Source organism: Borostomias antarcticus (genome assembly GCF_949987555.1).
Source record: "Borostomias antarcticus genome assembly, chromosome: 16".
NCBI classification, from domain to species: Eukaryota; Metazoa; Chordata; class Actinopteri; order Stomiiformes; family Stomiidae; genus Borostomias; species Borostomias antarcticus.
This window is the reverse complement of record NC_140249.1, coordinates 6833778-6905175: the sequence shown is the minus strand read 5'-3', so window position 1 is coordinate 6905175 and position 71398 is coordinate 6833778. Positions and strand designations below refer to the sequence as shown.

Genomic DNA, 71398 nt, shown 5'->3' with positions numbered 1-71398 from the left:
AAACAACACACAAACAGGAAGAAAAAATATCAAATTTATCAAAACTGACAGGACTTTGTGTATCAATGGCATAAGCTGGAGACTAGAGACGCATCCCAGTGCTGTTATACTGGCCTGGGCACATTGCATTGTTCTGCTCTGTTAGACTCCGGCTGTTCAACTAGGATAAAAATGGAAACGTAAGCATTTTTATACCAGACCACATTCTCTAGAGCAGCAGCATCAGCACAATGGTGAACTAAAAAAAAACACACATTCCCTTCATGCACTCTACACTATGGTAGTATATTATTATACTCTACTAAAGTACACAGAGGTGCAATATCCTGTAGGTCTACACTATAGTCTATTCTTATTCTCTCCATAGAGGTAGGCAACAATATCAATTAAAAATGTGGTGTCTACCCATGCACAATTTGTCCATTCAATCTGCATTTAGAAAGACTATAAGATCATGGCCAGAAATCACAATCCTGTTCAAAAGCACTCCAGCACACTGCCCATTCTTAGCAGCTGCCTGGAGACAATACATGGAAGTGTTCCGAATCCACTGCACTATCTAATTGGTCGAACAGACGCGAGGCCTTGTTGTTCAAACAACAATCGGCCGAATGTTATCTATTCCACGGGGAGGTCAGCATGACAAAACAACGGTCCTCAGACGGCAGCTTCCCTCTCAACCAGCTCGTAAACGAGTGACAGTTTTATTATCCTAGCAGCAAGTCCAGAAGAAAACATAACCCCGGAAAAATGAAATCATTACGTTGTTTGATTGTTGTTTATATCAGTAGCCTATGGTAGGTTTTTACTGTCACAACAGGACCATCTCGGGACCATGGTTCCACCTGTAGACCTATTGTGTCTGAAGACAAGTTGAGCACCTGCCAGGTAGCCTATAGGCTATAACAGATCTCTAGACAGAAAGGCAGAATAAAGGAAGGCTTCGCTCTCACCAGCTGTAGAGAATATTAGCCTGGTGTCTGAAGCTGGCAACTCTGCCATCACTAGCCTGCAGGTCCCCCTACCGCTAACATGAGATGACAGCTATGAAAATTGCAATTATGGTTGATATGTTTTTCTTTTTGTGCCAGGAATGATTCTTAACTGAGAGGGGTGAGGCTCCACTACGGAGCTGCCGATAGGCAGGGAAACGTGTTTTCACATAACAGAGCGGAAGTGTATTTCCTTATAATCATGACCTGCACGTTTCTACCCCAGATTATAACCTGGCGATGCAGCGGGGAACACAAAGAGTTGTTCTCTTTCATTGAGACAGGTGCCCCTATCTAGGCTATACACGACCATTCTACTTACTGGCCATGTAAAAACTGTGGAGACTTTAAATTGCCATAATAGTCACATGTAGTAGGCTAGGCTGGCCTGATTACAGTCAACGCTACAGCAATTAAACTGATCAATCGTGAGTGTAAAATCTGACGAGCTGAGTGGCCAAGAGAAGTTTCCTTTCAGCGCCACACAGAACATGCCACGGTGTCCCTTCAGAGAAAACGCCCAACCATTCACAAATGATTGCAATTAAAGCGCCTTAGTCAATTTAAAAAGCTCTCCTGGAGATCTGATAGAGACAGTAGTATCCTGCTGGACATCCAGATGTAGGATGATCCAGTATCCAGTAGCTCACCTCCTCCAGAGCTGCCACCGTGTTCCTACAGTGGGACATTCTGGTGGTGAAGTTCGAGGCAGTCGGTGCTTTGTAATCTTCGTTCGTCTCCGCTACGAACTCTGAAACGGTTATTTGGTCCGGCATAATTAGGCTAATCCTTTTCTGGAAAAAATGCAGAACTATTAGGCTATATCCCCGCGGTCTCCCCGTGACGGTAACGTTAGCCTATTGTAGTTGGCACAAAAAAAAACTTCACAAGACAAAAGTCAAATGAAACGCTCCCAGTTGTAACATTGCTGAGCGACAGTTATTCCCTTGAGCGTTTTCGTATGAACTATCAAATCCAGCATTTGTTTTCAGTTCGGCTACCACCGATAGACCGGACACGGTAGAGCGATTCCCAGCAACTCGCGCTCTTCCACCGGAGACTAGAACGATTCCCAGCGCCTTACGCTCGTGTCAGGATCCGCCCTCTCCCTCTGAGCAGGTAGCCTAATACCGAAGAAGCAGTGTCTTCTATGCTTTCCTCATCTGCCTCCTTTCTTGCACAGACTCCGGTAGAGCCAGGTAACTTATTTCCGAGTATAGGAAACAACAAGGCTCTTCATTGAGAGCGCAGAAATTGACAAAAGGTAAAAGGAGGGATTCAATGGATGTGCACTATCCAATGGAGAACACCAGCTGGTAATGGCGACCCAATCACAGTCTACGGAAGGCGTGGTGTCAGTCCCGGAGCCCGGACAGAGTTCCATGAGCACCACCCAGAGCCCTTCTGGAAGCTTGTATGCAGTGGTGTAGTGGGTGATATATGGACCAAAACTGTAACATTTCTGTTATACACACGTCTTACGTCAGAGTGCACTTCTTTAGTCACTACCACACCTCTGCTTGTATGCATACACAGTCAATTAGAAAATGTTTTAGCAATCTAGGCCTACTCTACACAGTCAAACAGTATTGCATGTATGACTCTATATAGCTATTGGCCTACTATCATATAAATCAATACCTATATTTTACATTGAGCTGTTAATCACAGATCTAAAGACTGTATTGATAGATCAATAGGGCTGTCTTTACTGATCCCCAAGGGTAGCCATTCCACCACACCATATTTATCATGCTTGATATTGACATATGGCAAGTAAGTAGGCTTAGTTAAATTGTATGTTTGTTTTGGGAAAATTGCTTTTTTAAGTCTGTATTATGGGGAAATGCTTGTTTTTCGGTGGATCTGAGACTCAATAACGATACTGTAAATCAAGCTGTTCCTTTGGCATCGCCATATGAGCTCCCTCTGGGGGGGGTGGGTGTAGTGATTAGCTTAATCACCCTTCAGTCACAGAGGGGAGGCAGGTGTGTAATGACAAGGTGTCCACCCTATACATTCAGGACAAACCAATGGAGCATAACAGGGAGTTGCATCTTAATCAGCTCACCCATTAAAGACTAATTAGAAAGATAACTAAAATAGCACTATCATCTCCATCTGTGGGTTCTGTGATGAGAAGATTTACAGCATCTTTAAACCTTAAACACTGTGGTGTCTTTTAAGAGGCACAGCCAGAAATAGAATTAAAACGTGTATATATATATATATATATATAGAGAGAGAGAGAGAGAGAGAGAGAGAGAGAGAGAGAGCGATGACTATTCTCAGTCGTTGAAACTTTGAGGTTTTTCAAGAGCTCTCCCACGGTTGCGTTGTTTTAAGGGAGAGCCTGAAGGAGAGCCAAACCCGGCTCCCACAGAGCTTCTGTTTTCCCTGGGATTTGTGATGAAGAATCTGCTGACGTCTCCTGGTTCATTCAGCCTCTACAGGATGGCTGCTGGTATAAATAGCTTGGCAGGGCGGTGGGCTGGAACCCCAGGCAGGCGGGCTCTTAATCCCAGCTCTCCAGCCTGCGTTCAGCACAGTCCCTCTCTGCCCGACACATTCCTTCTGCCAGACAACAACGTCTCCTAGCTAGCAGCTAAATGACCAGGCCAAGGTTCCAGCTGACCCTGACTGACCTGCTACAAGGCATCCCCTTTCAGATGACTGGCCTGCTGAACAGCCTTTAGTAGAACACCCCCCCAAACACAGACCCACACCCCCCCGAACACAGACCCACACCCCCCCCGAACACAGACCCACACCCCCCCGAACACAGACCCACACCCCCCCCGAACACAGACCCACACCCCCCCCGAACACAGACCCACACCCCCCCGAACACAGACCCACACCCCCCCCGAACACAGACCCACACACTCCCCGAACACAGACCCACATCCCCTTTCTGTTGTTTCTTCTACAGCTAAATTGTTGCCACAGCTCATAAAGAGAAGCCCCACGCTAACAAACAGCTGGTTTGCGAGTCAGTGGGCATCTTTGATATGAACCCTGGCCGGAAGCATGAAAACCAAAACTGAATACCAAATCAGACTCCCAACTTAGTTATTGCAGACAGCCATGCTTGGCATCAATTGGTGTGCATTGCTGGATGGGAATGCTATTGAATTTAAATTTGTTTCAAATGCTACAACACTGCAGAATAATTGACAGTTTGAGTGTATGCCAACCTCTGCTTTTTGTTGATTTGTGTCTTTGCAAATGAAGGGTATACACAGTTATTGGCGGCTCCTCTGCAATGTTAATGGAGGGGCGGCTGTAGCTCAGTTGGTAGAGCGGGTCGTTCAGTGATTGAAGGGTCAGTGGTTCGAATCCCAGCTCCGACTGTCCACATGTCAAAGTGTCCTTGAGCAAGACACCTAGCCCCCAAATGCTCCCAATGAGCAGGTTAGCACCTTGCATGGCAGCTACCGCCATTGGTGTGTGAATGTGTGTGTGAATGGGTGAATGAGAGGCCATTGTAAAGCGCTTTGAGTGCCGCTAAGGTGGAAAAGCGCTATATACTGTAAGTGCAGTCCATCTACCATTTACCATTTAATGTTCTTCAATATAGATGTAGCTCTATATGGCCTGATGCTCTTTCCCATTCAGAGAGCGTGAGACGGCCAGACAGCAGCAGGAAGGACGACAGCCCTGAGGAGATGTCGCGTTGCTGCAAGGGCTTCATGGAAAACCTGCTGTGAACTCCAGACACTGGAAAAACAGGCCCAGGGTGGCGTCCCTCCAGTACACTCCCTCTTCAGACTCTGATCAGAGAAGCACTTCTATCCAATAATACAGTCCTCTGTATTGACTTGGCACTTTCCTGTTATCTGAAGCAGACAGCACTGTGCCAGAGCAATAAGCAAGACGTGATTACACACTCTGTCACTTTTTCCTAATTCCTGTGCCATGACACGCCTGGGGTTGTGTAACCAAGCGGTAGAAGGACCATAGAAACTGTTCTGGCATCACAAAGGTAGATGACTTCCGTAAGTTGGTTCGTAGTCCGTAATGTAACGCTGTTTCCATGCTCCCTTCAGCCTCAACTGGAAGAGGGCATGTTAGACCAGGGCCTAGTATGGGAATATATGGAGTGTTGTTTCTGACAAGGCCAAGCAAAAAGCTATACTTCATATAGAAATGAGCTGGATGCACAGAATGGTTTTGGCCAAACTCTAAACATAGGGCAACAGAACTACCACCCAGGGAATCGGAGAGAGGGGTGGAAGGGGCAAACATTTGTAATAAGCGTATCACTCTCTCACAAAAGCTTTCTCATAAGGACCACAATACTCCAGAGGAATATTATTTATAACCAAAAGCCACTTCCTCTGCCTTCTCTCCACCTCTCTACTGAATGCTCCATGAATAGTCTCAAAACCCAAACCATTGGAGAGAACAGACTGGTCTGGGAGATCTGATGAGCTGCATGTGTAGCTGTCTTACATGTGACTATGGCAAGCCGTTTTAATATTTATTAAGTAGACTGGATATTCGTTGCTGATATCTGCAACATAATTTTGCCTCTAATTCAGGATATCTTTAATTATGTTTTGACTAGGCAAAACTCTAATTTTAGATATCTGCAACGTCATTTCGCCTAGTAGATTCAAACTACTTTTGCCATTCATGTGTATGGGGTACGTCATTACAGATATCTACAATTCAGTTGCGGATATCTACAATATGAATTGCGGATATCTATAACTAAATTATGACTAGGTGTAATTCCAGTTCCAGATATCTACACTTTAATTCTGACTAGTCATAATTCCAGTCAAGATATCTTTAATTTCCTTTAATTCAAAATATCTACAATATCATTTTAAGATATCTTAAATTAAGTTGTAGATATCTTGAATTGGAATTATTTCATTTCCAGGGGAAGAAATAGTTTTGTTTTCCTGTAACAGCCTGGTTTGTCTCAATGAAACCATCTTATACACTGGAGGAACAAAGGGTTTGGACTGACTCATTCAACCTTGAACAACCCAAGAACAACATGGAGAGATATTTTGCACAGTAATGGCATTGCCTCTTTGAACCTTTTATTGAATAATACTTTATTTACAGGCTTGAACTCTAAATGACCTCCCAAAGACCACTTCCATTAGGATGACATGAAAATGTGAGGGTAATTGTGACATTCTTATGGATTTGCCCTGGCAAGCCCAAGTGAATAGTGTCTCTGTGCTTTATTATTTTGTGACAACTTAACATGTCAGCCCACCTTGTCATCTCCTGGTCTCCTATTATGTACCCAACACCATCCCCCATACCTGGTCCCATTACCTCCCTTTTAATCCACCTAGGGAATCCCCTCCCTCTAAAACCTGGAAATGCAATCAGCTAAGTGGCACCTGTTCTGTAGGAAACACAGTACTTTACACTAAAGTGATGCAGTTAGTATATTACTCAGGCATGAGGCCTGAATTTAATCTTGTGTAGTTACTGTAACACACCGTGTTAAGAATTCACTTTCCTCCCTCTCCCGTTCTAGAGGGCACCCTCACTGTCATTGATATATAATGGTTAGTGTCCGTCTGACAGACTAATGACTTCCTGTTGGAGGTGAATTCTGTATCAGCTGCTCTTCAGAGCTACAGCTTCAGATGACAGACCTGTTTAAAGTCACCATGATCTGAAGAGTCCTTGCATAAATTGATTATTGATCAACCTTCCTGTGGGGATTAGGTCTCTGTCACTATTGTGGCTTTAAGAACATTTTAAATACAGAAAACATGATTTATACTGATCAGGAAACAGTATGTATATGAGTGAAAAATTTGACACGCACACAAGGAAATGAAACCAATTTATATCATTTATATAAAACAATTTGTGGAGTCGCAATTGAAGTTTAATCACAATTTTCCATTTGAGAAACTGAAATCCCACAGCAAGGCTGGATCGGCACTCACACTCTACATCGGAGTCAATCTCTCATATTTATTATAGCTTTCTGACACTAATATGGAAGAAAGGATTCCTGTGTGTTCATTCATACTAATAAGCAATTAGATTATATGTGGATGAATTGAGTGTTTAGCCACTCTGAGTGTCAATGATGATCCACTCCATCAGAGATGACAGACAGGAGTGATGTTTTTCTGGGTCTAGTCAAGCCCTGCAGCATTCATTCAGTCCATCACTCCCCCTCAGTCAGCTGTATCAGACCAGGGCTGAGATCATGTTCAGCCGATGCAGCAGAACAGCTTCATCGTTCCCCAGTGGCAGATCCTTTCTATATTCTTAGTTGGCTGACATGAAACCAATTTCATAAATGGATTAGATTAAAGGGAGGGCCCTGATGCTTGGCGACGGATTGAAATAAAGCTTGGCAGGGTACTGACTCCATTGACTTTACATATGTTGTAACCTAGGTTACCTTTCTGGGTTGGACTGGATCAGTCTCAGTAGTCTGACTCAATGGATGTAGGTTTTGGGGATAAGCCTTGTCATTAGTTTACTACTGGCCAATCAGTGATGACAGATCTGAATCCCAGACCAATCAGATTCAATCCAGACTAGGAGAAACAACAACCTAGCAACCGCAAAGACAATTGTGATTGGTTTAAAGAAACAGCATTTTTCCCCCCTCTCCCCGAATGGTAATGAGTCCAGACAGACCTTTCTCCAGCGCTGGCACAGCGTAAACGAAGTGTGGAGATAGGTCTGGCCAGGGGTGAAAATTAACTTTTTGGCTCACGGTGAGTCACCTGCCAAGGGGACTGTAGATTAAAAAATCTACCGGCCAAGTATTTTTTTTTTTCAGATAGCCTTCCGAAATCTAGTCGCCAATTGGAAATTTTACCTGCATTTGGCCGGTGGCAGGTGTTAATTTTCAGCCCTGGGTCTGGCTATTCGAGACTAGTGTCTCAGAGGCAGCATGTACACCTGACATCAGCTCGTTGACAGACAGTTCTGAGAAAGTGCTATCGTGTTATGGGTACATTTCCACAAAGCACCGCTTCCTCTACAGAAGGAGTAGAAAGCTAACATGCATTTGAACCGGGAGGATAAGAGAGAGGGATCTATAGGTCTATAGACCTATCTAAGATCTATAGACCTATCTAGAGGTGGTTGTTGGAAATGAAAAAAATATGTATGGGGCATTTCCATTAATATGAGTCAATTGTCAATATCCTTTATTTAACCCAAAAAAACTAATAGAGATTAAAATCTCTTTTCTAAGAGCGATCTGGACAAGAGGGCAGCATAAAAACATGGTTACAACAAAACACACATACAGTACACACAGAATACAACAATACACACAAACAGTACACACATAATACAACAATACACACAAACTACACACAGAATACAACAATACACACAAACAGTACACAGAGAATACAACAATACATACAAAGAGTACACACAGAATACAACAATACACACAAACAGTACACACAGAATACAACAAAACACAAACAGTACACACAGAATACAACAGTCACACAAATAGGACATTAGATGCAATTTTCAATGCACTATTTTCTCTGTCTTTTAAAGTGGACTAAAATTCTCCCAAAGTCAGATAGTTTTAGGTCCTTCTGCACATCATTCCAGGAAGAGGGGGCAGCGAACTTGAAAGGCAGAACACCCTGCTGGGATAGCTTCAATTAGCCGTTAGCTGCTACATTCCTCAGTTCACCCACGTTGTCTGAGGATGCTATTTCAGCATGAATAATGTCAGTTAGTAACCTCCTTGGAATGCGAGTGCTGCTGTATCCTTAAAGGAAATTATCAGAGAACTTTCAGTCATGCCTTCAGAGAGTGTGTGTTGTTGGTTCAATAACTACAATGGCAACTGTACATATTTAAGACTTTACTCAAACTCCTGCCCGACAGCAATAACATCAGTAGAATCCATTTTCAACCCCCCCCCCCCCCCCCCCCCCACACACACACTCACACACCCTCCACCCCAGCGTTCAAATCCCCCAACCATAATGAGAAAGTAGGATTATCATTATGGAAATGTCAATCATGTAAAAGCAAGTACATGACTGATAACGTGTCACATGACAGGAACCTCCCTCTTGGAGAAGAGAGGACAGGCCTGCTTGGTGGACATGTCAATCACAGGATAATATAGAAAATGTTTTTTTTTAAGAGACGGTAAAATAACTCAATATATCACTGCCAGGTAATTGAAAAAAAACCTCTACAACTCAATCAATGTCCCTTGTTATCAGGTAAAACCTAGATAAATTAGTGGCACACAGTACAGATCAGATTAGCTAGAAGGCAGATCCTGTATGATAAGCCACAGTGATATTGGTTTATTGATCTCTTTGTTAGAAGTCACCTTGGACGCAAGAACTGTCATTACTTCCGCCCTAGCGACAGCACTGGATGAGAGGTCATTCGGACATTCACCGCCATTCATTTTTTGGACCAGGATTATGCAAAACCTACCAGACTCATTTTCATGAAACTTGATGGAGAGGTGTAGCATAACAACACATTAGATTCTGGAGCGGATCCAAATCACGGGGCGGGTCCATGAGCCGACCAAACATGGCTGGGCCGGCTATTCACCTCTATTCATTTTTTGGACTAGGATTACACAAAAACTACCAGATCGCTTTTCATGAAACTTGGTGGTGTAGCATGGTCTAATTTAGAACCCATTAAATTTGGGAGTGAATCCGAATCAAAGGGGCCGGTCCACGAGCCGCCCAAACATGGCCGGCCATTCACCTCATTTTTTAGACCAGGTTTACACTAAAACTACACCTCCATCATCGAGTCCATCCTTGCCTCCTCCATCACCATTCTCTGCTGCAACAGATAAAGAGAAGGCCAGACTGCAGCGCATCATCCGCTCTGCTGAGAGGGTGATCGGCTGTAAACTGTCATCCCTCCAGGACCTGCACACCTCCAGGGCCCTCAAACAGATCAGAAAGATGGCCAGCCCCGTCCATCATGGTCACAGTCTCTTTGAACCACTCCTCTCTGGCAGGAGACTGATTTTCCAGAAACTTGGAGGAGGGGTGTAGCATAGGTCATCTAGCAACCCATTAGATTCTGGGAGTGGATCCGAATCGCTGGGTGGGTCCACAAGCCACCCAAACATGGCCATCCATTCACCTCCATTCATTTTTTGGACTTGTGGAGTGAAAAATTCCTCCCATGCATTGTTTTTTTTTAAAGATATTTTTTTTAGGGCTTTTCAGCTTTAATGGGACAGACAGTTTGAGAGAGACAGGAAACGTGGGAGAGAGAAAGGGGAGGACATGCGGCACAGGACCCGAGCCGGGAATCCTGGTCCGCCGCGCGAAGGTCTAGCCTTCATATGGAACGTGCCTTACCCGGTGAGCTACCAGGGCGCCCCCCTCCCATGCTTTGTTTATCCTAATCTGTACATCAATCTCCAGCCAAACAATGAATGGGCAGAGAACACCTAGCTCGATGTTCAGAAGGCTCCCCCTTGTTGCGGTCCAGGGAAATACAATTCATACTGCACTTCTACTAGCACTGGGTTAAATGTCGGTTGGAACATGCGACTACTGTTTACATTCTAGAATGACGCATGATACAGGCAATTTGGTGTTGAGATTAACCAGGAACCTGTTGACTCTAGCACCTAGGCTAAAGTCAGGGTAAGCCTACTATGGAATCAGCCAGGATTGTGCCAGTGTGAAAGCTTTCTTAGCCTGGGGCTAACAGCTCCCCTAGCCTGGGGCAAAGAAGGCTCTCAGAATGCTTTTAGCCCTGGGTTAGGCATAGTGTGAAAAGCCTATCAAAACCAGCAGGTGTGTGTGTGTGTGTGGGGGGGGGGGGGGGGGGGGGGGTAATAAGAGCATGTGTTAGTGGGGCAACTACTGGAGACATTGGTGGAGAGGAGGATGAGAACTTAAGTCGAGAACTAAAGTCCTTCCTATCACCAATCCCTTCCATCACCTCTACGAAGAGCAGATGGGGAGCACCTTCAGCCACAGGCTCATCCCACCTAGGTGCAAATCAGAATGGTTCAGGTGTTCAGGTCATCACCCTCTATAACAGCGCCTGAGTGTTCCTGAGTGTTGTGTATGTATGTATGTATGTATGTATGTATGTATGTATGTATGTATGTATGTATGTATGTATGTATGTATGTATGTATGTATGTATGTATGTACTGTATATATCTATCTATCGATGATTGGCGGGGTTAGAGTTAGGGCAGGCAGGACTCTTGTCATAGTTTCACATATGCTCCTCCGTTCCTGAGGGCCGTACATTCACACAGAAACCGAAGCAGCAGTAGCAGTCGCCCCCATGAGCTGAAACACGCTCCGCTGCAGCAGCAGTGGATGAAGAAAGCGGCGTCCGGGAAAGGCTAAAGGTCTTTATTGTGCCATTATTGAATTAGCAAGACTGGGGACAGCGGGTGGGATTAGAGAGAGATAAATGAACAGAGGCTTGAGGATGGGAGAGGGGAAAAGGGGAGGAGTAAGAGAGAGATGGGCAGAGGGGATGGAGAGAGATGGGCAGAGAGGATGGAGAGAGAGAGAGAGAGAGAGAGAGAATCAGGACATATGAGGTCAGTGTGAAGGAAAGTGAAAGCCCCTCCCCTCTTTTGCACACGGCGGGCAGAAACAAAGAAACAGATCTAAAAGGGCTAATGTTTCCTTCACAGAAATAGATGCTGGTATAAACTATGGAAAGACGGTTCTGTTTTCAGATGCAGTAGCCAGTCTGGGAGACGAAGGGTTGTATGTCAGCTCTCTAGCACTGGTTTCTGAGGTGTAGTAATCTTATCCTCCCCTCCACCACATGACATGAAACAGTACAGTCTGTCTTACAATATCCACATTGCAGATGGTTGATAGTGAGTTGGCTGCTGAACTATCAACACCTTTACAGTATTATCTGTCGCAGCATTATCTGTCGCACAGGGTCTGTCAGAGAACAAAGAGCTTATTGATTGGATGACACGGCCCTGATGCAATCTCTTATTGGATCCTGCAGGTCAGAATAATAAGCAATGATGATTGGGTTAAATCCTCACAGAAATGAAAAAGCCATTACAGAGACCAGACAGACACTACTAGCCAATTTGTGGAAACCACCGTCTGTGTGTGTGTGTGTGTTGGGGGGGGGGGGGGGGTTGGGTAAATTGGGTAAAACAAGTTATAACATGTTATTACATTACCAGACACAAGGAAACAGACTGTAAACAGACAGTATCTCCAGGTCCTCTGGTCTAGTCTATGATGGGTGAACTCTGACCTGGACTTCCTACACAGAGACACTTCCTGTCTCATTTTAAAAAATAACTTTCCCAGGAAAGGTTGGGCCTGCCTGAACACCACTCTCTACCAAGTAGGGGATTGAACCTGGGGCCTCATTTATCAAAGAGCGTGTAAATTCAGGTGTAAAAGAGGGCGTACGACGAAAACGCGGAAAATGCGAAATGTAGCGTACGACGAGAATATTTACACGCTTTTCGGATCTATCAAAAATGTCGTATGCCCTTTTCTGCACGGGAAATCCGAGACCGGCGGGGAAGAGAGCGTACGCGCACGCGCCCCGTGTTCCGCCCCCTCCACGCCCTAATCCAACCATATATGGTCAAAACCATGAGTGGCCAAACGTGGTTTCCCGGAAGGAACCGGCTTAAAAAGGTAGCGTGGAGCACCCAGGCGGGACAATGAAACATGGAACGAAGAGCAAAGAAGAGGAACTTTTCGGAGACGGAGGTGCATGTGCTTGTTGGTGAGGTCCACGCGAGGAAGACAATCCTCTTCGGAAGGTATTAATAGCCTACCTTTGTCTGTTTGCTCCTACAGCTTAGTAGCCTACTTTAGCTACGTTTTGTGCATCTAGGATTTGGCATACACGGACATACTGTAACATGTGGCTGTGAGGAAAGGAAAAATTCTGTGGTAGGCTATGATTAAATTAGGACCAAAAACAGGGAACAATAACGCAGATGACCACTTCATAATGTTAGAACACATTAAACATTTTCCCCTCTGGGAAATTAAGACTCATCTAAATCACCCGGTAAATCACAGCATTTATTTGACTGCCAACAGAAAAACATATCAAATGAATATGGCTGCACAATGAAATGTTAAATGCATAATCAAGTTCACAGACAAACTCAAAGAAAATGATTGACATTGTTTCTCCAGACTCTGACGTGGGGTGGGACTCAGAGGAGGGGGAGTCTGCAGTGGTCCTGGACCTGACGGTCGTGCCCCCGCGAGTTGTAGCCTCCACCTCCAGCGCGCCGGCCTCCACCTTCTTATCAGCTTTGAATATATATCTTGGCAAACATAACACGGGATGATGTACAAGGAGGGGACAGATACCTAGTGAAAGTAGCCTACTATTGGTTGCTAGTAAAAAGACAATAATGAGGGCTTGGTCAAAGGTGGGACCCCCAACCAAGGAGCAGTGGCTGGGTGTTGTGGAGGAGATGTATGTTAGGGAGAGGTTCACGCATGCATTGAGGATGCATGAAGGAAAGTTTGAAGGGAGATGGGAAAAATGGATGGATTATAGAAGGAAGTGTGATGATACCACTAATATTAAAATTGTCATATTTGAGTAAGAAAAAAAAGCTGCATGGATGGAAGTACCCATAAGCTGTTATTGTAAGTTTTTATGTTTTATTGTATTGTCGTTGTATGGATGGAAAATGCTAATAAAGATTAAAGTAAATAAGACAAAGAATATGTATCTTGGCTATGCACACACCAACAAGCCAGCCGTCACGCGCAGCGCCTGCCTCCAGTCTAGCCCTACCCTGCTGTGCGCCAGGATGAATGAGTCATGCGTGGAGCCAGGCCACCGTGCCACTACACTTGTGATGAGCATGTCGGCGTCACATATGATTTGGGTATTTATAGTGTGCACATTTTAGCGATTCACATAGACGTATTCATTCACTGATGGTGCCCTTATGTGGGTGCAGTCGCCATCGCCGTCACCTCTTTGGAGTTCTATCTCGGCCAGTAGGCCAAGTAGCGCCGGATTCATTTAGGCTCGCATTACGCACAGGAGGACTGTCATTTATATGCTTACCAAAGAGCAAACAGGTCCACATGATCACATATTAATGACAATCTAATTGGTCAATTATTGCCGTTTGATGGAGTGCCTGCATTAGGTGTGTGACATATAGCGCGGAAAGGTTTGGGACAGCGCATAGGTTCCGTTTTGGGAACAAATCCATATCGGAGCATGAATGAGCCGGTTAGAGGACACGTCTAATCTTGCATTGCGATATATGTTTGTGCTGAATTGGCCTAGTAGCCTACATGATTGTGCGTTCATGAACTGTCGCTCTTATTCTCTCCGTCAAACATAGTAATTCACCGACGCACCACCTGCGTCGCCAGTTCCCCCTGTGTTCAAGAAGGGCGTAGAACACCGTGTAAATCGGTAGGACAACTTGAGAGGTGTCGTACAAAAGCGCGGAGAAAGGCGACTAAATTTTCGCCCTTACGGCTTGATAAATCGCAATGTGGGGGGGGCAAATGGCGTACGCCTGAACTCGCGAAAAAGACCGTGTAAAAGAAGGCGTACCTCAATGATAAATGAGGCCCCTGAACACCACTCTTGTTACTATATAAGGATGGGACTGAACCTGAACACCACTCTCGCTACTACAGTATATAAGGATGGGACTAAAGCTGAACACCACTATATTTTATAGAGATGGACTGAAGATTCAAGATTCCTTTATTTGTCACATGTATATACAGTGCGATATACAGTCTCAGTGATTGCCGACTCCAAGATTAACTCTAATACTCAGTTTACTAATTACAAATTTACAAGTTACAAATTTAGAAATGAGTAAACAGACACAATAAACAAGTAAACAAGTACCATTTCTATACAGTATAAACAGTATACAGTATGAATGACCCCTTCCCTCCATTCAAGAACAGCACACACTTGGCGGACTGTAGCTGATATGGGATTAAGTGGAGTATTTAGGGACTGATTTTGTGATGTGAATGTAACAGGGATCTGTAAAGATCGCAGGTGCCAGGCCTCAAGACGGTTTGAGGCCTAATATCATTTTTAGACAAATATTTCTCTATTAAAGAATCATGTCATTGACATGTCACACAGCACTTCTAATGAAGTACATGATTATGTTTGATAGGGCCAAACAGTCTTGTCTCTACTACACTACAATGCTATATAAATTCAACAAATTCATTGGAGACTGATCAACAACTAGAAATAGTGCTCAGAGAGCACAGACCTTTGCTCTGCATGCCTTTCATGGCTCTGTGCACTGCAAAATTGAATGCAGGGCTGCCAAATCTCCCGCATTGAGCGTGAGATACACGCATTTCAGCCCCCCCCGTCAACAACTCGCGTGACAATCACAATAAAAATGATCAACCCCCCCCACCATCTCACTCCAAGTTTTTGGTCAAACTTGGCAGCCCTGTGAATGCGTTCTAAATTGGCCCATGCTACCCCTCCACCGAGGTAGTTTTTGCATAATCCTAGTCAAAAAAAATGAATGGAGGTGAATGGCTGTCCGGGTCATGTTTGGGCAGCTTGTGGATTCACTGGGGCGGAGGTCAAAATGACTGGAAGTGAAGACAGGCCAGGCCTTCCAGGAAGAGCTCTGTGCACACCTGCTAGGAGTTGCAGTGGCATGCAGGCCAAAGAAGACCCTGAGTCATGACCACTTCGCTGTCTCCACCATGACTGGACATGACAACGGGAAACAGCAGAGAGCAGCATGGGATGTCGACAGTGCGTTCTGTGCAAGAGGAGCACACCCTGGCAGCGTGGGCAGTGCAATGTGGGCCTGTGTCTGCAGCTGGACAGAAACTGCTTCAGGCAGTTCCACAAAGGCTGAAAAACGCCTGGACATTTACAGACTAAACAGTCCATAAAAAATTTCTAAAAGGCCTAGAACCACACAATTTCTTGTACATATGTAATATAGTTATTACTGTTATTACACATTAATACACATACAGCAATGTTAAACAACTGCCAAATTGAAAGCTGAAGTGATCCTGGTAAAAGGGGCAAAAGCACTTACTCCTGGGACATTTTCTGACATTTTCACAGCCAAATGAACAAAATAAATCCAGGCTGAATGTTTGATGCATATACTGTAATTAATTTGGGTTAAAAGGACAAATCTAAGCTCTCATGCTCTGTTAGAGTACATTGTCCCAAGTGAGAATGGACTATTGGCTGGTTGGATTCTGTATGAATAAATGATTGAGACACTAAAATTATTATTCACAAATAATTGACATCATTCATACTATGTTGATGTTTCAAATGAGAAGCTGAAGATGTAGGTGCTTGTTCTCGTACACATTAGCAATTCATAGGCTACTAAAAAGCCAGACCACAAAAGAGCCGACTACAATAACAATTACATTTATTTGCCTCTTGTCTAAACTCTCAATTGACTAATTTATGTCTCTCACTCAGTAGGCCTACCATAAAATACATACAATACATTTCACCATCTCAACAAGCTTACTCAACTAGTGTATTTGAAATATTGAATTATTAACACTTTCTGTGAATGCCATGTTTATAATGCATCATATGCACATTCATAACACATTATAATGCACTTACAAGGCTTCATAAAACTCTATAAATGTTTATAGTCATGCATGACACTTTATAACAAGATTTATAATATTATGTGGTAGATATGTTTTATATATCCATGCTACACAATACATTATAACTACCAAACCTTAGCCAGTTATAAAGACACAGAGAGAACTGCTCTAACATATAAGAGATTATAATAAATTCTAAGGTTCCGGAATGGAATAATGTCTTATAAACATCAGTAAGCTATAGAATGACTTTGTGAGTGCTACCGAAATGTTTACTGTTCAACCTGTATGCACTGCACAGACCCACAGGTCAGCTCACGGACCCTGAACACTAAATAATGGACTATTTTCTCCATCTGACTCCCACTCTGACTCACACAAGATCACGAGACGCACACAAACACACACACACACACACACACACACACACACACGCACCCACGCACCCACACACACACACACACACACACACACACACACACACACACACACACACACACATTGATATGTGCTGAATCACAGGTCCAGCTGAAGACCTCCTCCCTCAACCCTTTCCTGCAGTTGTCCGTTGGGCCAGCTGGACCCTACATGTCCAAAACAAGTGTCCCTTGGTTCCCTTGGCAACAGAAGGCTATAGTTCCTGAACAGAGATTAGATTTAGTGTTAGAGTTAAGGTTAGGGTCAGTGCTGGGAGCTAGACCTGCCCTAGTTTGCCTTTGATTGGCTGGTACTCGTTGCCTTCGTTGGTTAGGTTAAGATTAGAATTAGCCAATCAGAGGCAGTAGGGGCGGGTCTTTAGATTGCATGGTCATTTGAATTTTGACACCAAAAGAGCGTGATGACAAGTTTATGTAAATGCAATAGACTGGGGGTTCTGTTTCGCTGGAACATTAAAGAGGCCAAAATATATATTAAACCAATATGAAATGATTGAGCTTTGATTTTTAATCAAAATAATCCAAACTTAACTGAGGATTAAATTGCTAAATTGCACATTGAATTACCAGTTGCAAAATGCATTGTCATTTCAATAACGAAGCCAAAAAACGTTTTACTATTGATTTATAGGTTAGTTTTTGAAACCGTATCACAGTAGTGGTTTTGACAAAAATGGGAATAACTGATGGCAATAATGTATTTTAGTGTGAATGTAAAGGGTATGGATGGTAGAATTAGTTCTCACCTGCTCTGTTGCATTGTCCCATGTGATTGATTCCACTGATCAGTTAGTCACTTTGCTAAAAACAAAGCTAAAAGTAAATGCTTTTAACATTTCTCGCAAGCTGAAACACAATTACTTTTGAAATATCAAAAAGTAGCTAGTTACTGGAGGAGGTAGAGGAAGGAATGGTGAAATTCTGTGGTTGGCCATTCTCCAGTGGAAGGCCAGCTCACCAGGAAGGCTAATATTTCACACTCTTGCCCTTAGCAAGCACAGAACGTTTCTGACACCTGGAAGGTACAGTGCAGTTTTTAATTAGTGTATAATGGCAATCTTCAACCTCACCCCCCCAAAAAAAACACACTGCAACTTTAATTCGGGAAGGTTGCATATTGGTGTGACATTTTCACAAACTTAGCATAATTTAACACTTTTTGGAAACATGTTTAACATTGTACATAGGTTGTGACGTGGAACTATGTCATAAATGTATGTATTTTTTCCAATGCATCTCGTTCCCACAAAAAAAACACCATGTTCCAACATTGTACATATGTTGTGATATGGTTCTAACTGCTATAAAACTACTGCAATTTTTCAGTGTGCAATGTATCTTTTCTAAGCTGCACAGTGCCCCAGCTCCAGAATAATCTTTGAGAATTTGAGAACGAGTGAAAACGCTATGAGTCTCCCAGTCTTGACTTTCACTATTACCAGGTAAATATTGTTTCAATAAGTTTAAGTAATGTCTCAAGAAAAATAACTTTATAACCAGGAAAGTCTTAAGAATTAGATTTATTTGCCGAGTACATTTTCACACACAAGGAATTTGACTCTAGATGGCGCACAGAGGACTTGCATGGCACAATTGATTCCTTTCGACGATCAGTGTGTGATGAGTGTTTCTCTGAACCGACTAACAATTTCCTTCAGAGTCAGCCTGTACCCTCAAGGTTGCACTGTCATATAGCCTAACCCCATCTCCCGTGGACAGGGACTTCCAGAACCTGGAAGGCCCTGTTCCTCACAGCTGGGATCAGGAAGGAGGTGTGCCTACACACCACCAGACAGGCAGTCTAAGTCAAGAAGGCTGAAAAAAAACAACCTTATATTCAGTAATGGTCAATTAACATTGCATGCCTTTATTGTACCGTACGGGACTGATCCAGTCCCATCTAGACCACGCGGTAAGGGAAGATAGGAGGGGGGTGGAAGAGGGGAAGAGAGGTGAAATAAAAAAACAAAACAGAATTGGTCCTGTTAGTGTCCTCATAAATCCCTTTGGGTCTCTACATACAGGAGAGAGATAACGTAGGACAGCGAGATGGAGGGAAGGGGGGTCTACAGCATCGTTGTGTTGGTCTGGTGTTCTACAGCATCGGTGAGACAGTCTCGTGTGCTCCCTGGTGAACAGAAAATGACTGCGGCGTACCAATGTTACCACTGTCTTCCTTTCACAAAGGAAGTCAATGGGGATTTGTGAATGCACTATTATTAGCAAGTGACCACAATCTTACAATCCGAAACAGGCACTTCACCAGCCCTGCCGCGCGAGCGACATGAACAGATCAACTCTGTATTTACATTAAATTAGATTAAGTTACATTCAAACAACATAAGACTCTTGGGTGTTGGTATAACTAATGAATGGTGGTGGGAGTGGATGATGCAGAGCATGCTGGGTAAGTCAGGGGACTCTGCTGTAAACGAAGACATGGGCTCCTGATTGGCTACTGCTGCGGCCACTGGTGTCCTCTAGTGAGGAAGGTCAAAGTTCAGGTGCCTCGGGCGCTAGGGTTTGTCTGAGATCAGAGCACAGTCAAAGGAAGCAGACAGAACCTTGCAGATGGACTGGGCCTGCTCCTGCAAAACACACAAAAGACCAGAGACAAGGACTTGGAACAGATCTTCATGTGGAAGATGCTCTGACATGTATCATAAACAACACAGTAGTCAACCCTAACCCTCTACATCTGCTCATTTTGTGGATTGGCCTAAGTTTCGATATGACTTTGATAAACACTTTAATATCACTGTCTCTTTCTCTCTTTCACATACACTCGCGCGCACACACACACGCACGCACGCACGCACATGCACACACACATAAACACACACATACACGCACGCACACATACATACATACTCGTGCATACTCACACTCTGGTGGCAATTACTGTGGCACACTTGGACAAACGATATAGTCAAACACTATTTGGCAACAGGTAAGCACTATAGGCACAATGGTCCCATTTTGGTATTTCTCCTTGTGTGTGAGAATGGATGATGAATGAGCATAGAGTTGGGAAGGAAAGGAAGTGAAATGTTAAGAGTTGATTGTGAGCAGATAACCCTGGCTGGTACTTGAAATTAATTTGTAGGCCTACAGAAAGATGTGGTGGTATACGTTTTCTATGTCAATAAAGTACTAAATTCAAATGATCGCAATTGTTATAAGCCAACATTTAGGAGTATATTGTAGTGCCCCTCTGATCTATCCAAACATCTGAAACATATCTTCAGATAACCAAATGCTCTGTCTATTTTGTGAGTTCTGGCAAGTAGTAGTACATTGGCTTTTCCTACGTTAAATGCAATTATTGTTAGTCGCTTTGGATAAAAGCGTCTGCTTAATGACTGTAATGTAATGTCTATCTACTCACTGTTTACAGTAAACTATTAAATTCATGCAGGGAAGAAGGGGCAGTGAATGGTGTAATAAGCCACATCTTTAGTGGATAACCATTGTCTACTATAAGTACACTCAAATTGCTTACTCCAACGCGTAATGGTGCCATATATGTGAACTGCAAGGGCTTCCACACCCATATATGGACAGGTCGTTTGCAATGCGAGAGGTTAAGCTACATCACTCAATAAAGCACTGCCTACCTACTTCATGTCTATGCAAATGATCCTGGCTCAGTGCATGATAATATTAGAGATTTCTTCTCTTTCTACTGTCTGAAGCTCTGGACAGGTGGTGTCTAGAAGATAGTTTCAGGTGCTCTACACTGCCCCCTCTTTCCCGAATCACCTTCTAATATTTTCATGAGTTTGAATAGATTTATTTTTGTTTTGATGACAGCTCTTTTGCACGCCAGCAGCTTAATGTTTTATTTCTGGGAATCGTAATAACAGTGGTCACAGTGCCCAATGCAAAGATTTCTCAGGAATGATGTCCCTCCTCCTCAGTGATGGCAAGAACAGTCCAGGGGTGAGTTCAATCTGAAAACGGTGTGCACCGTTTTGCCACGGTTTCCGGGTTGAACGACATAATTCCTCGAAACAGTGTGAAACGGTGTGCAACGGGCTTTGAGGTAGGTTTTCTCTCGTTTGGTTGGTGCGTTGGTTGGAGGTGTTACCCAATCACTAAACGAATAAATAAACCCCGCCGGACAGTAGGTGCAACAATTGCGTAACACACAGGGTGTTCAATGCACCACCGTAAACCTTTTTGTCAGGGCTGAACTCACCCCAGATGAGCTTTGCCTCCCAACACTCCCATGAGCGGCCCCGCCTACTTTGCGTCAAACTTTGCGCGATCCTGGCAAACGCACCTTTAGGCGGCACACAAATTCCAAAACGCCTATTGCGTTAGACTGACGATAGCGCCGGTGTGTTTGGCGCTACAGTGGGCGGGACCCAAGATCTCACCGCGCTGCTGCACTGGTAGACCCAGATGCTGCACTCCTGTTGCTTGGTGTCGGTGGTGTTGAGGGCCAGCAGGTTCTTCCCGGCCCCCAGACCGTCATCATAACACAGCATCCGAACTATCAGGTAGAGAGGATGGCGATGCAGCACTTCCTACAGAGGACGAGATTCAGACAACGCCTTCAAAAACCATGGAATACAATAGATACACCGCAATTAGTTACATCATATGTTTATATAGGGCGTAAAGCCCTCATGCTAGCAGTGGGACGCTGTGGGATACAGAGGAACTACTTGCTGCGGTCATTTCGGTGTTATTTACAGCGAAGGAGCCACTCACACACTGGTCCATGGAGGCCACTTTAACTCCGTACTTGGACACGCCCAGAACCATCTCCTCGTCTCCGGGCACGAATGGCAGCTTCCCTTCTTGCTGCGAAAGGGAACAACACAGGATCATTTGAAGATACTAGTATTACCTGAGGAAATCACATAACTCACCATTCAAATAAGATGATAAAGCTGTATAGGGTTTTGAGTAACCATGTTTCCATCCACTTGTCAATCGAATTGTGTGAGGATCACTAAAAATATGAATGCGAATAAAGCCAGTGAACGTGCGTTTCCATCTAGAGCTTTAAATGGGATAAAGCATTTATCACAAAAGACTTTAATCGAACAAGAGAAAATCCGATGAGATCGACAGTACAAACTTTTTGTTGATTTTCATGATTTTTAAATCGCATTTTACTGTTTCCATAAGGCATTTTTAATTCGATATAACTTAATTCGCATAAAACGTGTGGATGGAAACATGGCTAGAGGCACCGCTGGTCTCTAGTGTTACTGTGATGCCCAGCAGCCTGGGGGCAGGCGGGTTCTGACCTGCGCTGCGTCGATGTAGCTGATGAGACCCAGTGGCTCCTGCAGGGTCTGACTCATGTCAAAATGCAGCTTCTCGATGGCGCCCACATACCTCACCCTGAACTCTGCACACGCCTCTGACACACTGTTACCTACAGGGCAGAGAGGTCAGGGGTCAGACAGTAGGCACAGGCCTACGGTATGTGCAGGCAGATGTACTAGTCTGGGTCCCGACCTTCGAATCAACCGAAGTTGACTGATTGGTCTGGTGTTGCTACATGAAACAGCGGTTTCTCCAAGAAAAAAATGGGCGGTCCAATTAGCGCCACAGGCAGGACTAACACCGTTGTTGCTATTGTCGAGGACCCAAAGAGGAGTAATAACAGTGGCTGTTCAATGGCGATTAAAAGTACCAATTACTTTGAAATCCGAACAGCACTCTGCTTTGAATGCATTTATTCAAAGGAGAGATGATTTTTTTGGTTTTCTCATATTGACTTAAAATTAAGTTAAATTAAGGCAGATACATTGGTCTCTCATGATTGGTTAGGGAAAATCGAATCTCCCTCCCCCACGGAAATCAGTTCGAGTGGAAACAACGCCAGACTGAAGATCTCAACAGGGTGTAACAAGTTATTCTATCTGATATCAGGCTACAGGTGTACTGACCTGAGCTCTTGGTGGAGTCTGTATCGAGGCTGGCGACTGTGCTGGATCTGGACAGACCTCCCACACTGGAGTCTACCGACTAGATGACAAAATACAACAACACACAACACCATTCAACACAACACAGTTACAAATCTACAATTTTGTCAAAACAACATTGATGCACCAGTTTGGTGATGATCTCAATTCTATTCAGTTTTTTGGGGGGTTGGGCATTGGATGGTGGGGTAAGGGGTTGGATAGTCAGTTTAGAGGTTGCACGGTCAGGTTAGAGTTGTAGGGTCAGGTTAGAGGTTGGAAGGTTGGGTTAGGGGTTGAATGGTTGGGTTAGGGGTTGGATGGTCAGGTTAGGGGTTGAATGGTTGGGTTAGCAGTTGGATAGTCAGGTTAGAGGTTGGAAGGTTGGGTTAGCAGTTGGATGGTCAGGTTAGGGTTGGAAGGTTGGGTTAGCAGTTGGATAGTCAGGTTAGGGGTTGGAAGGTTGGGTTAGCAGTTGGATAGTCAGGTTAGGGGTTGGAAGGTTGGGTTAGCAGTTGGATGGTCAGGTTAGGGTTGGAAGGTTGGGTTAGCAGTTGGATAGTCAGGTTAGGGGTTGGAAGGTTGGGTTAGCAGTTGGATGGTCAGGTTAGGGGTTAGACGGTTGGGTTAGCAGTTGGATAGCCCACCTTGCTCTTGGTGCTGATCTCACTGCTTTGGGAGCTGCTGCTACTGTGACGCTTTTTGACCTTCCGGAACATTCTTCACCATGACGACGCCAGCAGTGCTTCTGCCTTCAAGCCTCCCTGCAGCAGACAACCACAATATAATATTATCTCACACACACACACACTGGAGTGAGAGAATAGCTTAGTCTATACGTTGACGTAGTGCCGAATAACTCCACCGCTTGTTTTGGCGAAAGTATGGGTGGGGTGGATTGTTTATCCTAGCAACGGGGTTCCGTTACACAGAGGACACATATCTAGGATCATTCATTTAGCGTTACTAGTTTGACAAACAATCGTTTTAGTAGTTGGCTTGAGCCCAGTGCAACAAGTGAAAGTGGTCGAACCTGAGGAATAGCCAGTTGATTTTGAGAAGTTGGAAGTTTTGATACATTGTAGAGAGACGTATTGCCTTTCTGAAGATATAATGAGCATTATTAGAGTTCTTATACAGTCAATGGCTTTGGCGTTATCCCTCATCCTAGGGGGAACCATCGTACACATTGATTATGATCAACACAGTAATATGATGCTACACAAGAAGGGACGGAGCTGACTTCACTTCCTGGGGGATCTGGTCATTTGATGTACTGTAGAGCACTGCTCAATATATTCTACCAGTCTGTTGTAGTGCCATCTATGCGGTTGTGTGCTGATGCTAACAGGATGGACAAAATAATGAGGAGGGCTGTACTGGACTCAGTGACAGTGATGGTGGAGAGACAAATGCTGGCCATCATGGACAATGTCTCCCACCCTCCTACACGCTCTGGTCAGGAGCACCTGCAGCTATTACTGTTCAATGCATCTCCTGAAATTTCATTGAGATCCCATAACTCGGATCTGCCATAGTCTCTTGCTTATCATGCACTAGCCGGTCCTCATCTCTCTCTACAACTACAACGTATCAAAACTTCCAACTTCTCAAAATCAACTGGCTATTCCTCAGGTTCGACCACTTTCACTTGTTGCACTGGGCTCAAGCCACTACTAAAACGATTGTTTGTCAAACTAGTAACGCTAAATGAATGATCCCAGATATGTGTCCTCTGCGTAACGGAACCCCGTTGCTAGGATAAATAATCCACCCCACCCATACTTTCCCCAAAACAAGCGGGGGAGTTACTCGGCACTACATGTGCTCGTCTATACCAAATAAGTGGCAATCATGAGCGTGATGCACAAATACACAGGGCATACCTTCGACTGGGATGTGTTCTAAGCCACTTCTATGGCTGTGCATGGGGCTGTTGTTTGGTCAAAGTAGCGGGCTGTGGTTCTTTCTATTTAGGGCGGACTTGTATTTTGACACTTCACTTCCTTTGAGATCCACCTAACTTCAGTTAAAGGGGACGTACCTGTAATTCAGCTAAACAAATGTGTGTTCTTCTAAAAAAAAGTCCAAAACCCCGTCATATCATTCACTTATTGAAGACACATTCAGTTGATTGAATACGATTAATTCATTCGAGTATACATTTGTTTTGTATTAACATAGCTAATTTCTAAACTATATCAAATATAAACTGGTGTGGAAAGCATCCCATCCACAGTAGTGAGTTTCAGCTCTAGGAATCAATGACTACGGCTTGATTTCGCTTCGGTAATATTTTGACTGTTGGTCACACATGCGAAGCTCAGTCAACACTTCGAGGGAAAATTCAATGCAGATGTTGAGCTTTTCCCCCCCACAGATGATATAGTGCCTCACTGTACTTTATTCTCTTCGCCAAACTGATACATTATGGCTGCAAAGCATAATCAGTCCCACTCCCCGCGGAGGGAATCGGCCAACTCCATTCCCACACAGCAGATGGCGCATTTTACAGATTGAATTGTATTTCTCTGCGCGCTCGTCGCATTATACCTCCATGGCTCGTGGTAGTAACGTATTCCCCGACAATGAGCTCCCATTTGTAAACAAAGACAAATCAAAATAAACACTATTTTAGTAACTATGTCCAAATTAAAGAGCATTGTTTGGCCGCAAGTAATACTATTTGGCGACTCCATCACTCAGGTAAATCAATGAGGGTCGGCCCACTGTTGTATAATAGTCTAGCTAGCTAACGTTACCCACTGGACATAACTTTCTTTCAGTTCTCGTTCTCAGCTAACGGATGGGGGTCAGACATCGCCAACAAACTAGCCAGGTCAGTTTTAATCGTAAAACATATAGACTACGTGCTCACTTGAAACTTGCAACGTTAATGTAAATGAAACTGTTGCCCAAGCCAAACGGGAGTGAATGAATGAAGATTTTGTCCCGCCAGAAAATGTGACGTGGTGAACAGAGGGTTGTCGGGCTACAACTCGAGGTGGGCGAAGATCGTCCTGCCCCGCATCCTCCGCGCTGACGGCCAGGCTCCTGACACACACATAGCGGCAGTCACGGTCTTCTTCGGAGCAAACGATTGTGCTCTGAAAGGCAAGTGAAATCTCTCTCGGTGAATACTCACTAAACCCTTCTAGTGTGTGTACAACCAGAGGGTGTTCTATCTAGACATGTCTACGTCTGATCCCGCCCCTCAACTTTTCCAGATAAGAACCCGCAGCAGCACGTCCCCCTGCAGGAATACTCGGAGAACTTGAAGGACATCGCCAGACTCCTGGGGTCAGCGGGTGTACCTGCAGACAAGGTCATCTTCATCACGCCTCCTCCTCTTCACGAGGAAGCCTGGCAGAAGGAGTGTGAACTGAAAAGTGATGTGCCTTTCTCACATGTGCACACAGACATTCATAACAAAACAACAAACATCTTTATTCATCATACAGGGAAACACACATCAAACAGTGTCGGGAGGCGGCGACACCGAAACACACACACACACACACACACACACACACAGAGGAGCATCCACCGATTAAATTCTTCTCCTGCTCTTAACACATCCTGTTGTACTTCCCCCAAGGGCACCTGGGAGCAGACCAGACGGACAGCGTTAGCGATCTAATCTGTTCGTCTGCATGTTTTTCGTATTGGGCTATGGGGGTAGACCCTAGCGAACACAGGGAGAACATGCAAACTCCACACAGAAAGGCCCGGGGACCTTCTTACTGTGAGGCGACGGCGTGGCACGATTGCTCTCCCTCCTGAGCTACGTGCTGACCATGACAAACACACTGAAGCTGTGTTCGGAATCGCTCCCTATTCACTGAACTATATGCACTATATAGGGCGTCAGCCATTTTGTTTGTAGTGTCCGAATTCTCCACGGATTTTCGTTCCCTATATAGTCCACTATTTATTACCCACAATTCACCTTGATTTGCAGGGAACAGTGCATGTACCCTACATTTTCTCCGTTCCCTAGGTAGTTCACTACATGGTGAATAGGGAGTGAGGGAACGAGGGAGCGATTCCGAACACAGCTTGAGTCTCTCCTGTCTCTCACTCTTTCTCTAACTATTCTTCCTCTCTCTCTCTCTCTCTCTCTCTCTCTCCCTCCCTCCCTCTATCCTGGCAGGTTGTCCCCTGAACCGTCTGAACGCGGAGGCGGGCCGGTACGCCCAGGCGTGTGTGCAGGCAGCAGGTCAGTGCGGGGCCACCGCGCTGGACCTCTGGACTCTCATGCAGAGAGATGGACAGGTGAGGTTTCCGATGAACTACGTCTTTGTTTGGACGTAGTGGACTCATGTACGCTAATGTGCGGCACCCGCAGCAGTTATATGTTGTGAAGGGCTATACTGTAGTGTAGGTCTATGTTGTGAATGACTATACTGTAGTGTAGGTCTATGTTGTGAATGACTATACTGTAGTGTAGGTCTATGTTGTGAATGACTATACTGTAGTGTAGGTCTATGTTGTGAAGGGCTATACTGTAGTGTAGGTCTATGTTGTGGTGAAGGACTATACTGTAGTGTAGGTCTATGTTGTGGTGAAGGGGATTTATACTGTAGTGTAGGTCTATGTTGTGGTGAAGGACTATACTGTAGTGTAGGTCTATGTTGTGGGGTAGGTCTGTGCTGTGGTGTTGGGGTACAAGAAGTCTGTGTAATGGCTATAATTGTGCTGTTTATCATGAGTTTCTGCTGTAGTCCCTGGCTGAGGCTGTGTGTTCTAGAGTGAAGCTGTGTTCGTCTCTCTCCAGGACTTCAGCGTGTTCCTCTCAGACGGCCTGCACCTGTCGGAGAGGGGGAACCAGTTTGTGGCGGAGCACCTGTGGGGGCTGCTGGAGGGGCGGGTGGCCCACCTCCCCTTCATCCTGCCTTACTGGGGGGACGTCGACGCCCAGCACCCCGAGGACAGCCTGCTGCTCAGTGACCCCTGAACCCCGACCTCAGCACTGGGCACGCTACGAAAGCGAATACATGACGAAAAATATGTCGGAGGAAAACCGTGGACAGGCCCGTGTCATTGGAGAAGCCTGTCGCATTGGACAGTTTCTAATGTGAATAATTATTATTATTATTTTTTTTGTATGTACGCCATTACAGTAAGAAATTACAAGGGGGTGCATGTGGAACATAGAGGCATTTATTAATCCAGAGCATTCAGTACTTACTGTACATGACAGGACATGAAGCCAGTGTGTACAATAAGACCTCAACATCTAATACGCTGAACATATTGAAGAGGCAATAGAAAAGTGTAGCACAAGCTGACAATATTGGCACAGATGTATTCAAAACAAAAGTGGTTCTCAGAGTACTGGGGAAATAACACTTTACCACAGACTGATATCACTGCTAGCCACCCCAGCTTGTTGGCAGCAGTATTTCAGCTTGGAGGATTCTGCACATTTCTATTGCAGTAAAAGTACAGACATGTTCAGCTCAACTTCAGAAAGGCACTACTTTTTCCTTAGAGGGATTCTCTTATCAGGGGTAACTGATAATGCACATAATCCAAATAAAAGTGATGAATTCCTCCATTTGTTGACCTGAGTGCTCAAATAACTTTGGAATGATGATGATGATGGGTCAAGTTCACGGGCCGTAACCCTGACCCAGCCTGACTCAGATTCTGATATACTATAGATGGTGGTTTATACCTTTTTATAGCAGACGGTAAAGGGAAACATGTTGTAGCAATCTGTTAGAACATGTTTTCCATTATCTGTGCTGGACTCAACCTCTGTTCCAAAAGAGTCTGAATGTCTGGCTCTGTCAGTAACTCTTGGGGAAGGCAGCCAGGTGACCGTGATGGGGGCTTATAGACCAGATGTTTTCTCTTCCTATTCAGCTACAGAATTGTTAATTATGGCTGATTTTAACCTTGATTGGGAAACAGAAACATCTGACAGTTTTAAAGACCTAACTAAACCAATATGTCCCAATGTGAAATGTAGGTCCAGATCTTTGACATTATACTCACCACATGCCTCAGAGATGCTCATCCAATGGAGTTTTTCCCTATTGGCTGTATTAAGAATGTGAAATGATGCTGAGGGGTTTAAATATGTGATTTGAGCAGGGCGTCCCTCATAACTGGTCCAGACCTGGCCCTTGCATATTCCTCCAACGTTTTTAATACTATTGCTGACAATCCTGCTCCTTTTAGGAGACGACAGATATATGGTTCGGTTCTCACCTGAGCTCTCAAAAGCCAGATAAACTGGGGCTGTTTTGGACAGTTTTTAAATAATGTTGCCGACTGTCATAATGTTTATCTGTTCTAATGCATGCTGCTTTTGTAGTGCTTTGCTTTGTAGCCAGGGCACAATTGAAAAGGAGACTTTTGTCTCAATGGGTTTCCCGGGTGAAATAAAAGTAAAAAGAGAAATAATATATATATTTATAAACACAGACATACAATTTCCAGTGAAAATAGCAATACTTCCCAGTGCAGCACTGACTTGCGTGTTAAACACTATTGTATTGTTTACTACTGTAGGTCCAATGGAGTTACATGGTCCCGTCAGATAACCTGGCCAGTCTTTAGCAATCAGTCTGGATTTGTCATTTCCATACGTAGACCATAACGACTTAACTATCCCACCTTTCATTAAGCATTAGCATTCCATGTGAACATCAGGCCGTGAATGATTTGTCTTATTCACAGACTGCAGGTGTGGTAGGGACAACAGGGTCACAGTTCTGACTTGCAGCTAAAGGTTCAGCCCTCAGTGACAACAGAAAGGCAAGGATGTGGCAGAACATGACATTTACATCTGACAGTAATAAAAACAAGAAACATGACTATTTCAAAAGTATCAACTCAACAAAAAAAAAAGAACATTTGACCTCCGCCCGATTGTGCTGAACCCAGCAGTGGACTGACCTGAACCCAGCAGTAGACTGACCTGAACCCAGCAGAAGACTGACCTGAACCCAGCAGAAGACTGACCTGAACCCAGCAGTGGACTGACCTGAACCCAGCAGTAGACTGACCTGAACCCAGCAGTAGACTGACCTGAACCCAGCAGTACTGACCTGAACCCAGCAGTAGACTGACCTGAACCCAGCAGTAGACTGACCTGAACCCAGCAGTAGACTGACGTTAGTCATGGTATACAGACAACCGCTCAGTCTCTATCCTAACCTGCAGTCACTGGCATTACAACAATACTGGAGCACCGACTGAACTTAATTTGGTTTGAATTCAGATCTTCCAGCTGAGCTAACAGAACCTGTACTTTATTTGGCTCTGTGCTGATCAGAACCCTGGGTTAAATATAGACAGATATTAAAGATACCCAACATTCAGGTATCAACCACACGGTCTGGGTGTGAGGGTGTGTATTATTATGTCAATGAAATGAAGTATACATCATATAGCTATATCCATCTACAAGCATTTGAATATTGGTATGCATGTCCCCTAAAATGCATACTGCGTCTTTGAAACGTCTCTCTCTCTCAGCACTCCGTCTCTTTAGTGTCCACGCAGGCCTGTCTCTTGAGGCGGCGGTGGTGGTGGTCCCTGGACGGGGGGCTCTGCTCCGTCAGATCCTCGTAGGAAGCCTTGGTGGCGAAGGAGGAGCCGGCTGCAGCTGCTGGCGCTGCGGACAGGAAGTCCTCCTCCTGGACCTCCTCTCCCAGGTGAGAGTCGCCGTTGGGGTCCTCCTGGATGGTGGGCAGGACCTCGGCCTTCGGCCCCCCTGCGCTGGCCGGGGCAGGGCCGCAGCTGGGACCCGGGGCCGGGGTACTGCCGCTGGCCTGGGGCGGGGCCCCGCTCTGGGGCTGCTGATGCGGCAGGAAGGAGGGCGTGGTCCGGGCGGCGGAGAAGGAGGGAGGCGGAGGAGATTTGACGATGCGCACGGACGCCGACTCCAGCTCTGCGTTCTGATGGGGGAGGACAGGGGAGGGGAGACAGGCGGTCAAGGCGGTGGCTACGTCGTTGTCGGAGACTGAGGCTGGCTGAGTTCCATTCCATTTCCAACTCGTATTCATTCAAATCGAAAGATATTGTTGCTTTGAGAAGCCTATGGATGCGTTGGAACTGAGTGGAGCAGCAGACCTAGTCTGTTCCCAGCGACACTAGCGGGACGGAACACACACTCACCATCCAACAGAACAGCCACACACTGACCATCCAACAGAACAGCCACACACTGACCATCCAACAGAACAGCCACACACTGACCATCCAACAGAACAGCCACACACTGACCATCCAACAGAACAGCCACACACTGACCATCCAACAGAACAGCCACACACTGATCCAGTGTTAATTTTGAAAGCAAATTTTGATTTAGTTTTAGACAGTCTTTTGACTAAAATGCTATTTAGTTTTAGTCATCCGAATTGTTTTAGTTTTAGTCTAGTTTTAGTTGACTAAATAGCATTAAGATTTTAATCGACTAAATCTACAGTAGATTTAGTAGACTAAAATCGAATGGGTTTAGAATGTAATGTATTATTTAACCATTTCTCTAGAATTTCAAAACGCATATGGAGGAAACATCTATTAGACTGACAGACAAAGCTACTGAATGACATTTCTATGTGCTCTCCTTGCCTGTGTTCGATATTTTTTCAGCGTGAGCCACGACTTTCACAGAAATCTGGGAATTCTGATTGGATCTCTTTCCAAATCGTCCCTCCATAACATTTTCATCTAGTTTTTATTTGTTGATGAAATGTCAATAGATCTTGTCATAGTTTTTTATCATCATAAATTCGTTTTTATTTAGTTATTGTCTTGTGACAATAACTAAATAAAAGTCATTGACGAATAATTTTTTGTAATTTTCGTCGATGAAATTAACACTGCACTGACCATCCAACAGAACAGAGCCACACACAGATCTTCCAACTGAAAAGTCCACACACTGTCAAACTGTAGGCTACAGCTCACACATGACAGTCTAACATCAATGCCATCCAACATTGACCGTAAACAGCAGTGGATGCAAAATCTGTGTGCATTCGGCCTCACAAACACATTGTACAACTCCTCAGAGACCTTGTCAGTGCAGCATCATCATCATCATCATCATCATGTGACACCAATCGTGCACTCTTACCCCATCCTCCAGACCAAGCCACGCCCCTCCCACTCACCTGAGGGCGGGGCTCTACTACAGACTTCCACCATCTGCTGCAGTTCCGCAAGGGGGAGGGGCCAAGGCAAACAGTGACGGACAGGTCATTTGATCTGAAGACTGAGCGCTCAGCCCAGAGGTGCTCAGACGGCCCGACTGACTCATGCTCCTCATGTACACCGCCCCAACCAACGCATACCAACACCAACGTTGGATTGCTGTGCCATGTTTGTAGTGCCTGTTGGCATTGGTTGGATGAATTTTGCAGCTCCATTTTAAACTTCCAACATGCTAACAGCAACTGCCAACTTAAAACTAAATTCATACTCAGTTGACAAGTGTTGTACGACAAATGTCTGTCCACAGAAAAAAAATGTCAACCGACATTTAGCGTTTACACTTCAGCGAAGTGTCTGATCACCTCCATGGTAACTTGCAGACGCAAAACATCACACTCAGAGCTGTTTACATTGTTTACATTGCGCAAATGATGGCCGCTGGACCGGCGCCGGTGGCTGAAATAGACGAGATTATAGAAGAGGAGGAAGAGATTTTACATTTGATTTTGTTGAGAGAGAAGAGGAAAAGAAAGAGAAGGTAGTCTGTTCGTCCACTCAGCAGAACAAGAGAAATTCAAGGGGACCTGCTTGTTCAACAGATGAGATGGACGAGGAAATGCACGTTCGTTATTTTAGGATGTCCGCTAACCAAGGAAGTCAAAGCATATCCATGGCAACGAACGCGCCTTCTATCTAGCTATCCAATCACAGCTGTGTGACGAAAGTGACGGCATCTGCGACATTAGAAAGTTTGGTAGGTGCAAGACACCCCTGTCTGACACAAAAACGTGTCGACGGTGACGTCATTTCTCTCTGTCGTACGACGAAGTATAAATTGGCCTTTAGAATGCTGAGTGTTAGGAGTCGGTTGGCGTTGGTTGAGGCAGTGTGCAGGCACCTTAACATAGGCTCGCTCTCTCATGCTCTCTCTCTCTCTCTCTCTCTCTCTCTCTCTCTCTCTGTGAGGTCAGGTTGGGCATATTAGTGGAAGTGGCTGCAAACTAGCACATGTAGCTGTTAGTGAACATGGCATCTGGTTAGGTGTGTGTCATGGAATAGATGGAAGAGAGGAACTTACACTTGGGAAATAAAAAGACTTGGTGTTCTCCTCGTACTCCTTGTCAAGGTTCTTGTCCTACAGAAGAAATAACCAGACATGTCACGTAGGACTGTGCAATAAAATCAATACAGAAATATTTGTCCCGCGATACTGTACCGATTTTCAGGGGCACAGTATTGATACATAAAAAATATAAAAGGGAAATATACAGAACAAGACGGAAGAGACATATACAGTCATGTATAAAATGAAGGATAGAAGTCAATCATCAATACATTATTCATGATTTAAATGGATTTAAAATGTCCTCTCATTCCCTCCGCCCTCAGGATCACCTCCAGGGAGCGGGGGATGGACTTCTATTTTCAGCTCTATTTTTACATTTTCAGTAAATTATGTAGAGTATTGCAATGTATCGCAATATGTATCGTATCGCAATATATTGTGATCCTTGCCAATACCCAGCCCTAATGTCAGGGCAGCAGGAACAGAGAGGGGAGGGTTGGATCAGGATCATAATCGGAATGGATGAGGGTGAGGAATGGATGAGGGGAGGGGAGGAGGACCGTCTCACCACGCAGTGCACCAGGATGCTGAGAGGGATCCAGAACACCAGGGAGAAGACCACCACGGAGCCCACGATGTTGTCAGCCAGGAACTTCCCTGAGATGGTGGGGGGGAGGCAATCAGCATCATTTCCCTGTCAGTTCACATTCTTCCTTTTCACGAGTGGCAGACCTCTCTCTCTCTCTGCAACCCCCCCCCCAACCCCCCCGCACTCACCGAACGTGTTGATGTCCAGCTTGTCGATGAAATCCCACAGCCTCTCGATCACATCCTGGACGTGCTTCATGCATTTCCCCTGAGGACGAGAACACCAGAGGGGACGTCAGGCAGGACAGAGTGAAGTCACCTCCCCGTCCTGCTGGGTTCAGCGCCACAGGAAGTGCCGGCTCACCCCCTCGTCGCAGAAGCCCACGGTGCAGGGCTTCCCCTTGCGCAGGTACAGGAAGTCGTCGTTGGGCTGGACGAACGGATGGCAAGCGCCATCTTTGTTCCGGCAGCACACCTTACAGGAGTCCTCTGTCTCTGCAGGGGAACGAGGGTCAGGTATGATGGGCAGTTTGTTGGTGCATCAAATCTCGCTGAATACGCCAGAGTTATCCAGGTAGGAGGAGTATGTTTTGTGTTATGCGTCCAGGATTGTGTGTGTGTGTGTGTTTGTTTGCTCACCGTTGCAAGCGCAGGGCTGCAGGTTCTGCAGGGCCTCACAGAAGGGGATACACTCCCCTCCATGACACCTGCCGCTGTCCACACATGTTTTGTTGTCGGGGGCGTCGTCAGGGGCTGGGCACTGGCTGCTGTTACCTAGGGGACAGGTGGTAGATCCGAAAGTAAACAAGACTTAACGTCCTCATATGGGCACACCTCATTCGGTCTGTGTCTTTTAACAAGAAGAAAATAACGTTGCATTGTAGGCAGTGAGTGGATGGAGACGATGAATCGACAGCTGTAGTTCCTGCTCGAGTCCACTGGGGGGTGCTGTCTTACCTGTGCAGCGAGACATGCCCTTGCAAGTGGCATTGATGGGTTCCTGGCAGACCTTTCCTGCCCGCTCATACCGGCACTTCTTACAGCACGGGCTGTTCCTGTCACTGGAGGGAGAACAGGAAACACCAGAACTCAGAGAGACCAGCCACAGTGTGTGGACGTAGGTGTCTCTTTGAATCAGTGTCATGATATACCTGGAGACATCTTGTTGATGTGGGGTAGAGTGGCTTACATGGAGATATGGCACTTTGTCATTGACATTCTGAATGCTATGACCTTGTGTTTGACTTTTAACATGATTCTGTAAAATAAAATGCATCTATCGATATCAAGTGTGTTCTTCCCAAAGCCACCATCTGAAGGCGCGCGTCATCAGCTGTGTGTTCAGGAGAGTGTATCGTTCGTTGGCTGTGTGTTCAGGAGAGTGTATCGTTCGTTGGCTGTGTGTTCTGGAGAGTGTATCGTTCGTTGGCTGTGTGTTCTGGAGAGTGTATCGTTCGTTGGCTGTGTGTTCTGGAGAGTGTATCGTTCGTTGGTCGTGTGTTCTGGAGAGTGTATCGTTCGTTGGCTGTGTGTTCAGGAGAGTGTATCGTTCGTTGGCTGTGTGTTCTGGAGAGTGTATCGTTCGTTGGCTGTGTGTTCAGGAGAGTGTATCGTTCGTTGGCCGTGCGTTCTGGAGAGTGCGTGTTCAGGCCTACCTACCTGCACTGAGCACTGGGTCGGAACTTGCAGTCGGCGGAGCAGCAGGGGTCGTCGTTCATGTGGAGCAGCCCGGGGTCGCAGTCCTCGCCCTCCTCCACGCGGGAGTTCCCGCACACCTTGCTGTTCCTCTCGCGGAAGCACACTGGCGCCTTGAAGCGCAGCGTCTTCCCTATGGAGATCCTACTGCAGGCAGAGAAACGCTGGGGGGAGAGAGAGAGAGAAGGGGAGACAGAGAAAGAGAGAGGTAGATACAGAGAGGGAGAGAGAGGGAGGGGGAGAGTGTAAGTGTGTATGTGAGAGTGTGTGTGTGAGAGAGAGAGAGAGAGAGAGAGAGAGGGGGGGGGCACTGTGCTGTGCCGCCAACGACGCTGGGACCCGGTGACCGGCGGCAGTACCTTGTTGTTGTAGTTTTCTCCGCTCACGGCGATGGGGTACATGACGTACTTGCCCCCGTCGTCGTCGGTAGGGGCGCAGATGTAGATGTTGTCGGGGTCGTGCTCTGCCCCGAAGTTGTGTCCGAGCTCGTGCGTCGTCACCAGGTCCGCCTCCTGCCGGGAAGATAGACAGACAGAGAGAAAGACGGGGGGAGAGGGAGAGAGAGAGAGAGAGAGAGAGAGGGAGGGAGGGAGGGAGGGAGGGAGGGAGGGGGAGAGAGAGAGAGAGAGAGAGAGAGAGAGAGAGAGAGAGAGAGAGTTGAAGACAAGCCACTAGCATTTAGCTTCCTGCCGTTCTGAAAAATCACATCCGTTGAGCCAGACTACGAATTGCGCAATACAGGATGACAAGCTCCTCTGCCTTGTAGAGTTCAATTAGAGTGTACCGGTGAGACACGGGACAGACAGGAAGAGGAAGTGACTCACCTTGGTGAGAATGGTTTTCCCATAGTTCTTTGTGCTGGTCAGCCCGGTGTTGAGGTAGCTGGGCTTCCTGACAGAGGGAGACGGGTAGTATGCTACAAACAAACAAACAAACAAACAAACAAACATGGAGCTTTTACAAGTTCATTGAAGTTTGAATGATAACATTGTTCTGAGGGTGGATGAAAATTTTACCCAAGAAAAGTTTATCATTAGGGGCTAGGCAGCGTAGCTGCCGGAACCCTATTGTATTTGCCTATATTATTATTATTATTATTATTATAATTATTATTATTCTCCATCTTCCACTGAAGTCTAACTTCCCGTGGACAAAAAATCACCAAAATTTGCACAAAGCTCCAGTCCTATACCCAAAGTCCTCAACCTGCATTGTAGGTCAATAAACCTGAAGGTGGCGCTACAGCAACAGTCTAAAGTTTAAAACTTTAAAAAAAATCATAACAAATCAGCCATAGGTGCTATCACTGTAAAACCACCACGTGAATGTAGTCCCAAGTGAGACAAAACTTTCATACGCTTTGACCTTGCAGGAATTTTGAAGTCCATCACTCTGATTTCTTCATAAACTGTAAAACCTATCAAACCTATCTCCTCCCACATTTTTTGTTCAATTGACACCAAAATCGATCTACTGTATCTTCAGACTGTCCTTACCAAACGATCCTCACAGATTTTTGAAATATGAAAAATAGAGCCTACAGCACTTCAAAAAGTTTTACTGTTAACAGTTCTGTATACAGTTCCTATTAATTCTCGCCAAATCAATGTCTGATCATCCTCATAAAAAGTGACAACATTGGCCACATATTCAAGATGTAGTATGATTTTTTTCAGAATTCTATCTCAAAAATTGAATTTTTTAAAATATGTTTAATTCTGTCCTCTGAAACCAACACTTCATACAGAGAAAACTACGTTACCCACAATCCAACGCAAGCTCCACGAATCTGAGACATCGCTGTTGGCAACCCTACCCCACCCCCGCCGAGGATTACAATGACTAAATCGATTGATTGGCAACTGACTGAGTACACAGCTGCTGAAGTTAATGTTCAATTATGAAAAAAAAGCTAACAAAACCTGTAACCCACATTTTTCAATCAATTAACACTAAAGTTGCTACACTGGATCTTCAAACTGTCATTCACAAACTCATTGACCAGATTATTGAATTATCAAAATTGAGCTTACAATGCATCAAAATGTTTTACTTATTATTATTATTCTCCATCTTCCACTGAAGTCTAACTTCCTGTGGTCAAAAAATCACCAAAATGTGCACATAGCTCCAGTACTATACCCAAAGTCCTCAACCTGCATTGTAGGTCAATAAAGCTGAAGGTGGCGCTACAGCAACAGTCTAAAGTTTAAAACTTTAAAAAATCATAACAAATCAGCCATAGGTGCCATCACTGTAAAACCACCACGCGAATGTAGTCCCAAGTGAGACAAAACTTTCATACACTGTGACCTTGCAGGAATTCTGATTATTATTATTATTCTCCATCTTCCACTGAAGTCTAAATTCCCGTGGACAAAAAATCACCAAAATTTGCACATAGCTCCAGTACTATACCCAAAGTCCTCAACCTGCATTGTAGGTCAATAAACCTGAAGGTGGCGCTACAGCAACAGGCTAAAGTTTAAAACTTTAAAAAATCATAACAAATCAGCCATAGGTGCTATCACTGTAAAACCACCACGTGAATGTAGGCCCAAGTGAGACAAAACTTTCATACGCTTTGACCTTGCAGGAATTTTGAAGTCCATCACTCTGATTTCTTCATAAACTGTTAAACCTATCAAACCTATCTTCTCCCACATTTTTAGTTCAATTGACACCAAAATTGATCCAACTGTATCTTCAGACTGTCCTTACCAAACGATCCTCACAGATTTTTGAAATATGAAAAATTGAGCCCACAGCACATCAAAAAGTTTTACTGTTAACAGTTCTGTATATAGTTCCTATTAATTCTCGCCAAATCAATGTCTGATCATCCTCATAAAAAGTGACAACATTAGCCACATATCCAAGATGTAGTATGATTTCTTTCGGAATTTTATCTCAAAAATTGAATTTTTTAAAATATGTTTAATTCTGTCCTCTGAAACCAACACTTCATACAGAGAAAACTACGTTACCCACAATCCAACGCAAGCTCCACGAATCTGAGACATCGCTGTTGGCAACCCTACCCCACCCCCGCCGAGGATTACAATGACTAAATCGATTGATTGGCAACTGACTGAGTACACAGCTGCTGAAGTTAATGTTCAATTATGAAGAAAAGCAAACAAAACCTGTAAAAATTAATAAACATATCTCATCCAACATTTTTCAATCAATTAACACCAAACTTGCTACACTGGATCTTCAGACTGTAATTCACAAACTCATTGACCATTGTTGAATTATCAAAATCGAGCTTACAACGCATCAAAATGTTTTACAAATGTTTTACGATACGAATGTACAAAATGAACATTGGAATGTCAACTTTCTTGTTGTCCTATTCTCTCGCTTATTGCTCCTAAACTTGTCGGAAATTGCCTGGCCCCGCCTCATCGCTGCGAAGCAGCTTTAATTATGTATTATAATTCTCAGTTACTGTATGCTAAACATCATGCTTCTAAAGAATGTGGGTTGTATAGGTTTGTTGGGTCGGTTGCATTCTCATTGCAAACGAACCGGATCTAGGGCGGAAAACGCTCCAGGTCTGGGAACAACAAGCTAGGGGTGAATAGTACACCGGAGGGTCCTTACGTTTGGGGCAGAGCCCCCCTAGGGCCATGGCCTTAGAGGGGGCCACGTAGGCCAGGCCCAGCGTCCCCTCGTCAAAGTCCTGGTAGGTGAACAGGTGGGCCAGGCACACTTGGGAAGCATTGTCTGCCATGTCCGAGCTGAATTGCTGTATAGAGAGCAGTATAATAGTGATTCAAACAAACAAAGCAAAAACAAACAACTTCACACAGTGAACATCAGAGTGATGAGTCCCTTCTTACCTCCAGGAGTTTCTTCACGTCCCACACCTCCTTGGCTCTGCCCGGGCTGCCCTTCATGTTGTAGTGGGACCAGGTTTTGCCCGTCATGCCAGCTGGCGGCCTGGTGGGCTCCTTGTTGATGATGATCTGGAAACACAGAGGTCAGGCTCAGGGTCAGAGGTCAGGGTCAGTGCCTCCATTCATTCCCAAAGCCAGTGGAACAAATTGGATTTCCCCACCCACACAATGACAGCTTTCAGCAACTATTTAAAAAAAACTGTCCCCAAAACTGTCCCCAAATGGAATCAGTAGTGCAGTTATCCTCAGCTTCAGTCCCCTGCTTTGTGTTGACTGACGCAAGTCTGCACCAGGAAACGACAGTTACTCCCTCATCTATTGGATATGCACACCTACACACACACACACACACACACACACACACACACACACACACACACACACACACACAGACGCCTCACCTGTTGGATCTGCACACTTACACACACACACACACACACACACCTCACCTGTTGGATCTGCACACCTATACGCACGCACGCACAGAGATGCCTCACCTGTTGGATCTGCACACCTACACACACACACACACACAAACACACAGAGTTGCCTCACGTGTTGGATCTGTACATCACACACACACACACACGCACGCACGCACATACGCTCGCACACACACACACGCACACACACAAAGATGCCTCACCTGTTGGATCTGCACACCGTAGTCTTTGAACTCGTCATCCCAGGTGGTGTTCCTGTAGATATCATCCACTCGGTCTATCAGCTCGATCTGGAAAAGAAACATCACAGACACCAGCTGAAGACCAGGAACACAGCTGTACCACTAACACTAACACTAACATCACAGACACCAGCTGAAGACCAGGAACACAGCTGTACCACTAACACTCACTAACCCTAACATCACAGACACCAGCTGTACCACTAACACTCACTAACCCTAACATCATAGACACCAGCTGTACCACTAACACTAACCCTAACATCACAGACACCAGCTGTACCACTAACACTAACATCATAGACACCAGCTGTACCACTAACACTCACTAACCCTAACAACATAGACACCAGCTGTACCACTTACACTAACATCACAGACACCAGCTGTACCACTAACACTAACCCTAACATCACAGACACCAGCTGTACCACTAACACTAACCCTAACATCACAGACACCAGCTGAAGATTAGGAACACAGCTGTACCACTAACACTAGTGATGAAAATGGCTCATCAGCCATTAAATCCCTAGAACTGAAACACCCCAAGTTCAAACACCCCAAGTTCTCCCACACAACTTCCCTTTTCTGTTCCCTACACTGGCTCCCTGTAGCAGCTCGCATCCAGTTTAAAACTCTGGTACTAGCCTAGAGGGCAATGAAAGGAACAGCCCGTTCCTACCTCCAAGCCATGGTCAAACCCTATACCCCTCTCCCGACCGACTGGTTGCCCTGTCACTCCAAGGCCTCTGCGGTCACTCGACACGGTCACGGCTCTTCTCTGTCCTGGCCTCACAGTGGTGGAACCAACTGCCCACTGACGTCAGCACAGCAGAGTCGCTGTCCATCTTTCATTGCAGGCTCAAAACTCATCTCTTCAAGAAGTACTACCACAATTCTCCCTCTTAAGCACCTATTGTATTTTAGATTGCTATTTGCACTTTGTCTGTGTGTGTGTGTGTGTGTGTGTGTGTGTGTGTGTGTGTGTGTGTGTGTGTGTGTGTATACGCACCAGGTAGTTGAGTGTGGTGCTCTCCTCCCCGCGGCCCATGTGTTTGAAGAAGCGGTAGTCGGCCACCAGCAGCAGAGGACAGGTGTTCTTCTTGTGGTCGTGGGCGTGCCTCTTCTCTCTGTGGAGGGGCTCTGCAGGGGCCAGACAGACACACTGTCAGACTACCAGACAGACAGACTACCAGACAGACAGACCACCAGACCGACACACTGTCAGACTACCAGACAGACAGACTACCAGACAGACACACGGTCAGACTACCAGACAGACAGACTACCAGACAGACACACTGTCAGACTACCAGACAGACAGACTACCAGACAGACACACGGTCAGACTACCAGACAGACAGACTACCAGACAGACACACGGTCAGACTACCAGACAGACACACGGTCAGACTACCAGACAGACCGACCACCAGACCGACACACGGTCAGACTACCAGACAGACACACGGTCAGACTACCAGACAGACAGACTACCAGACAGACACACAGACAGACTACCAGACAGACACACGGTCAGACTACCAGACAGACACACGGTCAGACTACCAGACAGACCGACCACCAGACCGACACACGGTCAGACTACCAGACAGACACACGGTCAGACTACCAGACAGACAGACTACCAGACAGACAGACTACCAGACAGACAGACTACCAGACAGACACACACTGTCAGACTACCAGACCGACACACGGTCAGACTACCAGATCGACACACGGTCAGACTACCAGACAGACAGACTACCAGACAGACACACGGTCAGACCATCAGACAGACAGAGACAGACAGACACACACACACACACACGCACACGCGCACGCGCACGCGCACACACACACGCACACACACACACACACACACACACACACACACACACACACACACACACACACACACAGACAGGCCATCAAACAGTCAGAGAGAGAGAGAGAGAGAGAGAGAGAGACTCAGAGTCTTCAGGAAGACACCAGTAACCGGACGCCCCTCCCTCCCTCTGTCCTCCCTCCTTCTGACAACAGGACTTTGGGCGTCGCTGCAAAGAGCCTTTGCAGTTGACAAGCAAAAGCTTCCCTGATAACACCTCACATTGGACAGGTCCAAATGGACAAGCGGAACAGAAAGACAAAGATCTGTTAATACAGATGAATACATCCATGGTAGGATAGCAGGAAACCAGGAGAGTCCACATCTAGATGCAGCCCCGAGCTACTACCCACGGCCGGGGTGCGTGGGTGGGCGGTGGGTTTGCTGCCATGGCTCTCAACAGCAGAGCGAGACCCGCAAATCAGTCATAAGAGCTGCCTTGAATGTGAATGCCTCGGCCGTGACTTTCACCTCCATTTGCCAGTCAGTGTTTTTCCCAATAAGAGACGGTGTGAGACGTCCCCCCTTCCTCCATGTTGTCATTCTAATGAGCTTTAGATTTTCCGGGCAGCACAAAAGAATCAAATCAGCAGGCTTTACATAATAAGCTCTCTTAGTCTAACCAGTGTTACAGAACATTTAGTCAGGAAAGGCTTTTATTAACGGGAGACTTTGCCTACTGCCTCCTCTTCCTCCTCCTCCTCCTCCACCCCAACACTCCTCCTCCTTTACTCCTACACACAACCTAACCTCTTACACTGCTCACTCCCACACACACGTTTTGCACAACATCAACGGAAGCTTTCTTGTAGCACACACACACCAAAACTCAAACAAACACACACTCCTAACACTACAGCACCTCTACCACCAACACACTATCATCAGTACTACCCACACATGACCCCCGCCGCTTCCCATTTCCACACACACGCACACACACGCTCTTACCCTGCTCTTCCTGGGCGTCCCCAGCCCTCCTGGCCCCCTCAGGCAGCAGGTCCTGGGCCTCGGCGTGGACGTAGCCGCACACCCTGGGAGAGGCGAGGCGGCTCAGGTTCCGGATGGCGTCGGAGCGGTACACCAGAACCCTGCCGTCGGGAGGCGTGTCCGTGAACCTCCACAGAGGCTGGGGGAGGGAGAAGAGGATGTGAATAGGGCTGGGTTTAAAAATTTGATTAATCGATTCTGAATCGATTCTGAATCAAATGATTCAGAATCGATTCATGAATCCCAAAATCGATCTTTTATTAAATGAATGAATGAATGAAGGTATGAATAGTTCATTAATTAATTAATTAATTCATTCATTCATTCATTCATTCATTTTTGGAAATCAGTATCGATACCCAGCCCTAGTATTGATGTGTTGCATAACTTGGCAGTCATGTAATTAAGGTTACAGCAACAAAAAAAAACAGGCTTTAGTAACGCTAACCGAATCAATATTGAATTGAATCGAATCTAATTGAATCGTGATAATCGATTCTGAACCTTGTGAATCGGAATTGAATCGATTCTTGAAATTCGACTCGATACCCAGCCCTAGATGTGAACGGAGAGGGAAGGAGAGAGGGAGGGCATGCAGAGGTATGAGAGGATGAGAAAGAGAGGGAGAAAAGCGATCGGGGTGGACGAGGAGGTAGGATTTGTTTACATGGATCTTTCAGCAGTAGTATCGACATGATGGGAATTATCATTACCTCTATGTTGTACTCTGCTTCTTCTGTCAGGATGTGTGCTGAGAACTCATCCCCGTCTATGTGGGCCTGAACACGCGAGTGTTCCTCTCCTACACACACAGGGAAAAGGCTAGAAAGTAGGCCTATTATTTTACACACACCCACACGCGACAAGGCAGGCTCACTCACCAACAACGTGCCCGGTGAAGTAGTTCTGGAGCTGAACGTCGTAGGTGCTCTCCTTCCCCTGTTTGTCTATAAACACGGCTTTGAAGTCGTCTGTGAACAGGCCTGTGTTGGTGGTCAAGTAAAGCTGGAAATGTCTGAGAGAATAAACAGACGAGTTTGATGTTGAGGACCATTGTGTAGGCTATGCAACTAACCAACCAGAACCAAGCAGGAATATTTAGTAACTTTAACCTCAGAAGGTTGATATCTCACAATATATATTCCAGGAGGTTTAGGGTTAGGGATAGGCCTGATATTCAGTAGGCCTCACTACCAACACTAGATACTCTAAATACCCAACCTCTCTGAGGTCACAGCTAATTGAGAAAGAGCTTTTCATTTCCCCAAATGTCTTGTGTTCTGCCTTGGGCAACTGAGGGGAGAGCTGTGCAACAATGATAACAGGACTATTCTTCTTCCTGCCGAATGTACAGTGTATAAGTACCCCCGGAGTGTTAGCTTTAGGATTAGTACAGATTCAGATCTTTATTTGTCACATGTAAAACAAACATACAGCGTACAATCACAGTGAAATGTTGCTGCCGGCTCTGTGATGTGCTCAATTACAGATAAGTTACACATACACAATGTACAAAATTACACAATCAATTTGCACACCCATACAATATAGTACAGTGTATATGTACCTCCGGAGGGCGCTGAATTGGACCAGACGCTCCAGGTGAGACTGGGTGTCCACGTCTCTCTTCCTCACAGAGTGCTGATGCAGGTCAGACACCGGCAGCACCTCGAAGTCAGATAGCATGGAGCTGAGGTCCTCTGGGGTGAAGAGGGAGCAAGGTTAATATCCTGGATGTACAGTGGCACTAACAAACTCATATAGAAACCAACAGACAACGTTGCTTTTAGAAAGGTTTAAGCGAGACAGTTTCGACTGTTGTGCTAGACCTGGGTTGGCTTATCATTAGGGTTAGTTCTAGGCTAGTCTTGCATAGCATTTGTCATTTTGAGAATATATAACAGTGTAGTACAGTCATTGAGCATGTCCAGTCTTCATCTGGGGTAACAACACCCCACCCCTCACCCCACAGACACAAGGTACTTGGCTATCAACGTTTCATCACACAAACTAGGTTACCAATATACGGTTCAATCTTTCTACATCATACAACAATATATGCCTCCCTCCTTAACAGTTTGACACGAAGATAAACAACACTGTGCTGACTAGGCATAGGTTAGTCTAGCTAGCTAGCAAATGTGTTAGCAAAGTATCTGTGGTGACAGCCAAGGTATGGTAGCCAATATTAGTCTAAGTTAGCCTTGTTTGATCGAGTTAATTCTCTAGCCATTAGTCTAGCTAGCAAGTCTAAGCTACTAGCAAGATATAGATGGATAGCGGATCTTGATAGATAAATACATTTCTAGTACAGCAGGATGAACTTCCTGCTCCGACCTACTCGTTAGCCTAGCTACGTAGACTACGTACGTTAGTAGGTTAAGTCTGTCTAGCACTAGCTTTTGCTTGTCAGCCGAGACTTTTCAGTTGACAAGCAAAAGCTAACATTGGAGATACCGTTAGCAGTTGAAAGACTCGTAATCGCTTGTCTAATTAGCACTAGGCATAGCTAGTTAAAAACTAACGTTAGCACTATCTAGCTAACATGACTAACGTTACCACCGGCTAGACTAGGCTACGTTACTCACCGAACTCTTTATTTTCCTGAGTTTCCACCTTTGATGTTCTTTCATTAATCGCACAATTGGCCAATGAAGGAGCCAACAAGGCAAAAAACACGAGATACATCATTGTAACGATATAACGGCTATAATTTACAACAGCTACATGTGTCATTGACATTGATCAGACTTGCTAGCTCCTGCTAGCTAGCTAGCTAGCATAACAATCAAGACAGAAGAGGGACGTGAACTTTCCAAACCCGGAAGTACTTTTCTCTTTAGGAGGAAAAAACATCGTGCTGCGATAACTAGCTACATTACAGCATTCATATAAATGCACATGGGTTTAACAGTGGAAAGGACACAAGACACGTTAGAGGTGACCTTGAATAAATATCAAAATATTTTGAAGTCCGAGCTGTAGCCGTATGACGCTGCCCCTGGGTTGCTGTCTGATGCGTATCGTTATGCTCTAGCTCGGATCATCAGATCCCCACCCTCTATTCTTCTTTCATTCTATATCCATTCAGATTCCGCAAATGATTACTTTTTCCACAGATATTAAATATGGATTTCCCTTCCGTTTCTGCAGACATTATCCATCAAAGAATACTGTTTGCCGGTTTATAGACACCGACATAAGATAAATAACTACATTTTTCAAAAGAAAAAAATCCAGGTCTTAACATGGTTTATAAAATGTTTTTATTCATGTTACATAAGCTGATACATAGGGCATTAAACATTTCCACACGGCTTTTGGGGACTACAATCGATTAGCAAAAACACAATAGTGGTCCAAATCTCTAATGACAATCACTGGACTAACCAAACACCCTCGTACATGTGCACAAACCTGCATTGAAAAGTACTAAAATTGGACACTTGGACTTGGTGTGTGTGTGTATATATATAGCATTGGGTCCCATTCCAGTGTACTATTAAATATGGCATGCATGTCAGAATGACGTTGTTTATTCCTTCTTCTTCCCATTAAAAGGTTCCTATATTGGTCTTATATTGGTCCCACCATCAGACATGCTTGGGTGTGAATATCATAACCAAGGGGTGACGTGAGGAAATACTTTAGCCAATGGAGATCACCTGGCTGTGGAACTGTCAATGCCAGCACATATACAGGCCAGCCCTGCCGTACGGGCGGGTTGTGTCATGTTGGATGTCAGCGTCTGTAACCGTGTAGACTGAGGAGAGACTACAGAAAGAGGGAGGGGGGGTACTATTTCTTCCATCTATTGAACAAATATTTTCAACCCTATGATAAATCATCTCAACTTTATAGTGTTTGATGGGACTAAATTTGTGTCGCTCAACAATGGGGCCTTATTCACCTTGAATTGGAACTATAATGTTGATAGAAAGTGAAGCTATTAATACTTTTCTACAGCAGAAACTGCACATATGGAAGGCCAGGACGAACACAAACCATGGAATGGAGGGTTTTATTTTTTTTCTTCAATATTTTCTTTTTTTTGGACTGAAAGCAGTGTGAAAAGACTAAATGATTTGAATTTCCATACACGGCTCTTTCAGTAATGGGTTTCATTGCTAGAATAACTCTTAAGTGGAGCAATAAGGAATGGAGATGTGTAAAAAGATTTTCTTTTTCAGGGCGTGCCCCCGCGGGAGGTTCAGTTCTCGTTCTCCCCAGCCTCTACTCCCTCTCCACCCTCACCATCCTCGGCTGCGTTGTCGGACGTCCATAACTAGAGACGGAGAGAGACAGACAGAAAAAGGGAGAGAGAAACAGAGAGAGAGAATCATCATTACAATGCTACTGATCCGTTTCCTAGGCAGGATGCAACAAAAGCTTCAGCAAAGTCAAGTCACACTGATATGTAGGTATTCATTCAGGGAGCAGCACTGTCCTGTGGTCTGTATTAGCAGGGCAGAGGGACTTACTGTCAGGTTGTCTCTGAGCAGCTGCATGATGAGAGTGCTGTCTTTGTACGACTCCTCATTCAGCTTGTCAAGCTCTGCGATGGCGTCGTCGAACGCCTGCACACACAACAAAGAAAGAACAAAAAAAAAAAACAGTTTGGTAGAATTCACAGCATACAAGACAACCGTCACCTAGTCCTGTCATGAAGAAACCACGGTTATGCCCTCGGTAAGAGAGAATCTGGCATAACTTCCTCTCTACTCGGTTGCTGTGAGGTGTTTGCTTGCTGACCTGTTTGGCCAGCTTGCAGGCCTGCTCTGGGGAGTTGAGGATCTCGTAGTAGAAGACGGAGAAGTTGAGGGCCAGGCCCAGGCGGATGGGGTGCGTGGGGTCCATCTTCTCCTTGCTGATGTCAAACGCCTGCTGGTAAGCCTCCTGAGAGTTTTCGATGGTCGCTAGGGAGACCAGAGGAATCAAGGCAGACTTTTTAGCTGGGAGGACATGAGGCAAACAACAAAGGCAACCGTATACGGCGACATAACAGACACTCTTCTTAAAGGGGAACAGTCACACTTGTTGAAGTTAATATTATTTGGATTAAACGCTTAAATTCTGTGTGTAGGTCTTTTTAAAATCACCGTGTAGTCGTTTCCCTAAACGGAAGACGGAATTGCGGAAAAACTTCGCTGGACCAACTAGTCCAGTGATGTCACTGGACTGGTTCCCTTTGAAGTTTTCCCGTGATTTTGAACAAACAAGCGTGACTGTGCCCCCTTTAATGTACTCAACTCAGAAGAATACCGTGGGATGACGAGACATGTTTGCAAAACTCCCTATAATAAACGATATAGTGGGAGTTGGAAAGTATGACAGACAAAATGGAGGATGCTACTGTATCATTTAGCTACAGCACCACATTCTTCTCCAAGCAGAGGGCCGTGAGCCAACAGGGCAACATTGCCATCTAGCCATTTATTCGCACATCAATTTCCTTTTGCCGAGAGAGAGAGTGAGAAATAGAATTTGAAATGTCCATGCTAATAGGAGAGGGGCAGTCAGACAGAGCTCTTTAGTGTGCATCATACAATAGGAGCCTGTGGGAAATCAGAAATGAGGCCTGTACAGTTGGCAGCCCCTCCCCCTTTGTTCCCTCCTATGAGACGAGGGCCTGCGGTCGTGTGAATGTGTGACGCACCAGCTCCCTGCTTGACACCATTTCCAGCTCCCTGACAAAATGTGCCGTTCTATTTTCGAGCACGAGGGGCCCCTGAGTTCAAAGCAAGAGGGGCCTGGTTTGAACCTCAGCACACTAGAACAATGGCACCTGGAAAATGTCTCGGTAATGAAGATGGGGGCTTTTATGTAGAGGGGCTTGCTAAAGGGGAAGATTAATATACTGGTTCAGGGTTAGATTAATATACTGCTGTTAGTAACAGCAACCAGCAGGAGATTCGGCAGCCTCTCCTCCTCAGCAACTAACCACTGCTGGGACTAATGGGTAATATGTCTCCCACCGCCAGACATGCATTCTAGAAGAGCCACTCGACAGAGACAATTAAGAAACACGGCTAAGAAGAATAGTTTCAATGTGTTTGTGTAAATTATACTTTTAAGTGACGTGTGAGAGCTTTTTGAGTTTAAAACTATGCTACTCCAAGATGCACTGCTGGACAGGTCACATTCAACAATGAAAAACATAAATCTGCACAAAGACATCTGAATGGAGTGTAAATTCCATGGTTGAATTGCACACATACCTGTCCTGTCAGCCCCAGAGGCAACTTCAGCAAGGTATCTATAGTAGTCGCCCTTCATCTTTAGATAGAACACTTGGCTTTCGGGGTTTGTGGAGTTCTCAATTAAATATTTGGTCAGCAGTTCCTGTGGAGAACAAAAAATTAGCATTCTGTTCAATCTAACCAGCACGCACGCATGCACACGTACACTCTTTCTCTCTCTCACACACAGGATGAGGATAGGTGCCATCTTGAGACCCGATAAAGCTGACTGCGGATTACAGAGGTGGGCCCTGAACCAACACATAAATCACTGGGCCAAGCCCACGGCCCAGTCCAGCCCCCCCACCCACTAACCCAGCCCAGACCCCTCCTCCCACTAACCTTAACCCAGTCACTTATCACTGGGCCTAACCCAGGACCCAGCCCAGACACGCCCACCCGTTTATCCCCAGACCGTCAGGGAGATTAGATGGAACATGCACATGGTTCAAGTGCCAGGCATTCCTGCCCATGCATCACCCTGCAGTCGCTCACAATGCATTCACACAGTGTTCCGATTCCACCCCACCTCACCCCCCAGGCACACACACCTTTATGTCCATAATAAACGCATAGCATGGATTTGTGAAATGTTGCAGGGCGTGACTAGGTGCAGGCCTCATCCTGAAACTGATAAAGTTAGCAGCAGTGGTCTAAGTGTCTCAGAGAGCATGAAACGCACACATATGATTGAACATCAAATCATTTTTTTCTCCATCCCCATCAAGACAGAAAATGGCTGATGGATATTCAAATAATGCGGACCATCAATATGACAACCTAAACAGGCTGACTTTGAAAAATCGGTCTTGCCAAGGTTAGCCTATATCCAGGAGGCGAGATAGACCAGCCTAGATTACTGCCTGAACTGGGTCTTATCTTGGACTGAAAGTGGGCCACTGAAACACAACCAGCATTCCCTCTCTGCTTGCCTTAACAGGCAATCACATAGATTCTCACCAGAGCATCTCACAAGTCTACCTGTGTGTGCAGATGGAAAGGGTGGTGCAAGTGTGTGTGTACTCACTGGGCAACCATCTGTTCTCATTCATTTCTGACTAAGCCTTCACCACAACACAAGACTATCTGCAAAGACGATGACAGGGACCTATCCGTCCGGCCATATGAGAGTCCCCATCTCTGTGTGTCTGTGTTTGTATGTCCGCCCATGTGTGTGTGTGTGTGTGTCTTTGCCTGTCTGTATGTCTGTCTAGCAGGGAATATGCTCAGTGGAAACCATGAATCAGCCAGTCTTCCTGCCAGCTGAGGAGAGGAGCGGCTCTGGTGAAGTCCGCGCACCAGGAGCTTTGAGCCGGGACGAGTCGGGGCATGAGGTGTGATACACGCCCTCCTCCACCACACCCTCAGTCAACACTGTGGCCGTCGTGTCGACTTGAGTCAGGGACTTCTCTCGATCACGCACACACATTCTCTCTCCCTCCCTCCCTCCCTCCCTCTCCTGCGCAGGAAGTCAGCTGGGAGTAAGGTGTGGTCTGAGAACATGTGTCTTTACACAGGCTAGGTTCTACCAGATTTACTCAGGCTTACCGGTACATGGAAATCTAAATCCTGACCCACACCATTCCCTGCTAAATCTACAACTGCCAATTCATGTCTGTGTGCGGTGAATTACCACATGGTCTTTAACGAGCCGTGGGAATGGGATTAGCGCGTGCTTGCTTGCTTGGGGGCGGCGGTGGCTCAGTGGTAGGGCGGGTCGTCCAATGATGGTAGGTTTGAATCCCGCCTCCTCAAGTCCATATGTCGAAGTGTCCTTGGACAAGACACTGAACTCCAAATTGCTCCCAATGAGCAGGCTAGCACATTGCAGCTGCCATTGGTGTGTGAATGTGTGTGTGAATGGGTGAATGAAAGACCATTGTAAAGCGCTTTGGATGAAAGCGCTATATAAGTGCAGTCCATTTGCCATACTAACTACATCACTCTCATAAGCAGACATTTAGACTGACAGGTCAGATAAGGCATGACATCATCACACGTCATCTTCTAACACGCCTGATCATGTCTGGTTACACTGTCTGCTTACCAACGCTGCCCCCCCCCCCCCCCCAAGGACCTCCTTGTCTAACCTAGATCTCCCTTAATCCACTATCAAGACAGGATAGCAATAATGGAGAGAGAGACAATCCATGCTGCCTCGGACTAGCAAATACATCGCCCCCGGCAGAATACAACTGTACATTACAGGCCAGACAAGCATCTGACTGGACTAATATTAAAGCAATGTTACAATTTAAACAGTATGCATATAAATGTACTGATGAAAGTTGATCAATAGGCATCTCCCATTGGGGTTGTCATTGCAGTCATAGAGCCAACTGGGCTACAGCAGTCCTATCATTACACAACTCTGAATGAACTCTCACTAAGTTGGCCTGAGTTGGCTGGACATTACAAGCTACAACTCATGTGCCAGATGAGATGGGGGGTTAGAGTTACAAGGGATCACACTTGGTTTAAGCATTGGTCTTTTTTCAGCTCATACTCTCGCTCCTAAACTGGCACACCTAGCTTGTACAGAGCAGTCATTCATGACCTGTATGTCAGTTCACACCCGTGCATGTTTCAAACAGCCATTGTTCCAGTTCCAGATTCCCAAAAGGAAGGAATCAGGGATGACAATATAATACTTCCTTCTCTCTGGGGCTGGGGGGACGGGTCGGGATCTGCCATTTATAGAATGGCAGGACTCACAGGACATGCCATTTGACCCACATCATACTCAAAAGTAACAATGTGCTGTGGCTGTCTGATTGGGGGGGGGGGGGGCTTGCTAAATCCAATACAACATTACACAAATTTCTCCCACCCACTGACGGTAGGTTTGTGCCCGTTTCAACGTTGTGAAGGAGAGCAGCAGTGAAGATGCTCGGGCTGCTGTTACACAAATCTGCTTTCGTAATTCAGTCAAGGGCCAACCGCACTGGACATAGTGCCGCCCGTCCGTTCATGGGAAACAGCCCATCCCAGTGCCGCCTGTCTGTTCATAAACAGCCTATCCCAGACAGGAGAAACCTCCTTCCTTTCAGCAGAGACACACGAGATTCCTGTAGCACCGACTGAGCTGAGCGAATAACTCGTGCTTTTACATTCTGGCCTCGGGGGCTAGGCGGAGCCGTCGCACACCCGGAGATGGCGGCCAATCGAGCGTAACACTCAGTGAACGTGATAACTGTGGCGGCCGATCAAGCGAGCACTTTCCCCAGAAATGTTTTCGCTAATTGAATAACATCCCTGTTGAACAATACTGCGGACGCATGAGAGACGAGCCTACTCGCTGCCTGGCACAGCAAGCTACTCAAATTGTTTTACACAGAAGCCTAGTAAGCATACACACCCACGCCCACTTTTATCTCGTTCAAAATGATCTGAAAGAATGAATTAAACGAGGAATTACCAGTACGTCGTTGCAGATTTCTCGCAACTCGGATTCCACCTTCTCCCGATACTCGTTGACCATCTGGAGCTTCTTGTCACTTCCCTCGGTCTTCTGGCCGATGCTGGAGATGACCCTCCACGCCGACCGCCGGGCGCCCACCACGTTCTTGTACGCCACCGATAGCAGGTTCCTCTCCTCGTTTGACAGCTCGCCGCCTTTCTCCGTTACCTCCTTCATGGACGCTGCCATGTCGTCGTAACGCTCGGCTTGCTCAGCCAACTTGGCCTTCTGAATCAGATCCGTTTTATCCATTGTTTTTTTTTCTATTATGTGTAACCTTAGGTTGATACGTCAAAAGTCAGGTTCAAAAATACAAGTCCGGGAAAGCGACAAGGAATGAAGAGAAGGGATGAGAGTTAACGTTAGGGATGTCGAGTATTCCACAGTAAAACCTGGAAATGAAATGAGACAAGATTGGACGTCAACGTTAGATAGCTAATGTGAATGCAAAAAAGTTTTTTTAACCCTCTACAGACAAGCTAGCGAACGTTACGGTGAAAAGATCAACTTGGTATGCTTGAGCAAGCTAGCCAGTGGGTGCTAGCTAGCCGCGTAGCCCCGGGGGACCACACAGACGGGAGAACTGGAGACTGTAACGTGTAAGATAAAGCTCAGCTAGCTAACGACGTTACATGAGGCATACATATGCAGGCTTGGTCGCAGGCGGATATTGGTAGATAACGTTACATTCGGCAATTGTAACGTTAGACAGCAGCGCTAACAAATAACGGTAGATCACGAGCAAGCTAGCTAGTTAGCATAATGAATAACTGACACTGCCACTGGTAGCTAGCTCTACTAGCCACATAGTTTTGAGCAAGCTAGTATAACGTAAGCTAGCTAACGTTAACTAACGGTAGCCACCAGCCTCTTACCTCAGCCCAGCAAGCCTGAGTTGGGTTAGTTAACGTACAGGCTAGCTAGAAAACGACAACGCCCCCTCCACCCCACAGAGAGGAGCATCAACATCTGTATCGACAAGGAGCTATCTAGGCTAACGTTAGCAAGCTAGCCACCTAGCTAGCTAGCTAGCTCTGCCAAGCTCGCTTACGTTACCGCTTGCTAGTCAGGCTCAGCGCTGGCTTTAGTTGGGCCACTCCTTTCACACTAGAACGCGTTGCTACCAAAAAACAAGATTTAAAAGCATGACTACATTAACACACCATTTAAAATGTAAATATTGGAATAGAAAGAAAATAGATTCATGAAATTTCTAACCTTCTAAGATGCCAATAGATGCCAATATACTCCGAATTGATCCGAATTGAGGTTGGTATGGAGCTAAGCGAAAAAAACAGCACAGTAGCCCTGAACCTCAACTGAACTGCTAGATCAGGGCGTTTCAAATGGAACATAGCTGGCCAATCACAAAGAGATGTTTCTACTGATCTACGATAACGTCCGAATCTATTAACCAATGGTTGTCTCGAGTAGGGAAAAGGGGCGGACGTTTCGCGCAAGTTAGACCGGCCTGTAGGCTGCGGCTACGGCCACGGGGTTTCCTCCAATTAGAGCAAGGGAGAAGACGTCACCGTTACCATGGCGACGCTCTTCCAGCCCCCCTTCTGCAAGTTGTAGCCGTAACAGCATCAGATGCCCCGAGGCGGGCGTGGCACCTACTCCTTGTGTGGTGACCGTGAGATTCTTTTCTTTTTTTTCTTTTTTTTTTATCCTGAGGTTAAATTAATTATCTTGGTGGTAAGACTACTGATAACATGTGCCCTGATGTCCAGCATGGCCTGACAAAAGTGATTGGCCAGTATAGCCTACATTTGTTTATCAGCCACTGTAAATAATCCTGATCAGCACAGCTATGTTGCTACCAAAAAGATGACAGAAATAGATCAGGCATGCTAGCAGGCCCCCAGCAACTCTTTTATCCCTGGGGTCACAGTCATCAGAGATCCTCTCAGCTGGCTTCAAATCCTTCCCGTCATGATATCCAGATGCTCATTGCTCACAGCTGGAAGACCAGCTAGACAAGAAAATTGTATTTTCTCATTCAGACCACATCCCATTGTATTGATTATTTGACCTTTTTTTCTTTCCAGGAGCCCCTCTGTATTGTCAGGCCTTACTACTTAGTGATTCATAGGCTGAACTAAAGTAGAAACATTAAATGAGACCAGCCTGTTAAATATGGCATTGGAAAATTAAGTTAATATCCCTGTAGGCTTCTCTCCTTCATCTTGTTTCTCTTGTTGCTTTCTTGACCACTCTTGCAACTTTAGACAGACTCAACACAGACGCAACGTCACCATTGGGCAGTTCCAACATCCTTTTCATGTTGCCGTTAAGTCGACCATGTGGTTTTATTGTCAGATAATAGGCAGGGTGCCTTGGCTGGAGGTGTGTAGGCTAGCTCCAACAGGCCCTCCATGCTCACCATCCGCGGTATTCTGGGAACAGCTCTACATTACAGGGCACAAGAGCATTACCACCACACCCATTCAATCAAATACAGTGATTCCTTAAACCTTTGATTTGATTTATTTGACATTTGATTAAAATACATGGAGTAAAAAAAGACACAGACATGCATCTCAAAGAATCGTCAAGGATAAAACACAACAAAGTCATAGACTTGTTTCCATTGTGGCCCTTGGTCTCAAACATATAAAAACAATACAACAAAGAGACAATACAATAAAGAGACAACAGAGCAGAACATACATGCATGAGCAGAATAGTTGGTTACTAGGCTTTTGCATTTTCTAAAAGCCAGGTTTTTACCTTCTTTTTAAAGAGATTATTGCTACTAGAGCACTTTATCTGCAGTGACAGCACATTCCAACTCATTTGAAGCACAGTCAAAGACGCAGGTCTGAGGTGACAGGACTCAGAGAGAGAGAGAGAGAGAGAGAGAGAGAGAGAGAGAGAGAGAGACGATGGGTCAGACTCTCCTTCAGGCCCCGGCCATCCTGAGGGGTCCTCCTGTCCTCATGGCACAATGGTCGAAGGAACAATGGCCTGTGTGCACCAGGGTGATTCTCTGCAGTCGCCTTTCACAGGATCACTTACAGTTCTGGAATGTTCCCTCACAGGTCTGTAATTCTAGAAGCTCCCGATTATGGATGAGTAGACAAGGGAGGCTCACATGCACAGCTAGGGGACGCCTTGTTGTTTTTGTGCGGTGCTGTTTTATTTTCCCAGATACAAGGATAGTTGCTGTAGACATATTTACAATCAATTACTTCTTAATTGCAAAGAACTGCATATCTGGATCAATTTGGACGAGAGGGCTATGTTAAAGGACACAAACTGCCCAAAGCCATGATTCAAGCTGTGGCCAAGCAGCTGCTTTGAGGACAGGTAGCCAACAACGATTTGTCCTGGTTTTCTGACACAACAAGGAGGATCACCATCTTGAATGATGTTTCCTGCGGACATACAGAGCTACCCTTTGACTGCCATCCTGTTTTGGTTCCCTCGGGCTGCTGCGTAACTGAGCAGATGTGGGCTTATGTAACAGCGCTGGGAAACCTTTGGGTATTGTTGGTGACCACTGAAACCAGCCTGCACCATAAGTAAGGTCAAAAAAAAAGTAAAGTACAAAAAATATATATAAACCAAACAATGGAATGTGCTGGGAGAGCAGGTTAAACTGTGCAATGAAAATTAGTGAAACTGTTGATGTCCCCAGGTCCAGTTGCATCAGAAATATGCTCCTCTTCTGTACAGACACTCCATTTCAGCAGTGAAGAGCACCTGAAAACCCAGTACCTGCCCAGCTGACTGCATCAAAGACAGCAATGGAGTTGGTGTCCTGAGCCATGATGAGTTCTGTTCACTGAGAATCACTTTTACTTCCCCTGAAGACAATACATGAGATGGGGCTTCTTGTATATACTGTAGCTACACTTAGTCAAACAATAAGCCTTTCATTACATTTGCCAAGTCCATTGGATTCACAGAGCTCACTATTGAATCGTTCTGCAATCAGATTTTCACCACACCATGTTCAGAGAGAAAATAATAGTCCAGTTATTAAAAGTGTGCATTGTCTGTCTGCACTGCTCTACCTGGCTATCCAGCTGTCGTTTTCTGGGTCTTATCAGTCATTGGCCAATTGTTGCTTTGGTACAGAGAAGCTGTGTTAGGAAATATAGCTAGTTGAACTTTTGATTAATTGAACTTGAACAACGATATATTTGTGCTCATTCAACTATTTGTGTTATATTATTGTCTCAATTTTAATCAATGAAACATCAAGATTATGATTTAATACATTTCTTCAGACACTGGATTTCCCTATTTAAGCTCTCTACATGTGCGCTACCCACATTCGAAACTCAGTATTAGTCATCCAAGAGACATTTCTTTTTAGACTTGACATTCTGAAACAGTGGAGAGTCTCTTGTCCACTGCAGTGCTGCTGGCTATAAATAGACACTTTTAATAGGTGGGGAATCCCAGAGCTCTGCTTCTAGATCTCTGCCAAAAGGACTGCAGCTGTTATGCAGGCAGTGACCAGGTTTATATTCATCCAGCTTCAATAGATCACTAAGCTCAAACCAGCCAGGTTTAGATTCATCCAGCTTGAATAGATCACTAATCTCAAACCAGCCAGGTATAGATTCATCCAGCTTCAATAGATCACTAAGCTCAAACCAGCCAGGTTTAGATTCATCCAGCTTCAATAGATCACTAAGCTCAAACCAGCCAGGTTTAGATTCATCCAGCTTCAATAGATCACTAAGCTCAAACCAGCCAGGTTTATATTCATCCAGCTTCAATAGATCACTAAGCTCAAACCAGCCAGGTTTAGATTCATCCAGCTTCAATAGATCACTAAGCTCAAACCAGCAGGTTTGGCTGAAAGAATGTCTCTTGGTGGCATATCTTCTTTGACATGACAATACATCTCTGCAACATTACAAGGGCTTGGCAGCCCTCACACACTCAGATGTGATTTGACCGACAATGTGCAGGCGAGATAGGACATTTCAGGTTGTCTACAGTTTTGTACTGTCATGGGGCGGCTGTAGCTCATGGGGTAGAGCAGTTTGCCAATGTTCGTAGGGTCGGCGGTTTGAATCCCGGCTCCTCCTGACGACATCTCGAAGTGTCCTTGGGCAAGACACTGAACCTCAAATTGCTCCCAATGAGTAGGCTAGTACCTTGCATGGCAGCTGCCGCCATTGGTGTGTATATATGTGTGTGAATGGGTGAATGAGTAAAGAGCTTTGGATAAAAGCACTATGAGTGAAGTCTATTTACTATCATACTCTGCAGCAAAGGAGAGCTAAGGAAACAGCAGTGATTTCAGAGATGATGAGCGAATAAGCTGTGCATGCAATTAGATATCTGCTCACACAGAGAACAACACCCAGTGTTATGAACACCCACCAACATCGTGCTCTGCCCGCCCCTGTAGTCCCACTGCAGTATTATTGCAAATTAAAATTCATACTTTCCCATTTGAATAACTGGGCAGACTTTGCTAATGTTCAGGGGGGGCGAGATGAATTAAATATGAGCGCTGAAGTAACTGTCTCTGCCTCATTTGACTGCTCTCTAGATAATAGAGCTATCACCAGCGCCTAATCACACCACTCCACCATCAGCATCTCCTCCCACTCTGCTCCACACAGTCAGCATTTGTTCTGATTACTACAAAACGTCCAGTAGTGAATTCAAACACTGCAGGTCACGATGTGCAGCCTGGCTGTGTTCCTTATGGTGCAATGTAAGGACACCTATTACTCAATTACACACACATGGCAGAGAGGAGAGTCTCAATAACACCCCATAAAGATTTAATTGCTCCTGTCTCTTTAATTGCAGTGGACACGCTCAGTCAACATCTTAACTAATGGACGGCAACTAGGCCTGTGTGCTCCACACTAACCTGATATGCCAGATGGCTTGTTTCACACAACCATCTGGGAAACCTCTGTTGGAAACTGATTGGATGAACTATGTGTTCCATTCTGGAGTGCATGGGAAAAGTCTAGACAGTGTGTAGGTGTTAGTGTATACTTGGTACAGAATAACCCAACCATTTCCAACCCAAAACCCAAACCCGCATCATCCTTGAGCATATGCCTAGCCCTGTCATCTGCCTGACTCTAACCTTTTTAGAATACTCAGGATTGATCATATGGCATCTCCCTGGTCACCTCCCCCCAATAGGGCCACATTCTTTTATCCTAACCCTATCCCAGTAACACAATCCAACCCCCAACCCTAACCTTAAAGTCACACTGAAACGGACGTTTGAGATCATCTAACTTCCGTAGTTTGACGTACTGTACAGTATTTCCGTCGCAAACAAGCTATGAGGGTGGGACATATGTATAGAGGAATTTGATTGGAACATTGACAAGTGGACGGGTTTTAATAACTTTAGAGAGATTCGATAGAAGGATAGCGTTGATTGACGGGTGGATGTCGTGAGATTATTGGCCTAAAATCTAAGGTACCTGTTGTCGTCACTGCACGTGACCTACCGTTTTCCAGGAAGTAAGAAATTATATACTTTGATATAAGATTACAACAAAAGTAGAATTTTGTAATTTTTTTGGCATACATAGTTGAATAGGTGAACACTATGACTAATTATGTGAACCAAAATGGGACAGAATGCTTTTGTCATTTCAGTGCGACTTTAAGTGGTTTCTTCTCTCCTCTCTTGACATTGTTGTACATTGTAAACTACCTGTCAATAAACGGATTCTGATTCTGATTGTAGAGCGTTTTATTTGTTCCTGTTTGTTCCGTTTCCTCTGCTCACTCTCCTCCTGCACCCTGGCTTGTTTTCTGTTTCCATGTTAGGGGCACATGACCATATTTGACTAATCTGCACCAGAATCTGAGAGCTGAATATAGCCTGCATGTGCACATACGTACGGCAGGATGTGAAGCATGGTGCATGCAGAGGCGCGGTGCGGTGAAGGTGTTTTACTGTACCGTTAGTGTGCTTGGCTGTCGGGGAGTGGAGAGGGGGTTAGTATGCAGGGAGCGTACAGCGGAGTAACACTCCATCTCTCAGCTCTCTCTGATATTCTCTGACTGACTGGTATGAATAATGCAGCCACAGTCAGCGCTTGCTAAGTGCACAATGCAGTACACTATAGAACACAGCTCTCTGAAGCATCACGGATATGTGTGTGTGTGTGTGTGTGTGTGTGAGTGTGTGTGTGTGTGCATGTTTGTGTGTGTGTGTGTGTGCATGTTTGTGTGTATGCATGTTTGTGTGTCTGTGTGTGTGTGTGTGCATGTTTGTGTGTGTGTGTGTGCATGTTTGTGTGTGTGTGCATGTTTGTGTGTGTGTGTGCATGTTTGTGTGTGTGTGTGCATGTTTGTGTGTGTGTGTGTGCATGTTTGTGTGTGTGTGTGTGTGTGTGCATGTTTGTGTGTGTGTGTGTGCATGTTTGTGTGTGTGTGTGTGTGTGTGTGCATGTTTGTGTGTGTGTGTGCGTGTTTGTGTGTGTGTGTGCATGTTTGTGTGTGTGTGTCATGCATCCCCATATCTGTGTATCTTGTACGTGTTGCATCAAGCTTGTGTGTGTGCATGCATGTGGTTGTGTGACATTCGCCAAGGTGCGCTAATTTATTCTAGAATGCCCTCTCGTCTCTCCATCTCTCCTCCCATCCCTCCTCTCTATCTCTCCTCTCATCACCATCTCTCCTTCCATCCCTCCTCTCCATCTCTCCTACCATCCCTCCTCTCTATCTCTCCTCTCCATCTCTCCTCTCATCACCATCTCTTCTCTCCATATCTCCTCTCATCTCCATCCCTCCTCTCCATCTCCCCTCCATCCCTCCTCTCCATCTCTCCTCCATCCCTCCTCTCCATCTCTGCTCTCCATCCCCCCTCTCCCTCTCTGTTCTCCATCTTTCCTCAATCTTTAATCTTCCAAAAGCAGACACTCCCCTTGCAGTAAAATGGTAGCGTATTTAAAGGTACATCATTCAGTTCCAGTCTAATCCCTGGATATGTCATATGAATACAAATGTGATTTTGAACATGCTGTAGCACATTGCAATGAAATAGTACACAACACTGTCAATGCAGAACTCTCCATAGGGAAGGGGGTTAGAGTTAAAATGCGTACTACTGACTTGCATCGGAGACTCACACATGACACATGTCTCAAACTACAGCCCACACTCTGATTCACAAAGGAGGTATTGGAGGTGTGGCTCCGGAGTTTTTTGGCGTAGCGACAGGTCTGGAAGACTGATTTGTCGCAGGTTTTCACATGCAGCATCCAATAAAACGCTCTGCTGACAATGACAGGAAGTGAGCTGTTGTTTCCAGCTATGCTGCTGCTCCCCAGATGGCCGTGTTGTGATTGGCATGTCCTTGATGCAACCGAGGCAGGTCAATATGCTGCAGGTCAGAATGGGGGCAGACTGCTGTGTGTGCGTGTGTGTGTCATCTACAGCACAGTCCTCACTCTCCAGCACGGTAGCAGGGCTTGACCTGACTGCAGTACGCCCATAGGAAAGGCTGTCACACATAGGGAAGGCTGTCACACCATCGTGAAATGACTGCTCTTTTAAATGCTAGCGTCTGCTTTTGTTGAGGTTTGAAATGCCAAATGTAGCCATATTTATGGTGATCTCATTGCGGAGTGAGATAGTGTTAAAAGACTCATCTGTCTGTGTGAATCCCCTCCTAGGTCCAAGATTCGTCCCCCTCCCTCCGTCCCTCCCTCACTCCCTCCCTCTTTCGCTCTCACTCTGTCTCTCTCATATCAGCTGACTCAGCCCCTCTCTCCTCCCCCTCTCCTGTTCAAGCTCTCCATCACACTCAGCCATGTTAACACTGATGCTCATATGCACTCCCTCATATACACTCTCCAGCCAATTTCCCACTGGACATAAAACCCACTAACACCCACTAACACCCACTAACGTCTGGCTTTTGTCCTTCGTGCTAAAGATTACAATCGTCATTCATTCCTGGGACAAATGACTCAGCCTACCTGGTTAGTCTCATTGATCCCTATAATCATCACAGCACAACTATTGCCTCCAATTTCTCTGTCTTCATTTCATTTCTAATCACCGTTTTAAGCGAGGTAACTTACCGGCATATCTCCCGAAATGACAGGCGTCTCATGAAAACAACAACAACAAGAACAGCTGTTTGTTATTTCCTATCCTCACACTGGAGCTACCCTGGGTGCAGAGCCTGCACTAGAAGCGACACACACGCACACGCACACACACACACATACGCACACACACACACACACACACATACGCACGCACACACACACACACATACGCACGCACACACACACACACACACACACACACATACACGCACACTCACACACGCACGCACACACACACACACACACACACACACACACACACACACACACACACACACACACACACACACACACACACACACACACACACACAAAGCATATAAACCCAGATACACTCCAGGGCTCACAGCATTTCTGCCAAGCTTCATTCCCCATCATTGGGAAATGCAATAGCCATTCCAGTTACTGGGCCGCTCTTCTTCTGGAGTCTCCTTCACTGTCAAGCTGCTGAGAGCCAACAAAACATGTCAGTGAGGCTCTGTTATAACTGTGCACTGCTCACTGTGGAGGAGTCAGCCCTGTTATAAGTACTGCTCACTATGGAGAAGTCAGCCCTGTTATAACTGTGTACTGCTCATTATGGAGAAGTCAGCCCTGTTATAACTGTGTACTGCTCATTATGGAGAAGTCAGCCCTGTTATAACTGTGTACTGCTCACTATGGAGAAGTCAGCCCTGTTATAACTGTGTACTGCTCACTATGGAGAAGTCAGCCCTGTTATAACTATGTACTGCTCACTGTGGAGGAGTGAGCCCTGTTATAAATGTGTACTGTTCAATATGAAGGAGTCAGCCCTGTTGACTCATTCACAGTCCTATAACAGTCAGCCCTGTTATAACTGTGTACTGCTCACTGTGGAGGAGTCAGCCCAGTTATAACTGTGTACTGCTCACTGTGGAGGAGTCAGCCCAGTTATAACTGTGTACTGCGCACCGTGGATGAGTCAGCCCTGTTATAACTGTGTACTGCGCACTATGGAGGAGACATTCCTATTACAACTGTGTACTGCTCACCGTCACTGTCTGTTATACAGTAACTGTACACTACTCACTATGGAGAAGTCAGCCCTGTTATAACTGTGCTCGGCTCACTGTGGAGGAGTCAGCCCTGTTATATGTAGGCTACTCCTCACTATGGAGGAATCAGCCCTGTTATAATTGTGTACTGCTCACTATGGAGGAGAGAAACTGTGTTATGCAACAAGTAGGTGTCTTCCCTCCCACCCAGCGAGCTGCTGTATGTTCAGCACCAGAGTGTGTAGGTTGAAGTGGCTTTCTTTCTTTCTCCCTCTCTCTCACTCCCTCAATCTCGTCACATACATTTTTCCTAGTTAGTTATACAAGAGTACATAGTTGTGTGCGCACACACACACACACACACACACACACACACACACACACACACACACACACACACACAAGTAAGGTGGGGATACCTAAATGTCATTTTTAAGCTGTGTGCTAGTGATGGCTCAGAACCCCACCCCCAAAGGTGCGTCACATCCAGGTACTGGGAATGCGTCTGTCAGAAGGCCAGAACAGCGTAACTCCTGCTGCGACCTGCACACGGCAGGCTGAGAAACACATGGCATTTAGACAAGGAATGCAGCCAGACTGGCGGCCATCTACAATATGAGCCTGTACTAGGCAAATTATAGTTTTTTTCTCAGGATTTGGGGGAAGGGGGGGGGGGTGGACATGAAATGTCATAAAGGGATCATAGATAGATGGATAGATGGATAGATGGATAGATGGATAGATAGATAGATAGATAGATAGATAGATAGATAGATAGATAGATAGATAGATAGATAGATAGATAGATAGATAGATAGATAGATAGATAGATAGATAGATAGATAGATAGATAGATAGATAGATAGATAGGCATGTTACGGCATGGCTCCTGGCTTCCCTTTGGTTGGACGCCTGACTCAGCCACACCCTCCAGCTGAGTCACCATGGCAATGAGCTGAGAAGTTTGGAAAGGAGTATTATATTCATCAGTCAATAAAACCCTTAATATATCCATGCTAACTAGTATCTTTGTTGGAATGAGAGAACTCTGCAGTCATAGGAATGTGAATATAAATATCATGCATGTATATTTCTTAAGGCTGTCTGTTCCCGGCTGGTCTGGTCTCAGACATGAGTCCAAGGAAGGACCACACCCTGTCGTTGGGAGGATGTTGCAGAATGTGTTGGTGACGGACTCGAACGCCAGTGAGCTCACCACAGGTAAAACCACTGGGTGGGGCGCTGTAAGATGTGGTTTCAAGTAGCTTTAGTGCAGTAACTTTCCATCTCAGCTTACTCCTCTACTGGGTAGCTGTGATTTACAGGCAGAGAATATGGTGGCGAGATCTGTTGCCTTTACAGAATAGTCCCTTGTCAACAGAGCTCCCTCACAGTATATTTGAGTTGCTATTAATTAACCCCCGCTACCATCATAATCAGTCTATGTAGGATAACTCAACAGGTCAGACACTTAAAATAGACTTGTAGCAAGACCAGACACCCCCCTCCACAAACACACACACATAGCCTCATATCAGTACTCTTTGCAGCAAACCCCTATAGTTGTGGACAACGCCATTTTGGGTAATACCCCTATGACTGCCACATTCCTGAAAACTAGGTTATGGGTTGGTCAACAGCGTGGCAGCTGAGCACACAGAGAGGCATGCATTCACAATAGACTTCCTAAAACCCATCTAGAACCCCTCCCCGTATACAGTAATCATGCCAGCCCATCGACAGTGCCCGTCCATATGCCAGGGGCCCTGGCTCTACCCCAAGTAAACTAACTGACCCTGTGTTCCATACTGTCTGGAGGGGCTTTTCCACTGGAGACAGCTGGGTCAGTTTGGCCCAGGGCGGTGATGCCAGCCTATAGATAGTTACCATAGAGGTCACAACCTCTGCGTGATCCAGGAGCAGGCCCCATCTGTTTGAACAAAGATCAATACATCATCTGATTGGTTTAGAGCTCCCTGCTAGTCCATCAATACAGCACAACATGACAACTCTAGAGATTATGCTTTCTTTGTAGTAGATCTACTACACAATCAAGTTTCTCTGGTTTAAAGGTTAGCCTCGTCCTCATTGGTAGAAGATCTACTGAGCAATAGAGCTTCTCGAAGGATACTTTGCTCTTCAGTTATTTACGCCTGGATGTTTATTTCATGGTTTATAAAGCAAGCAGGTGAATTCTCTTGCTGTTCAAGCAGCAGAGATACCAAGGCTAACAGTAAGCTAGCATCCATGCTACAGCTCTGGTAATCCCATGGACACACAGCACTGTGAGTGTGAGCGCAGCATCATTAGCCTGAGTCAGATGAGATGGTTTGGGGTGATGAATGAGTGAGTCATGAGCTGGGCGGTGTAGCCGATGAACTGAGGTCTGCATAGGGAGGATAAAAAGGAGAGTAGATAAAAAATTTAAAAAAAACAACAACGCAATGCAACACAACACAGCATAACATGACACAAAATCACGACCGAACACAGCACAACATAGCAGAGCAGAGCAGAACAGGGGTAGTGTTATTTGAGTTACTGTAATTAGTAAGTAAGTACATTTTATTCATATAGCACTTCTCACAGAGATGCTTCACACAGGTTAAAATGCATACAACCAAAATTAAACACAGGACAAGTAATGTTGTCTGAAGCCATTGTCAATTAGTGGTCTAGTGCTAGAATGTGGAAGCAATTTTTCACTTGCTTTGGCAATGTAAACATGTTTCCTATGCCAATAAAGCAATTGAGAGAGAGAGAGAGAGAGAGGGGGAGAGAGAGAGAGAGAGAGAGAGAGAGGAGGGGAGATGAGAGAGAGAGACGAGAGAAAGAGAGAGAGAGGGAGAGAGATCGAGGTATTGTGCGTCAGCATGGTTTCATTAAGGACAGCCTTCCTCTTGTGCATGTGGGTCAAAGCTACACGTCCGTGAGGTTACTAAACAAGTGTGCTTTCTCTGAGGACCACAAGCATGCATTTAGTGGCTTAGATTGTTCGATTGCAGCTGTCACACATGCGCGCACGCACACACACACGCACGCACACACACACACACACAGACACATTCAACACCCCCCACACACACACTTTCATAACTCTCTCTCCTCTCTCATCCCTCTATCACACTGCTCCTTGTGGGGGCGAGACCAGACTGTGCCCCTCCCCCGTCTGACAATGACAAGGAGCTCTGTCTTTTCTGGGCTGCTGCTGCTGTGCCTGGGGGGGCAGAGATGGGCCCAGTGATAAACTTAGCCTGTCCTTTAGCTCCACACAGGCCGGCGGCCGCTGTTCTGTGTTTGCCATGTGTCACCCTGCCTGTCGGATTACGTAAAGCGCATGGTCAGCATTCCTCTGACCTCGACGCGGTCGCCCGCTTCGCTCCGTCTGACCGCTGGTCGTTGAAAGAGACGGATGGGTTTCGAGCATTTCAATTAGACCCATCAATCTTTTATAGGTCACGGGTGATGAGGGAGGAGACAACGGTACTGCGTGGTCTTGGAAGATTATCAGTGTAAAACCAGTCAGTGATGCTGTGTTAGTCATTACTCTTTAAACAGTAACATTATCTTCTAGTAAAGTGTGTTCTGGGGGTACTAGCCATTGGAGAGAAAACAGCAAACTGTACATTACATTTACCTTACATTGTCATTTAGCAGATGCTTTTATCCAAAGCGATTGAAAATAATTGCATTTAACATGAGTAGTCAGTATGCCACAAGAGCATAATCTAGTGCTTAAGCCAAAGTGCAAGACCAGCAAAACATAAATACAATAGTTGTTTAAGAGGAAGGATCCTGGTATTACTTCTGCAACTGGAGCTGCACCCTCCTCTCCCTAATGCTCTGTGCTCAGCGGCCTGTGACGCGGGCGAGCGCTCAGCCCCCATCTGCGTTCAGACGACCCACCTGGCGACCTTGAACTGACACGGCCCACATGGGAAGCTTATGTAAGGGGAGACATTTGAATGCAACGGCACTCTTTACATGAAGTGCTTTGTCATCCATCCCATTGTGTTTCTGACAAGCGTTAACCACTAAAGGCTATACAGTGTATGAGGGGGTGGCCCCCTTATCTGTGCACCCCCCCCTCCCTCTCTTTCCCTATCTCTTTCTCTCCCTCTTTCTCTCTCCCTCTTTGTTCCTTTGAGCAAGACGCTGCTTCACAGTTGTCATGGCGACGACGGGAGCCTGCCCACGCCTCCTTTTGTCACATACATAACTGAGACTGGCTGGTCTCTAAACCGCCGACCTGAGCGCCCGCTCTCCTACTCTGCAGGAAATCTTACTGTGTGTGTGTGTTTCCTGTTCTCTCCCCTCGCACGGTGGTAGGGGCGTGTAGGCTACAGTGCGCACTAGTGACTGGTGAGAAGGGGAACACACACAGACTGGTGTGCATACCGATACGTCAGGTAAACCGATGTCAGGTGTCTGAATAATGTGGTAAAGAGAAAAACTCATTTTATTACATAAGCGTGCAAAAAGACATCCTAGGAGGAAACAGCAGAGCTAGAGGAAGTGGTTGCGTCGTTCTGTGACCTGCGTGGAACCTCTGATCTGATGATATGAGCTGAGGAATGGTCTACATTGGTTACTTAAATGTATCCCCGCACTATGGACGATACATACACCACCAGGACAAAGCTTAATGGGTCCAGCAGGTGTGTCATCTTAGGGTCACTTGGGTAGAGGAGAGGAGAGGAGAGGAGAGGAGAGGAGAGGAGAGCAGAGCAGAGCAGAGCAGAGCAGAGCAGAGCAGAGGAGAGGAGAGGAGAGGAGGGGAGAGCAGAGGGGAGGACAGGAGGGGAGAGCAGAGAAGAGAGGAGAGGAGAGGAGAGGAGAGGAGAGGAGAGGAGAGGAGAGGAGAGGAGAGGAGAGGAGAGGAGAGGAGAGGAGAGGAGAGGAGAGGAGAGGGGAAGGGAGGAGAGGAGAGGGGAAGGGAGGAGAGGAGAGGAGAGGAGAGGAGAGGAGAGGAGAGGAGAGGAGAGGAGAGGAGAGGAGAGGAGAGGAGAGGAGAGGGGAAGGGAGGAGAGGAGAGGGGAGGAGAGCAGAGGGGAGGAGAGGAGGGGAGAGGGGAGGGGAGGAGAGGAAGGGAGAGGGGAAGGGAGGAGAGGAGAGAGGAGGAGAGGGGAGAAGCGGAGAGGGGAGCAGAGGGGAGGAGAGGAGGGGAGAGGGGAGGGAAGGAGAGGAGAGGGGGAGGGAGGAGAGGAGAGCGGAAGGGAGGAGAAGGGTCCAGCAGTGCGACACCCAGTCCTGGTCTGTTGTCTTTGACACCACCTGTTGACTTTGGTCAGCATCTCTGACTGGAACATGAAAATTGGGCAAGAAGAGCGACAGAAGGAAAACGACATGGGCCATTTGCACTATTAACTTGATTATGATGAATGCTTTTCTTCCGTTGGTGCGGCGCCGACACGTTGGTTTTCTCCCACTGTGGTGACCTCACAAGAGGCTGTGGCATTCTGTCCTGAGGGTATGTTCTGCTCTGATGACCATGAGCTGGCCTCTCTCTTCTCTTTTACTACTTTTCCCTTTCCTCTCCTCCCTTCTCTCCTGTCTTCTCTTCTCCTCCTCTCTCTTCTTCCCTCCTCTCCTCTACCAAGGTAACAATTCAAGGTGAACATGTCAGTTAGATGTCTTCCATGTCCTCATGCTGAGTCTGTATTGTGTCCATCTGTGTATCAGTGGCCTATTGTTAATTCTTAAGCAGGAGTCTTGATATAAGGCAAACATGCGTGTCTCATCAGAAGATTACACAGCAGTTCTTTTATCAACAGTCATTCAATTAGCTCTGATCTGCAGTGCCTGACATGATAACCTCTATAAAGTCAACCTCCAGTAGGCTATTGTGTGTGATTACCTCAGTATACTCTGCAGTATGAACCCTAACCCTAACTAGCCTTAACCCTCCCCCTAACCGTCTCTCTGAGTTTACCAGGAGGAGCTCTGGCTGTTGCCATGGAGACGGAAGGCCAATAAAACGTGGCGCGCTGACGTGCTGACTGGCATCCTGAAGAGAACCGCTCTCGTTGTGAGCTCATGTGTTCCATGGAGAGAGAGAGAGACAGAGCGAAAAAGAAAGAGAGAGAGAGAGAGAGAGAGAGAGAGAGAGAGAGAGAGAGAGAGAGAAGGAGACAGAGACAGGGTGGCCAAAAAACTGTTGGACACAGTGCTGACTGGTTATAGCTTTGGTCAGCTGCAAGGACTCACCGGACCACACACACACACACACACACACACACACGCACACACGCACACACACACACACACACACACACACACACACACACACACACACACACACACACACACACACACACACACACACACACACACACACAAGGTATTTTGACTCTGTGTAAATAGATGGCAAATGGTCTTCTTTGAAGTGAGTACATTTTGTAGCATGATCCTAGGAGGACCCAGGAAGTTCCTAGGATCCAGGGGGGCAAAGATTAGCTAGCCTAGTTGACCTTTTGTGACCGTATCTGGTGTTAATGAACATTGTTTCTATGCAAATTCAACTGTAATGTGATTCCTGGCTTGAGGCCAGGTTAAAACCTGCGGCCCCTCCATGAGAACTTCAGTAAGAGCCGAAGTTTTGATCCCACAAATAGGCTCTACTCAATAAATTTTGATTCAACCATATTTTTCTCTCCTTGAAATTCTGTTCCATACGAAGTCTGTGCATTTGAAAATTCACTTCACCTACACTTGTTTTGTCAAGAGCGCAGATCCAACTAGGCTAACTGAAAATAAGCAGCACTGAGTGAGAATGTGCATCCACGCAAAGCTAGGGCAGTTGGATTCTGCAGCGAGTCGGGAGTAGGTGAATGCGTGATGGCGCATTTTAGCATGTTCTAATTTGAAGGAATTGTGCCATCTGTGGGCAATTTTGAGAAATAGATGTTTCAATTCAGTGCTAGAAAGAACTTAAGTCTGTCACAGAAGACCAGAAGGGGGGATAAAACACATCCCCCCGGCGATAAAAATGAATGATCAGAGAGGAGGAAATTAAAAGCAGAGACATGGAAATCCCCTCCATCCCCCCCGGCAAATCGCATGCTGCACACACACACACACACACACACACACACACACACACACACACACACACACACACACGCACACATGCAAACATACTGTACAGACATGTGCACACACTGTACACAGTACTGTACACACACACACTTGCGCACATATGCACCCACACTCAGATGCTCACTCATGTACACACACACACACACACACACACACACACACACACACACACACACACACACACATACACACACTCACACACACATAGGCCTACTGTACTTTACACACACTAAGGTGGTAGGGGATGATGGAAAAAGAGTGGCTGGCTCAGCGCCCGGAGCTCAGGATGACAGATGACAGAAACACATGGGGGGAAGATACTGTAGACGATCAGATATACAGATACAGTATATATTAGCTAACACAGATATAGATATAGATAATATAGATATACATGATCAGATACACAGATACAGATATAGATAACATATGTCTGATACACATGATCAGATAGAGACATAGATAAGATATTATATATGATGTTGTGATTGACCAACATATGTGATGGTCATGCCACGATTCAAATATGGGGCCAGATTAATTAAACTATAATATTGACGAAATCTTCTTTATTTCAGAAAGTATCCTACTGTAAACACAGCGCTACTTGTCACACATTCCACGTCTCCACTCCGAGCCCGTTTCTTTCTCTCTCCCTCTCCCTCTCTCTCGCTCTCACACACACACACACACACACACACACACACACACACACACACACACACACACACACACACACACACACACTCTCTCTTTCTGTATTAGGAATAATTAGCTGTAGCCTACGATAATTGAATGTATCCCATATTGAAGGAAATGTCAATTTGAAATGTTTTTTGTAATATCATATTTGTAGACAATAAAATCTGAATTCTTGATAACTGATCCGAATGGCACGTGTATATGAATGCAGGACTTCTCCTAATATGCAGAAATATCTCACTTTTACAGTGTTCAGGTCTTCTACCTCTACAAACCCATGTAATAACATTTGACTTCTACAGTGTAGTTTTGGAGAAATTCCATTACAAAGTCTTACTGTACGCGGATCAGAAATGTATCTTTCTCATATTTGACAAGGCATAACATCTGAATTATGCATAGCTCATGAGGAAGGCTTATTGATATGTGTTCAGGACCTCTACATCTACAAACACATGCAAGAATATTTGACTTCTACAGTGTAAATATGGAGGAATTCCATTACAAAATCTTACTGTATGCGGATCAGATATGTCGCTTTCTCATCTTTGACAAGCCATCAAATTTGAATTATCCATGGCTCTTGAGGAAAGCTTATTGATACTGTATGTGTTCAGGACCTCTCCCTCTACAAAACCATGCAATAATATTGACTTCTACAGTGTAGATATGGAGAAATTCCATTACAAAGTCTTACTGTACGCGGATCAGAAATGTCTCTTTCTCATGCAGTATATTTCAAAAGCATAATATTTGTGTGGAACAGAACTTCAAGGAGGCCAAAACCGTCAAATCAACAATTTATTGAGCATGCCTAACACATGGGGTCAGAACTTCGGCAATACTGAATTCTCACAGAAGGGCCGCAGCCT

General features: G+C 45.6%; 5 protein-coding genes across 6 annotated transcripts in view; 1 reads left to right on the top strand and 4 right to left on the bottom strand.

Annotated features, from left to right (window-relative positions):
- Nucleotides 1-1768, bottom strand: part of asap2a (ArfGAP with SH3 domain, ankyrin repeat and PH domain 2a) — a gene marked incomplete at its 5' end in the record, with an annotated part of 57885 nt that extends 56117 nt beyond the window's left edge. The window contains one exon of the mRNA XM_084450876.1: nucleotides 1643-1768. Within this exon, the coding sequence (XP_084307002.1) occupies nucleotides 1643-1768 (126 nt within the window). The remainder of the gene's footprint in view (nucleotides 1-1642) is intronic.
- A 16749-nt stretch (nucleotides 1769-18517) lies between these two features.
- Nucleotides 18518-24882, bottom strand: itgb1bp1 (integrin beta 1 binding protein 1). The gene is made up of 7 exons (XM_084451176.1): nucleotides 24827-24882; nucleotides 23588-23704; nucleotides 22923-23001; nucleotides 22275-22405; nucleotides 21730-21822; nucleotides 21393-21542; nucleotides 18518-19598 (listed from the first exon to the last, which is right to left on the bottom strand). The coding sequence occupies exons 2-7, from the start codon at nucleotides 23657-23659 to the stop codon at nucleotides 19527-19529; spliced, it is 597 nt and encodes a 198-aa protein (XP_084307302.1). The 5' UTR covers nucleotides 23660-23704; nucleotides 24827-24882; the 3' UTR covers nucleotides 18518-19526.
- Nucleotides 24883-25504: 622 nt separating this feature from the next.
- Nucleotides 25505-27899, top strand: iah1 (isoamyl acetate hydrolyzing esterase 1 (putative)). The gene is made up of 6 exons (XM_084450887.1): nucleotides 25505-25646; nucleotides 25727-25779; nucleotides 25900-26054; nucleotides 26168-26329; nucleotides 27094-27215; nucleotides 27718-27899. Exons 1-6 carry the CDS (start codon nucleotides 25584-25586, stop codon nucleotides 27895-27897), a joined length of 735 nt encoding a protein of 244 aa, XP_084307013.1. The 5' UTR covers nucleotides 25505-25583; the 3' UTR covers nucleotides 27898-27899.
- Nucleotides 27900-27908: 9 nt separating this feature from the next.
- On the bottom strand, nucleotides 27909-45708 carry adam17a (ADAM metallopeptidase domain 17a). Its single transcript, XM_084450886.1, has 19 exons — nucleotides 45529-45708; nucleotides 44508-44640; nucleotides 43822-43955; nucleotides 43654-43742; nucleotides 42902-43079; nucleotides 41072-41202; nucleotides 40018-40104; nucleotides 39315-39440; nucleotides 39076-39220; nucleotides 36291-36382; nucleotides 35826-35978; nucleotides 35431-35630; nucleotides 34729-34832; nucleotides 34411-34545; nucleotides 34136-34266; nucleotides 33961-34039; nucleotides 33752-33840; nucleotides 33196-33252; nucleotides 27909-30853 (listed from the first exon to the last, which is right to left on the bottom strand). The coding sequence occupies exons 1-19, from the start codon at nucleotides 45680-45682 to the stop codon at nucleotides 30428-30430; spliced, it is 2643 nt and encodes an 880-aa protein (XP_084307012.1). The 5' UTR covers nucleotides 45683-45708; the 3' UTR covers nucleotides 27909-30427.
- A 479-nt stretch (nucleotides 45709-46187) lies between these two features.
- On the bottom strand, nucleotides 46188-53977 carry LOC311319659 (14-3-3 protein beta/alpha-1-like). Of its 2 annotated transcripts, none has more exons than XM_084451253.1 (6): nucleotides 53858-53977; nucleotides 52598-53031; nucleotides 49159-49282; nucleotides 47693-47856; nucleotides 47422-47517; nucleotides 46188-47225 (listed from the first exon to the last, which is right to left on the bottom strand). In XM_084451253.1, exons 2-6 carry the CDS (start codon nucleotides 52889-52891, stop codon nucleotides 47151-47153), a joined length of 753 nt encoding a protein of 250 aa, XP_084307379.1. In that variant the 5' UTR covers nucleotides 52892-53031; nucleotides 53858-53977; the 3' UTR covers nucleotides 46188-47150. The 2 variants fall into 2 exon arrangements, with proteins under 2 accessions (XP_084307379.1, XP_084307380.1); XM_084451254.1 differs by having other exon boundaries at nucleotides 52598-52916; nucleotides 53858-53957.
- Between the last annotated feature and the right edge of the window lie 17421 nt (nucleotides 53978-71398).

Bases quoted from the DNA above. Each gene is read 5' to 3' on its own strand.
- itgb1bp1 (XM_084451176.1), bottom strand. From the start codon at position 23,659: ATGTTCCGGAAGGTCAAAAAGCGTCACAGTAGCAGCAGCTCCCAAAGC. The intron at 22,406-22,922 runs GTCAGTACACCT...TCTGCCCTGTAG, and splicing joins AGACTCCACCAAGAGCTCAG to GTAACAGTGTGTCAGAGGCG. The intron at 21,823-22,274 runs GTCAGAACCCGC...TCCCTTTCGCAG, and splicing joins GCTACATCGACGCAGCGCAG to CAAGAAGGGAAGCTGCCATT.
- iah1 (XM_084450887.1), top strand. From the start codon at position 25,584: ATGTCCAAATTAAAGAGCATTGTTTGGCCGCAAGTAATACTATTTGGC. The intron at 25,647-25,726 runs GTAAATCAATGA...ACTTTCTTTCAG, and splicing joins TTGGCGACTCCATCACTCAG to TTCTCGTTCTCAGCTAACGG. The intron at 26,055-26,167 runs GCAAGTGAAATC...CAACTTTTCCAG, and splicing joins AAACGATTGTGCTCTGAAAG to ATAAGAACCCGCAGCAGCAC.
- adam17a (XM_084450886.1), bottom strand. From the start codon at position 45,682: ATGTCAATGACACATGTAGCTGTTGTAAATTATAGCCGTTATATCGTT. The intron at 43,956-44,507 runs GTACATATACAC...TTATTCTCTCAG, and splicing joins CAATTCAGCGCCCTCCGGAG to ACATTTCCAGCTTTACTTGA. The intron at 34,267-34,410 runs GTGAGCAAACAA...GTTCCCCTGCAG, and splicing joins GCAGCCCTGCGCTTGCAACG to AGACAGAGGACTCCTGTAAG.
- LOC311319659 (XM_084451253.1), bottom strand. From the start codon at position 52,891: ATGGATAAAACGGATCTGATTCAGAAGGCCAAGTTGGCTGAGCAAGCC. The intron at 47,857-49,158 runs GTATGTGTGCAA...TGGTCTCCCTAG, and splicing joins CTCTGGGGCTGACAGGACAG to CGACCATCGAAAACTCTCAG. The intron at 47,518-47,692 runs GTCAGCAAGCAA...TTGTGTGTGCAG, and splicing joins CCTGCAAGCTGGCCAAACAG to GCGTTCGACGACGCCATCGC.